Source organism: Sorex araneus, chromosome 2 (genome assembly GCF_027595985.1).
Source record: "Sorex araneus isolate mSorAra2 chromosome 2, mSorAra2.pri, whole genome shotgun sequence".
In the NCBI taxonomy this organism is placed as follows: Eukaryota; Metazoa; Chordata; class Mammalia; order Eulipotyphla; family Soricidae; genus Sorex; species Sorex araneus.
The window spans coordinates 74,157,488-74,229,576 of NC_073303.1; the positions used below are offsets into that span (position 1 = coordinate 74,157,488).

At 44.8% G+C, this 72,089-nt stretch overlaps 1 pseudogene; it reads left to right on the top strand.

Annotated features, from left to right (window-relative positions):
- The first annotated feature begins 23,743 nt into the window (after positions 1–23,743).
- On the top strand, positions 23,744–23,857 carry LOC129402988 (small nucleolar RNA SNORA70; annotated as a pseudogene).
- The last annotated feature ends 48,232 nt before the right edge of the window (positions 23,858–72,089 follow it).

Consider the following 72,089-nt stretch of genomic DNA (forward strand, 5'->3'; position numbering starts at 1 on the left):
AGAAGGTTATAGCTCATAGTTAGCAATCTAAGCTCTAAAAATTAAAGTATATATATATATATATGTGTGTGTGTGTGTGTGTGTGTGTGTGTGTGTGTGTATACATATATATCAGCTTGGGGACAGTAGAGAAAGTCTAAGCTCAAAGTAATTGCATGATTGCATTTATCGTGTGATTTACTCAGTGCCAGTCAGTTATTTCCTTATATCAACTTAAGAATCTTTTTAAATACTCTAAGGATGATGAAGGGTACTTTTAGCCAAGCTTGCATAATCTTGGACAAATCATAATGGGATTTTATTTCAACTCTGGTCCAATTAATTGAGGGCTAACTTAGTGAGAAGTGCTTCCAAACACTTTCTACATGATTCAGCTCTATAACTATGTGGTGACAAACGAAACTGACCAAAATTTTCATGTGCTTATTTGGCCACAGGTGGACAGGCTAGGGTTTACATAAAGCTTACATAATCTCAGAAAGGAAAGAGAAAAAGGAGAGAAAAGGTCTAAACCCACCATTTTGAGAGATTGTTGAATCTAGATCTAAAATGCTATGATATAAATAAAATAAATAACAGTGCAACTCTTCAACCCCACCTGAAAACCTTAATAACATTGCAGATCAATGATGTTCAACTAAAAATTACTAGTAATAAGACAAATGAAGGATGAACATTACAAAATACTTTCCTTTATTTGATAAATCTAGATTCACTGCAATTACTTGTCGGAAACACGGAATCTTATCTTACATTGATAATTTAAATAAAAATTTTTAATAGACCAAAATGCTCTGGTATTAACATTTTACTCAGGTACTTAGTAAAAATTATAGGGTTTGAGGTTTAGTGAAAGGGGAATTATGAGTCTTCACATTCCTAAAGAAGGGCTTATTTTAAGATCTCCATGGCAAAGTAGATTACCTATTAAAGAATTTACACTTAATGGTTCTATCTGACCAATCCTTTTGGCAAACAAATAAGGCAGCCTTTGTTACTTTGCTACATGGGGTTAATTTAAACCACACCTGTTTAGAACGTCTGAGAATTTCTGCAAGTTTCAACCTGCCTCTCCTCCACTGAAACTCACAAGAGTATGTTTCTATTTCATATTTATGTCTGAGGTATCAGAAGAATATCAAAGGGAGCAAAGCAAGCTTTCTATTTGATGTCACTTCTCATGGGGGGAGGAAAATGCCTCCTTTACCTTCTCTTTGACTTTTTTCTTTCTCCTGGTCTAGTATGTAAAGATACATTGCTTTAAGAAAGAACATTTAAGTTAGGCTGAGAGATTCAAGTTTTAATCATGGCTTCTAAGATGTTAAACTCCCCCATTTGTAAAATAAAACTAACAAAAATTGTTTTAAAGGAGTTGTTATTCAGTATATAAAAATGCATATAAAGTATCTATTTCAGTACCAGGCATTTAATAAGTGGTAGCAGGAGAGTAATCTTCATTGTTCATGTGCTATTATCACAATTACCCTATCAAGACTTCTAAGATACCAATTTGACTTCAATAAACAGCCGTGGTTAGAAATAAGTTATTCCAAATTATTCAGTAGGGGAAGGTGAATCAAGGTAAGACCGTTGTATTTTACTCAGTGATATTTACCTAGTGACGGTAGAGAGGTTTCACTGGACCATTTTGCTATTTTAAACACATGTGTAGTAAAATAGTCAGAGTTCTTTCACACTTACAGTCCAAGGCCTCATGCAGGTGAAGATTTCGGTGAAGTTTGTAAAATATAGATCCCAGAGCTCTACAGAAATAGTTTCAAAGGTTGGTATTGGTCAAACTTTAGTATCCACCCTGCAGCTGACAACTTTCACTATTGGCTCAAAAGTAAAATTTCCATTGAAAGACACTTGCCATTTGTGCTGCTGTAATGATCATCACTGTTCATTATTCCTCTGAATAAAAGAACCAAATGCCTAAGTCACTAGCCATGGAACGCATGGAAACAACTAATCCATAGAATGCTTGGAAATAACTCATCCATAGATGCATGGAAATAACTAACTCTCCATGGATGTCTTATGCAAACTATATTGTAAAAACTCTAAGCTCCGAAATTCTAGCCACATTATATCAGTGTTGAAACACATCCGCAACATGAATTAGAGAAACTTTTACTACGATTATTCACATCACATGATTTTTTTCTACCTCGCCTTCCTTTTCAGATATGCTTTTCCTGCCTTTTTTCACACATACCTTTCCTACCTTTTTTTCTTCCGCTGGCCCTTTTCTGAGAATAGATCTAACAGATGTGATGTGTCCCATGTTTTCAGGATGTCAAGTGTCTCGTTTTTCAACCTAGTTGAATTAGTGGGCCTAAAAGAAATGGCTTGGAAACATGTTGCAAGTGTCAGGTTTTATTACAACCAAGTGGGAGGAAGGTCTTGTTGGGGTTTGTTTTGTCGGGGGGTTGGGATTTGAGGGGAGCGGTTCTTTGGTTTAAGTTTTGTTTTTTTCTCTTTCTTTCTTTTTTTTTTTTATTTTTGCTGACAGCAAACAAGTCTGTGTGAAAACACAACTAAGCTTCAGCAGGTGCCCAAAGCTAATTCCGTTAAGAACTATTTTTAAAAAGCACCGGCTCGGTTTTATAACAAGTCAGACCAAATGGCGATCCTGTGTTTCTGTCTCCCTGCAGTTGAGACCAGTTTTAAACTGTAACGATAATAAACAGGTTGATAACCAGGAATTGGCTATGTTGGAAGCAGATCCTAAATACCCAGATCCTTATATCTCCTTGTAGATTCCTAGAAACAAAACAGAGATTTCCTCTGGGGTTTCCACTTAACACTTTCCTTCGTGGCTTTCCTGCCTTTCCTGTTTTCATTGAAATTTGGTGAATTTTTTGCTCTAGTCAGTGAGGATGATGGGAAATACTTCCTCCCAAAAAGTTTCAACGGAGTTTGTTGATTCACCGCCCCCCACACCCCTCACCCCCACCGCTGCCCCCACTAGTGGCATGTGTTTGTGCTGCAGACTATGACGAAGGATATTCACTCTGTATGGAATCTCGTGGCAGGCCTCTCAATCTGCATTCTTCTCCTAATACTCCCAGATTAAACACCCACTTAGGTGTAGTGCTTGAAGGCACTTCTGTTCTGAACCTCTCTGATACATGTGGTTGGCCCGGACTTTCCTTTCCTGGGGACAGAAAACTATTTGGATTAAGATATCAAGATGATATCAAGATGACAGGCATTTTTTTTAAATTTAGTTTCTGTTTTGCCTTTGTCTATCCAATCATATAAATCACATATATTTCCTAGAGGTAAAATAATATTTATTTTGGGGCTGGAGCGATAGCACAGCGGGCAGGGCGTTTGCCTTGCATGCGGCCAACCCGGGTTCGATTCCCAGCATCCCATATGGTCCCCTGAGCACTGCCAGGAGTAATTCCTGAGTGCAGAGCCAGGAGTAACTCCTGTGCATCGCCGGGTGTGACCCAAAAAGCAAATAATAATAATAATAATAATAATAATAATAATAATATTTATTTTACTATTGAAGCAACAGGTGTCCTGGGAAAAGCAAGAGTTTGGTAGACAAACTAACTTAGACTTGATTTCCAATAAGTTCCATAATGTGGCAAAAATGTGAATCCTACTTTAGAGAATTTCTATGAGGGTTATATGTGATTAGATATGCAAAATGCCTGTTATTAAGTCAGGTTTATAACAGTCCTGAATAAATTCTCATCTCCTTCCAATCATGTTGCCTTTTCTTTTTAATTGAATCACCGTGACATACATCATGACAAAGTTGCTCATGATTGGGTTTCCATCATACAAAGTGCCAACACTCACCCCTCTACCAATCACCTCCTTTACCAAGGAGACAACCCAAATCAACTTCAGGTTCCCATGCCACAGGGCAGTTCAGTCAATGACACACCCAAGGCATGGTCTGTCCGACATTCTGGGTAGCATCTTCTCATGAGAGTGGCTAGCATCAGCCTCTTTTCACAGACTGGGAAACTGAGATGCAAAGTGCAGTTACTTTCCCAAAACTTCACAAAAGGTAAATAGAAAGTTCAGATCAGAACCTGGATTCTCTAACCCTAAATCTGGTTCTTTCTCTCCAATTTTACCATTTGACCAACAGACTCTAAGTTATGTCGGAAAAACCCATTCTAGGTCACCCCCAGCTTCGGCAAACTTAGTAGCAGATTAGTGGACACAGAACAGAGAAGCATGAGCTGTCGGGTCGTGCCCACTCTGCCCTGTGTCTGTCCCCATAGTGCAGCCAAGGATCATGGGGGAGAACGTGGCTGTAACCCATGTCAACTTCAAAAGGTAGAGAGCATTAGGGCCAGAGAAGACCAGGAAGGGCTCATGGTGGCCACAAGCCAAGGTTAGGATGTGATGAGCTCAATGTTGACATTTTGAGATTGAAGAGATAATAGAATCGTTTGCTTGTTCGCTTGCCCACTTCATCCTCATTCAAAGGGTTTGCTCTGTAACACACAGCCCTCCCGGATGCTCTGGGAAGCAGAGAAGAGCCTCTGACTAACTGACTGGCAGGTCAGATTTGTATTCCAAATTCCCAACAATGAATTCCCGTTTATGTTGTCTCCAAAAAGTGCTTTAGTGTCTCTGTACAGTCTTTTAAGATCAGACTCAGAATTTTCTCATTTCACTTGACCCTTAAAATTACTCTGAAATGCAGATGAAAATGGGTACTCTGAAAGGCGTTTGAGGTGCAGGCATGTTAGCTTTTAAGAGGTGGCCCCAGAAAGGAACGTGAAGCATCAATCTACTCATCGTGAACTCTGAACCACCTCCCATCTCTTGTTGTAACCATGGGAACCCTGTTGCTCTCCAGTGGCCTCCTATTATGAAGCATAAAGGGAATTCTGCAAACATTTGCTGCATGGATGAACAGCAAAGGGATAATGGGGAGCTATTTGTTCCAGTTTTCTCCTCATTCTGCCGCTTCTGTATTATGAGTGAAAATCCCAGCAAATTCAATTGAATTAATCAATTCATTTTTGTCCTATTATACCACTTCATCATTTTGTCACAAACAAAATCAAAATGACCTAGGACAAAGCACCCAGAACACTCCTGAGGAAGATGCTTCATGATCAGGGAAGGCTTCATAAACACAATTGCAAAGAACAAAGAAAAGGCTACAAATTTTAAGTGCTACAAAATGAGTGTACCCCATCTTCTCTAGTAGACACTTCCAGTTCCTCCTGACTATATACCAATGAAAGTTTGCAAATATGGGTTTTATAGCAGGATTGTGATCAATTCCTTTGGTCGGCTCAGAATTCAGGCTGAATGCATTTCCCGGCTTCAAATTGTCCTGTAAACAGGCTGGAGAGTTAATGCCACTGACTGAACATGTGTTTTGCATGCAGGAAATGAGGGTTCAAATCTGTCTCTGCAGCATCCAACTCTGTCCAAGTTGCAGAGAGCTGCATGATTTTGTTCTTCTTACTGCTGCATAGTCTTTCATTATGTATGTATTCCACAACTTCTTTATCTGTCCAGCTGTTGTTGGACACCGGTTTACTTCTGTACCCTGACTATTATGTTTAGCTAGCACTGCAGTGACATAGGTGGCAAATATCTGTGTATGTGTGTGTGTGTGTTTTCATATGAGGAGGAGAACTTTATTATTGCTTCTGTTTTATTAATTATTTTTTAATTGAGGTATCATGGTTTTTAATACTATTGAAGTCAACACAGTTACAGAACTTAGAGTCGTTCTGTAACTGTGTTGACTTCAATAGTATTAAAACCCGTTCCCTTCACCCATGTTCAGGATCCCTCTTCCACCGTTTATCTCATTGTCCAACCCCTCCTCCCTCCCGTAACCTCTTGGGCTCCCAGTACTGTAAGTTCTATCTCAGAGTTTGTTTGCATTGGATTGTCTAATCCTTTTCTTTGTTGTTTTTTTATATTCTGCATATGAACAAGATCATCTGGTATTTATCTTTTACTTTCTGACTCACTTCACTCAGCAAGACACCCTCCAATTCTATCCAAGTTGCAGAAAATGATGCATCTTTTTTGAGTTCATGTTTTTTTGTCTGTGGGGGATAAATGCCAAGAAGCAGAACTGCTTGGTCATATGGAAGCTCTATTTTTACTATTTTTTTTAAGGAATCTCCAAACTGTTTTTCAGAGAGAATGAACAAGACAATATTTCCACCAATAGTCACCAAGGATTCATTCTTTTTTCACAACATCCCCACCCACACTAGTTGTTTTCAGCCTTTCCATTACACATCATTCTCACTGATGTAAGATGACCTCTTGTTGTTTTGATTTGCATTTCCCTGATAATAAGTGATGATCAACACTTTCTCATATGCCTAGTGTCCTCTTCAGGATAGTGTCTGTTTAACTCTCCCCATATTATGATGGAGTTGTTGTTTCATTGTTGCTGAGCTTTTGAGCGCTTTATATATCCTAGCTCTTTATATATGTATTTTCTTCCAGTCAGTGAGTTGCCCTTTAATTTTAACCCAAGTGTCTTCAGCCATGCAAGAAACTTTCAGCTTGATGTAGTCTCATTGCTTATTTTTGGTTTTTGTTTCATAATCCAATGGAGTCGTGTTATTGAAGACACTCTAAGGCCCATATATACTCTGAGGCCTGCGTCCTGGAGAGTTCTGCCTATGTTTTTATGTCAATATATTTCATAGATTAGATTTAATGTGGAGGTCTTTAATTCACCCTGAATCAACTTTTGTGTGTGGAGTGTGATATGGATCCAGCTTTGTTTATTTTGCATATGGCAATCCAGTTTCTTGAATATCACTTGTTGAAGAGCATCCAACACACACACAGTTTACTTTTTTCCTTCATGGTTAGAGAATGCTACAGACATTTAATGGGCAAAGGCCAGCAGTGGGAGATGTGGGGAAAACAAGAGTCTGGTGCCCTGTGTAAAGAATGACACCCTCTGTACCAACAACCTATTTCTAATTGCCTATGTTTTACATGTTTGTCTCAGATTTTAACCTCAAATAATGTCTGTGATATTTTGACTGAAGCTGGTGGTGCCATCATGACATGGAGGAAACATTTTATACTATTTTATTGCAAACCTCTCAAGACTTGTTCATTATTTCCCAAAACCCATGTTACTCGGAGAATTCCATTTTGAATCTGGAGCAAGCCACTTCTGCATTTGTAACTGCAGCCACCACGATTTCTCACATCTGAGTCTTTCCTTAAATGTATCCTCTCACATAGATGTGCCAAAGCATTTTCATACTAACATGTTATTTATACTATAGATTTGCTTCCACTTCCCCCTTTGAATTTGAAAGTATATATAGAAATCTTATGTCATCTATAAAAGCACATATAGAGAGCTTTTATATCTTCTATAAAAGTACATTGTAGAATGGTACATGATGGAGTTAGAAAATTATTGGTAGATCCAAACATTTATGAGTAAAATTTTAGAGAGCTTTTTTCACAGTTATAAAGTCATCTTATCACAAGTTGTTTTCAAATGTCAAAGAGAAAGAAAGGTACTTTATGTTAGAGAAACCTGGGAAACATCACCTTAACAAATTAATGTCGATGATGCCGGTTTCTGTTAATAAAACTACATTCAAGTGTCAGCCACCAGTGGTATGTGCTGATGTCAATGTCTTAATTAAGTGATCAGGGCTTTAAAAGATGTAACTATTTTTGTGTTGAAACATGGGCATGCATGTAGGAGGGAGATAAAAATGGAATTAAAGGTTGAAAACATTGAGTAATAATTTTATTTTGTTTTGTTTGTTCTCAGGGCTTACTTCCCGTTCTGCACTTCAAATCACTCCTAGAAGGGCTCAGAGAACTGTTTAGGGTGCCAGGGATCAAATCCAGGTGGGCCACGTGCAAGACAAGTTCCCTATCCATTGTACTACCACTCCAGCCCATTGAGTTATAATTTCTTACTCATTATTTCGGTTGCACATCTCTTCATATTTCTTGTTATATAAATAATTACTGTCCATTTTTTCCATTTGTCATTTTCTAGGTGTCAGGCGAATGAGGCCCATTTTGTTACTGTTTTTGGCATGTCAAATACACCATGGGTAGCTTGCCAGGCTCTGCCATGCGGGCAGGATACTCTCGGTAGCTTGCCGGGCTCTCGAGAGGGATGGAGGCTTTTAGGGTGGCCTCTAATCGCCCTTACAGGTGTCCCCAGGGTTCACACCATATTTGAACCTCATTAAATATGGTGCAGTAGTTATGGAAAATGGGGATTAAATGTCTTATGATGTGCCACGCGTGGAGCGTGGTGATGGTTGGGTACTGGAGGCAGTGGAGGTCGGCCGGTGAGGTATTTATCTGGCCCGGTAGGGTGGAGTTGTCTGGGTCTGATCCCTGGGGCACTGGAGATTGGGGGAAGCAGGCAGAGTATCTCTGTTTCCAGGTCCTGTTGAGCATGGAGACCAAGGTCACAAAGTTCTGCTTTATCTGGTTCTGTGGAGCTTCACTCATGCGTGAGCCTCGGCCCAAATGTCTAAAAATCGACCTGGAGCATGGCTAGGTAGTGGAGGAAATAGACATCAAAACAGGCGTCGAAAATCAGATGGGCCAATTTAGAAACAACTGCTAGACTAGAGCTGTTACCAACTGGATTCCACAGGACGTCAAAAGACTGCGTGGCCGCCCACCTATGAGATGGTCAGACTTCTTTGTCAAAACCCTGAATGAACGGTTTGAGGCTCTTCGTGTTCCTAGAGTGAGCAGATACCATTGAGTTACACTAGCACACAACAGGGACAAATGGAAATGTTACTGGTGCCCGCTCAAGCAAATTGGAATGACAAGTGATACAAGTGATACATTTTCTAGTGATACACTCACAAAAGAGTTTAGGAAAATAGTAACAATGGGAAAAGGTACTATTATGAAAGAAGTAAAAGAATGGTAGGATTGGGTAAGAGTAGTGATTTTTTTTTTAGTTTTAATTTTTATTTTATTGAATCACTGTGAAAAAAATTACAAAGCTTTCAGGTTTAAGTCTCAGTCATATAATGATCAAATCCCCATCCCTTCACCAGTGCACATATTCCACCACCAAGAACCCCAATATGCCCCCCTCCCACCTCCCACACCCGCCCCCCCCACCTGAGTGGCTAATGATCTTCACTTTATTCTCTCTATACTTTGAGTACATTCAATATTTCAACAGAGAATTCACTATTATTATTTAGAATTTTCCCCCAACAATCAAACCTGCTGAAAAGGCATCATTTGCTAATTTGTTTTCCATTGCAGCGGTGTGGCTTTGGATTTCTGATATTTTAGTAATTGAGTCCAGAGAGATTTCTGCCAGAAGTCACCGGAAGAAAAGGCCGAGAGAGAAAAACCTTTCCCCTCCCCAGGCGGCCTGGGGCTGTAGCTCAGTTCACAGTCTAGATGCATTTCTGTAAGAAGCCGCTAGGTGCCAAAAGTGATTAGTAACCTCCGGGATCATAGTCTTTAAGGAACAGACGAGCCATTTCATGTGTGGGGTCTCTCCGATTCTCATCTGGGCAGGAGAGTAATGATTTTTTAAAAAACAAAAATGTGAAGCCAGAGCAATAGTACAGAGGGTACAGTGTTTGCCTTGCATGCAGCCAACCCAACTTCGATCCCCCACATCCCGTATAGTCCTCTGAGCACAACCAGGAGTAATTCCTAAGTGCAGAGCCATGAGTAACACCTGAGCATTGCTGAGTGTGACCAAAAAATCCTAAATAAATAAATAAGTAAATTGGTTAAAAGATATGGAAGAGCTATAGAGATAATACAGTGGATAGGGTACCTGCCTTGCACATAGCCAACCTGGGTATAATCTCTGGCATCACATAGGGTTCCCCAAGCCCACCCAGAATGATTCTTGAGCACAGAGCCAGAAGTCAGCCCTGAGTACCACTGGATATGGCCCAAAAGAAAACAAAAATAAATAAGTGTGGACATATATAACGTATCTACCGGTATCATAGTGTACAAAACTTTGATGAATTTAGTGAGAGAATCTAATGTAAGAGAATCCGTTAGAATTTTTCTATCAAACAAATGAAATAAAATACTTTTATCCCTGTCAATTCAACATCATTGATTTTTCCAGCATTCACTGGTAAACATTCCTAAAATCTCTTCCATAGAGTTTTCTCTCAAGAAGCACAATATTAGGGCATGATTTGTTTCCATAACCATAGCTCTCAACATAAAATTCTGAGTAAATAATTAAGCCACAACAATTTGTTTAGAAACCCTATGAACTTCAAAGAAGTTCAAGCTTTTTAAGTTTTTTGCAAGTGGCTATCCAGTTTCCCTAACAGCATTTGCTGAAGAATCTTTTCTTACCTCTACTCAATGCCCTTAGCTCGATGGTTTTTTTTTTTCTTTTTGGGTCACACCCAGTAATGCACAAGGGTTACTCCTGGCTCTGAACTCAGGAATTACTCCTGGTGGTGCTCAGGGAACCATATGGGATGCTGGGAATCGAACCTGGGTTGGCCACATGCAAGCCCTACCCGCTGTGCTATCACTCCAGCCCCCCCTTAGTTCTTTAATTCTTAGTTCTTAGTTTTGTCGTTAATTAACAGTTGATATATCTGAGGGTGTACTTCTAGGCTCTCAATTCCATTTCAGTTTTCAGAATATATGTTTTTATTCCAGTATCATGCTGTTTTAATTATTATATCTTTATAATACAGTTTGAAATCAGAATGAAATGGTCCCAGCATTCTATGATTCTATTAAAATAATATATGCCCTTGAAGAATATCACTGGAAACTTGATAGGATTTGCATTGAATCTACATAATGCTACAGGAAATATGACTATTTTGACAATGTTGATATTTTCAATTCATGAACATGGATGCTTTTTTCCATTTTCTGTGTCCCCTTCTATTTCTCTTAATATAACAGAGTTTTTTATATAAGTCTTTCACTGTTCTTGTTGATTCCTAGGTAATTGCTATTTTTGAACACAAATTTTAATGGGTGGCCTTCCTGATTTATTCTTCTTCTAGTTTATTGTTCACATATAAAAATGTTACTGATTTTTTTTTAATTTTATTTTATTTTATTAAATCACCGTGTGGAAGATTACAATGCTTTCGGGCTTAGGTCTCAGTTATACAATGCTGAAACAACCATCCCTTCACCAGTGCCCATATACCACCACCAAAAAAAAAAAAAAAACCCACACAGTGCACCTCCCATCCCGCCCCCCACCCCCTACCTTGTAACTGATAAGTTTCATTTTACATTCTGTTTACTTTGGTTACATTCAATATTTCAACACAAACCTCACTATTGTTGTTAGCAGTACACCACTAGATTCAGACCTACTGTGAAGACAAATAAGGTTTTGAATTTCTGTACTTTAACAAGAAGTCCAGGGAGATTTCTTCCAGATATTAGATAATTGCAGGCTTGAAAACCCAATCTGTGGTCGTCTTAATATGGCGGCCACCGCGCCCTTCATCCCCGGAGAGAAAGAGGCGAGAGAGAGAAATACCTTTCCCCTCCCGGGCAGGCACGGAGCCGAGGCTTAGTTCTCAGGCTGGAGACATTCTGCGAGGAGTTGCTCACACCGAAAGAGGTTTTGCTGGGTCTGGATTCACGCTTGTACAGCTGCGGAGAGGCCGCACATGCGTGCGGCCCCCGGGATCACATCTCGGCGGTGGGAGGGGCCAGTGCCTCCCACCTTCCCAAGAGCACCCTCGTGTCCTTTTGCTGCAAAAAATGTTACTGATTTTTATGTGTTGACTTTGTAGCTACTTTACTGCATTGGTTAATTATTTCTAACAGGACATTTTTTTGTGGGGAATTTGTATAGTTTTCATGTTACTTATTATATCCAAATAATAATAGTTTAATTTTTTAAAAATAAGTTGTTTTTTTCTTTTAAAAAATATCATTTAGGTACATGTTTATAATAGGATTAAAGTTCATGATTTTAACGTACAAAGTTACTGCACCTTCATCGTCACTAAAGGACATACAGTCTTTCACCACTGTCCCCATGTCACTAGTAGTTCAATCTTCATTCCCCCATCTTCTTCCACAATACGCCCACCCCATTTCTTGTTAATCAGTTTTGTAATCCAAGGTCAAGATATTTTTACCACTCAATATTGTCTTTTTCCTTTGTGTGTGTGACTCTCTCTATTCCACAGATGAGAATTTTAAAAATATTTTATTAGTAGTATTTTGCTTTGGGGTTCACACCTGGCGATGCTCAGGGTTGTTACTCCTGGTTCTGCACTCAGGCATTACTCCTGGCATTGCTTGGGAAACCATATGGAATGCTGGGAATCGAACCCAGGTCAGCCACATGCAAGGCAAATGCCCTACCTGCTGTACTATCACTCCGGTCCCATCCACAGATGAGATTTTTAAAGTGGTACATATACACAATAGAATACTAGTAGGCTATAAAAAAAATAAGAAGATCTTGTCTTTTGCTGCAACTTAGATGGATCAAAAGAGAGACATGCTAAGTGAAATTAGTCAGAAAGGGAAGGACAATACTGAATGCCCTTGCAGTATAGAAGAAACAAAGTAGTCATATCCCTCCCATTGCTGCCTGCCTCTGGACCAGGCCAGAAGAAATGTAAGAGCCTGAGGGTGGGGAACATGGCTCCTTCAGGGGAGAGACCTGTCTCCATCCTTTCTCTTTTGACTCAACTCTCGGCTTTCTGAAACCACACTGCAGTGAGTGTGGCTGCGATACTTCCCTACTTCACGCTCCACAGAGCATGCACTTGTGCCTCCTGCAGGGAATCCATGGGCTCTGGAGTGGCTTTGGCTACCTCCAAGCACAATGCACCAATGAGAACTGATTCCTTGCTCCATCCACCTGTCCCACACAATTCCTTACAAAGGCACGCAGTGGCAGTAGGAAGAAATTACAGAAATCTAAATTGCAGACTAAGGAGAGAAATGGCCAATGTTATTTAAAGTCACCCTGTCACCTTCACAACAACCTGGCTGGGCAGGGAAGGACTAAAGCAATGCTCGTTCATCCCTTACAGACCTCCCAGGGGAGAGGGTGATGAATTAATTACAAATGTGGACTCCAGGACTGCAACAAACACAGTGAGGAAGAAGCATATAAACCCACTAAGCTCAGTGTATGAAGAGACTAACCCAGAGATGCAACTATGCCAACCACCACTATAGCTTCTCAGACAGAGATGCCAAATTGAGAATATTTAATGAGTTCAAAGAAACAAGGGTTCAGGTGTAGAAAGCCTGAGTTCAGAAATGAGAAAACTTGAATCAGAAGTCACAGAACGAAAGGGTTTGGTAGGTGAAATTAAAAACTCAATAACATGGGTTGAAGAGATAGTGCCGCAGGTAAGGCATTCACCTTGCACACAGTCGACCATGCTTTGATCCCTAGCATCTCAGATGATCCCCAGAGCATCACCAGGAGTAATTCCTTAGTGTAGGGCCAGGAATTATCTCTGCGCATAGCTGGGTGTGACTCAAAAACAAACGAAAGACTTCAATAACAAATGCTCAAAGGCAACAGAAAACTAAGAACTGGTCTTCAGCAGGAAACTTTACAAGGGGGGTTGGTGGAGGGAAATAGACATTCCAGTCCAGGATGTGGTGCTGGAATGTGCTAGACATGAAACCCCACCAACTAACAGTCTTAAAGACCACTGGTGCATAAGTGATGGGAAGGAAGGAAGGAAGGAAGGAAGGAAGGAAGGAAGGAAGGAAGGAAGGAAGGAAGGAAGGAAGGAAGGAAGGAAGGAAGGAAGGAAGGAAGGGAGGGAGGGAGGGAGGGAGGGAGGGAGGGAGGGAGGGAGGGAGGGAGGGAGGGAGGGGGAAGGGAGGGAAAGTATCAAGTGACTACAAACCTTTGGGCTTTGGATGCAAAACTGAGCTACCAAATGGAAGGAAGGGGCTGGGTGGAGAAGCAGAAATGCGGCCCAGGACTGAGGTGGTCTTGGACTCTCTGGTGATGTGCAGGGACAGTGTTTTGTGTAACACAAACATGGATATAAACATATTACAACCCAGTTACCTTCAGGGCTGGAGAGATAATACCAAGGGTAAGGCAATATTTGTCTTGCATGCAGTCAATCCCCGGCATGACATACGCACACACACACCCCCAAAAGCAGGATTGATCCCTGAGCACAGAATCGGGAGGAAGCCTTGATAACCACTGGGTGTGGCCCAAACCTCCCTCCGGAAAGATATTTCATACTTTCCACGATCACCAGCACTCTGAAAGGCCCTCTGAGCAGAGGGATAAGGGGCAAGAAATCTCGTCTTCCCACCAAGCAGCCTAGCAAGAGCCACGATTTCCATCCCAGCCAGAGGGGTGGGGATCCCACACGGCAGAGCAAGCAGGAAAGGGTTTTCTCGTCTGCAAGCTGTTGTCTTTTTTTTCTGGCAAACAAGCCAGGTGTCAGAAACTTTACCCAACTCCAGGAAAAGAGACAGCAGAAGAGAGAAAATAGAAACATTCGGGAAAGTGGGAAACGGTACCAAAATGGTTACAATTTGCAAGAATTTCAGAGAAGTTGCTTGTGTTTTCAGAGCATCTATGCCCTCCCCAAGCTCTGGGAAGGTGGAAGTCTGCGCCGAGATGCATTTATTTGCTCAACATTGTCTCACACCCTAAGTGTCGCAAACAGAAGAGATATCTCCCACTCAGAAGTCACCCAAGTATTCCTGCTTGCTGGTGCACCATCCCCGCCTGGGTTTAATTTCTTTGTACTAAACAGAAACTCTTCTCTCAAGTTACCACCAGCGACTTCATGCCAGCCAGCTTCGCACGGCTTTCACTCTGTGCCTTCCTCACACCTGCTTCTTTCTATTTGTCTCTTGTACATTCCTCTCCTTTTCACCTGAACAACAGATGCAGCTTTTCCTAGTTCCTTAATTAACCTTCATCTTGCAACTAACAGGGCAGGGTGGGGGTGGGTGGGGAGGAGGGGACAAGCAAAGTCATTTGGGGTCATCTCCTCAAGGTTGACAGCCTGAGCTACCCACCTGCTCCTGCTCATCAAAACGAAGCCGGCCAAGTGCTGAGTCGCTTTAAAAGTCCGATTAAGTCATTTAAAGACACAGCTCTTCATAGATACAGCAAAGCCTGTTTTCCACAGAGAGGTAAACTTAGCATAATCATAGAGCCTCACCACCGAGGATTTTTTGTTTTCTAGAAAAAAGCAAGCTCCCACCAGGGAATATTATTTTTATCCATGTTACATATCCATATTTCCTTAACAAAGTTACTATTTCACATGACCAGCCATGTCGATCTTAAAGCAAGAGAAGCCTTAAAGTTATTGGGTCATTGGTACCAACCATGCTTAGAAGACCTGTCTTTACTCTTTCTTCCTCAAAAGACAAATAGTTTGTCAGAATCAGCTTTTCAATCGTTTCAGATTTAAGAACTAGGCTGCAGTCTCTGCATCACACCAGCAAAACCATTCCCTTTAACCTGCACGGAGAGCTACTGATTTGCCAGCGCCCATACTTGGCATCTTAATTCATATGCCTTAAAAACACACCCAGCTAGCAGCTTGGCCAGCGATTTGGGAAATGGGGACAGTAGTGGATGGAAGTTCACTTTGGTGGTGGGATTGGTGTTCAAACATCGAAAGCCCATAACAACTGTGTTATGAACATTTTGTAAACCATGGTGTCTAAATAAATATCTGATTTACGAGAGAGAGAGAATATATCAAAAAGTTGCAGGGGAGATAGTGGCCAGGGGCCAGGGAGGAATGGAGTACATGCTTCGCATGAGGGAACCCTGAGTTCCATACTTGACACTGCCTGGTCCTCCAGCACCCAGCAGTGTAGCCCAAAATGAATACACACATACAGAGCTATATCTTTTGAATGATGTAGAAAATAATATAACAAGAACCATACGCCATAGAGATGTCTCCAGACCCCGTGCCAGGCTCTCTCATCCGGGGCAACCCAGAGGGGGATGGGTGAGTTCCCCTTCCCACCCCAACTGAGCCCCAGCAGCTGAACCCCCAGAACTCAATCACTGCCATGCTCACAGCTGCTCTCCACAGGCTTGGACAAGCCTGATCCATGAGTGAATCTGTTGAAAAAATCTGCAGGACTTATGACTGAAATCTCCAGGCTCGCACGGTGTCGGAAATTAGCAACCTCCCCCCATCTCCCTGTGCTTCCAGGAGCCTGGCAGTCATGTCCAGGAATGGCCTCTGGTGCCATGTAAAGTTATTAACAGCCATGATCCAGACACTCACAAATAAAGCTCTCGGAAGAGAGCAACACAGGTGATATGCCTCAGAGATGCCTCCAGACCCCAAAATCACCATCCAGTTTTAAAAAAAAAAAAAAAAAGGATCAGAAAAGTATGTTAGTTTCCTGGGGCTACCATAACAAATTGTTGTGAACTTCGGTGGCTGAAAACAATAAGAATTTATTTTCTTGCTGATAAGAAGGTTAAAGAGAAAAAAAAATCAAAGCCAGAATCGCGCTCCCTCTGAAGCTTCTAGAAAAGAAACTTTCCTGCCTGTTCCAGCTCTTGAAGGCTTCCAGCTTTCCTTGGTTTAGGGCAGCCAAACTTCAGTCATTGCCGTCATCCTTTTCTCTATTTTTTTTTAATTGAATCACCCTAAGGTACACAGTTACAACGTTGCTCATGATTGGGTTTCAGTCATACAGTGTTCCAACATCAGTCCCTTCACCAGTGTACATTTCCCACCACCAATGTCCCTAGTTCGCCACCTCCATCTGCCTCTATGGCAGTATGGCAGGCACTCCTCTCTCTCTCTCTCTCTCTCTCTCTCTCTCTCTCTCTCTCTCTCTCTCTCTCTCTCTCTCTCTCTCTCTCTTTCTCTCTCACTCTTACTCTCACTGTATCTCTTTGTGTCTCTGTCTCTCTCAGCATTACGGTTTTCAATACAGGTAATCATGCGTGTCCCTTTACTACTTTCAGCATTCAATTCTTGTCCAGAGTGATCATTTCCAATTATGATTGTCATAGTCATAGTGGTCCTTTCTCTGTCCTAACTCCCTCCCGCCACCACTACTTGCGAAACATTTCAACAGTGGACCAGTCTTCCTGGCCCTTGTTTTCACTATCCTTGTGTATTAGTCTCATAGTATTTTTTTTACATCTCACAAATGTATGCAATTATTCTATGTCTGTCCCCTCCTTCTCACTCATTTTACTCAGCATGATACTATCCATGTCCATCCATTTATATGCCAATTTCATGACTTCACTTTTCCTGGTGTCTGCCTTCATCTTTACATTTTCTCCTGCATCTCTGTGGTCTCTCCTCTTCTGAGGATGCAGTCATTGGATTTAGGGCTAAGCCTACATCCAGGAGGATTTCATTTCAATAACCTTAATTACCTTCGATTAAAAAAAAACTATTTAACTCATTGCATCCGCAGAGACCCCACTGAGATTTTGACATCAGCAATAGAGATGGAACACTCCCAATCCACACCCTCACTTTCCCCTCCTAAGGGAACTAAGGAGCAAATGTGAGGAAGCAGACAGTCCTGGACACCTAAGAGGAGAGAAGTACCCAAGGGGAACTGTAAGAAAGTTGAGAAAATGATGTCTTAGACAGTTTGAAAGCCTCACAAAATGCCACCAGAAGTGTCACTTAAACAGAAGAGATTACTTTAGAGAAGTATATGCCAAGATCAGGATGTCATCAGGGTTGGTTTCCGGGGGAGGCCTCCCTTCCTGGAGTCTAGACAAGCCACCCTCTCATTCACTTGCCACCTTTCCTCTGTGTGCACATAGGGAGGGAAGCAACCTGTGGTATCTCTTCCTCTTCTCTAACAATTCCAGAGTCCTGCTGAATGAAGGTCCTTCTCTGATGGCCTCATTTAACCCCAGTCATCTCCGTAAAGGTTCTATCTTCAAGTGTACTTGGACTGGAGACCAGGGTTTCAATGTATGAATTCCACAATTGGGCTCACAATGGCCTGGGACCTCCTCAAGATGACCAAATCTACTTACTGGGCCAAAGAGTTTGTCCTCCATTCTGTGAACGGTTTTTAAAAAAAGGTGTTGGATTTCTGGTATTTTAGTAATTAAAAAATCTAACATTTAAAAAAAAAACTTTCATAGAACGGAGTAAGTAGATTTGGCCATCTTGAGGAGGTCCCAGGTCATTGGGAGCTGGGGTTCTTGGTGGTGGAACATGTGCACTGATGAAGGGATGGGTGTTTGATCATTGTATGACTGAGACTTAAACCCAAAAGCTTTGTAACTGTTCTCACGGTGATTCAATAAAAAAAATTTAAAAAATTAAGATGTTGGAAATATTGAAAGTGGTTTTAAAATGTGGGGTTTTTTTTGAGAAAAGCATCAACTTTTTCATTTTCCTCTAAAATAAAGGCTATTTCCTGGGAACTCCTCCAGACTAATAGACGATGATTACGGTCTGCATTTAAGAAAATTAGACTCTTAGAACTTCTTGCTCTGATACATAACCTGTGAAGCAATTATGCCACGAAAAGATAAAGAATTTTGAAGGGCCAGTGTTTTTATGCTGAAAGGATTCTGATTAAGAAGAGCCAGAAGCACAAGGTCCCGTACTGTCAAATAGTCATTGAAACAGAATAAAATGTATCTGGGGGACTGAAAAAAATTATGCTAGTTAGCTTGCAACACAAAGAATTTTTTGCAAATGCTTTGCCAAGGCTTTTCTCTTGTCCACTTTCCAAAAGAGATCCTGTTCTTCCCCACCCCGCCCCAATCCCTCTTGGTCCTGGTCTTTTTTAAGTTCCATACTCAGTAAAATGTGATTTGGAAAGCAGCACTGAATCCCAAAGGCTCCTAACTGCCAGGGACTATCACAAATTATTTGTCCTGAGACCAGAACAATACTACAGCAGTTAGAGCACTTGCTTAGTACTCAGCTGACTCAGGTTCAACCCCAGCATCACTTACGGTCTCCTGAGCCCCACCAGGAGTGATCCCAGAGCGCAGAGCCAAGGAGTAAGCCCTGAACATTGCTGATTTGTGTCCCCAGTCTGAAAAGGGGAAAAAAAAAGGAGCTGGAGAGCATCATCCTGAATGGGGTTAATCCGAGAAAGAGTAATGGGCAGAATGAGCTCTCTCATACGTGAGATACAAAGAAACATAGTAGGGAAATAACAAATGTTCATAGGCAATAGGAATGAAAAACATAAGAACTGGTCTTCAGTAGGAGATATTCTACTGGTGTGTGAGGGACAAGGTGAGACAGGGAAGAGAGCATTACAACGGTGGAAGTGACTACTCTAGAGACAGAGGGGGTGCTGGAAGGTGGTAAAATGTGAGGCATGAAACCCTATCAGTAACAATATTGTAAACCACAGCACTTAAAAAAGATAAAAAATAAAGGTGCCTTCCACAGAGACAGACTTGGGGGGTGGAAGGGAAACCAGGAACAGTGGTAGAAGGAAGTTAGACACTGTGGAAGGAACATTGTATGCCTGAGACTCAGTCATAAATAACTTTATAAATCACAATGCCTCAATTTTTTAAAAAAAAAGAAATTATTTGTCCTGGCTCTGGAGCAACAGCACAGCAGGTAAGGCACTTACTTGCCTTGCATACAGTCAGCCTAGGTTCGGCCCCCAGCACCCCAGGTGGTCCTCTGAGCACCACTAGGAATCACCTGGTGATTAGTCTTGAGCCTGAGTTAGTCCTGAATACTACCAGGTGTGGCCCAAAAACAAGAAACAAGATAAGAAAAAAAAAATTTGATTTTCTCCGTGCCCGCACCCCCAGAATGACTGACGAAGAGGATGGAGCTGCTTGGGACACCAGCAGCCCACCAGCAACCTGCAGTATGTGACTTGAGAGTTTCCGCCAGGTCCCCCGAGCGGGGGCCTGGCGTTTCTCTTTTTTTTTTTTTTCTTTAATCTATCTCTCTTCCCCTCAACCTCTGGGCACAGCACAGCATCTACCCCACTTCTGAGCACAAAATGGAGAGACGCACCCAAGTGCGCGGCGCGGCTGGCGGGGGATCGAGGGCGGGGAAGTACCGGTCTCCGCCCACATCGGACACTTAAAGAGAGTGCAGCCACGTGGGCTTTCCCATTTCTCCGCGCCCGCACCCCCAGAATGACTGACGAAGAGGATGGAGCTGCTTGGGACACCGGCAGCCCACCAGCAACCTGCAGTATGTGACTTGAGAGTTTCCGCCAGGTCCCCCGTTCGGAAATCTCTCTCTCTCTCCTTCAACTTTTTCCCTGGACTTTAGACAGAAACCCAGAACCGCGGCAGCGGCCGCGCGACCTAATGTCATCTTAGTATCAGCAGTATGTAATGGTTCCTTCTTAGTGGGTCGGACTTTTGTGGGTGATCCTAACAAGAATAGTAAGTATTTTGTTGAAATATTGAAGGCAATCAAAATGGTAGCCATCTCTCTAGACTGAACTAAGCTATATCCCCACGCTGGCTGAGAAGAAATATCCTTCTTTCTCGGGAAGAAACGTGGCGTGGTGTCAAACATAGTGTGATGTCCATTAAGCAAACAGACCTGGTGGCATGGGAATGGGAAATAAGGGGAAAAATTAGGTACATGGACCAGCGGGACGCTGGTGGTATCTCGAGCCGGAGCCGATATCAGCGCAAGAGCTTTGGTTCCAGAAACTGCTTCCAGACACTCTACTAGACTATCAACTAAGCCAGAGCCCCACGCCGGCTGATGACGGGAAATAACCATCCTCTTCGGTTTTTTTTCCCTTTGTCAGACAGCGTGGCGATTACTAAACAGGCGTGAACTCGGTGGCGCGGGGCAAGGGGGAAAAAGAAAAGTTATGTAACAAACAGCAGGACTTAATATCTCTATATGCTTAGTAATGGAGAATTATCAAATGCCTCATTGGCAATAGGACTGTCTTTTTCTTTTTGGGGGGAAACCCCAGCAACGGTAGTGAGTTGTGTGTTGAAACATGGAATGTAATCGAGATAAGCGCAAATGAAGTGAAACTTATCACGTATAAGGGTGGGGACTAGGGAGGTGGGAGGGGGCGGCAGATAGACTGGGGGGGTTGGGGATGGAAGATGGGCACTGGTGAAGGGAGGGGTGTTTGAATATTGTATAACTGACATAATCCTGAGAACTTTGTAACCCTCCACTTGGTGATTCAATAAAAAAAAAAAAAGAAAAAAAAATAAAGTCTTTACTTAATGATTTAAAAAAAAAAAAATTGTCCCTGTCTCTTTCATGTCACAGCTAAGGAATGTAGCCCAGAGATGGCAACATTTGACTGGAAATCCTGCCTCTACTTACTGGGAAAGCTGGCCTGTTTCTGGTGTGGTGAAAAGTTCAAACTACTAGGTTGGAAAGCTAGTACAGCGGGAAAGGCACTTGCCTTGCATGGAGCTGACCTGAGTGAGTCCTATCACCAGCACCTGGAGCCCCATCAGTAAGTGACCCCTCAGCACAGAGCCAGAAGTAAGCCCTGAGACCTCCAGGCGTGGCTCAACAACAGCGACAATTAGAGATACTCTAAAGTTTAATCAGCACTGTGTAGTGTTGGATATGGTACAGCATTTGTTCCAAATCCGTATACCTCAAACATGAATGTGTCTGGGAAGCATCTGAGGAGCTCATGAGATTTGCAGGTTCTGAATTAGTAGGTCTGGAGCAGACCAAGAGGCTGCGTGACTGACAGTCCCTGGGTACTGTTGATGTTCCTGGCCTGCAACTGTACTCTGAAGCTGCTATATACAGGTGCTATTCCCATTGGAGCTGTGCAGAGGAGAAAATTAAGGCACAGTCCATCTCAATGAGTTGTCTAGGGGTTACAGAGATAGTATAGAAATCATGGCTCTCTCAGTATCTGTATTGCAAACCATAATGCTCATAAGTAGAGAGAGAGTATGGAGGAAATTGTCTGCCATGGAGACAGGGAGAGGGGTGGGATGGGGGGAGATACTGGGGACACTGGTGGTGGAAAATGTGCACTGGTGGAGGGATGGGTATTTGATCATTGTATGACTGAAACTCAAACATGAAAGCTTTGTAAGTGTTGCTCACAGTGATTCAATTAGAAAAAAATAATAATAATAATAATAATTTTTTTAAAAAAAGAAATCATGGCCAACCCCAGGACTGAGTTCCTAGTATGGTATCTCAAGCACCACCAGAGGCAACTTCCGAGCCCCAAGCGAGAAGTACTGTTGAGCACCGCAGGGTATAACCAAATAAATAAATTCCCCAAGCAGAGATTCCCAAACTTATTTTAACTATTTTCCTTTTTGCAGAAAAAGTATTATTCAGCACTGCCTTTGGAAATCTACCTTCTTTAAGGAAATAAACCCAAAGACTTCCCCCCAATGCCCTCCACCACACACACACACACACACACACACACACACACACACACACACACACACAAATTGCTCCCAAAGTTACACCTTGTCCTGGGTCATTCAGCAAGGCCTGGGCCCCTTTAGAAAGCATTGACCTAATATCTCTGAGCTGGAAGGGTCCAAGCCTATCTTTAAACCCAGATAACCTGAGTCTGCTTTACTCTGAAGTTCCTAAAATCAGTCCAAATAACCTCTTGCTTACACCTCTCAACTTTGAAGTCGGGGTTGTCATGGCTATATTTTAAACTTGGAGTCATTAATATAATAATCATGACAAGCATTTTTTTCAACTGGGGCAAGTGTTCATGATAGACTCAGAATATGAAAGTCAGGCCAAGCCAGGCCTTCTGATCAGCCAGCTTCATTGCTCAAGTAGGGGTAAGTCAACTCTCGATGGCAGCAAAGCTCTTTTCTCTCTCACTCTCTCCTAGAAACCAACCCAAGGGAAACATTAGTGGGGCACTCCCATCCCGGGCAAAAAACACTTTAGAAAGTGGAATGTTGATGAAACAAAGGCTTGAAAAAGCATGAGTCATCATACATAAGAAACTAACCACAGCCCCCAGTAGCCACAACTTTCATTCATTCAGCACATTCACTGGGAACTTGTACCACATTCCACAGTAGGCGCTGTGGCATAAGACAAAGGTCCCCCTGCTGTCCTGGAGATTATACCATAATAGGAGAGGCCTACAAAAAAGTAACATATGTATACTCAATGGGCGTATTTGATAGTATCGCACTTGATGCTAAGTGATATGAAAATCAATAGACTGGGGAGGAGGGAGGTGGAGGAGAGAGCAGATTATGGTCATCAAAGAAGGTGACATGGGGCTGGAGCAATAGCACAGCACGTAGGGCGTTTGACTTGCACGCAGCTGACCCGGGTTCGATTCCCAGCATCCCACATGGTCCCCCAAGCACCACCAGGAGTTATTCCTGAGTGCAGAGCCAGGACTTAACCCCTGTGCATCACCAGGTGTGACCCAAAAAGCAAAAACAAAAAACAAACAAAAAAAGGTGACATGGGAGAAAGTGCTTGAAATCTGGAGATAATTACAGGTCTGGGGAAGAACTTTTTCTGTTCCATCAGACAGATGGAACAAACACCAAGTGCAAAGGTCCAAAAACAGAAACACATGTGGAGTGTTTCAAGAACAGCCAAGGCTGCTGTACCTGCAATGAATGAGAGAGAGACTGGGACTGGGTAGGACATCAGTGCCTCTCTCAGTCTCTGAGGGTCCCGGTGAGGACTTGGTCCTTCAATCTTAAGGAACAGAGAAGCAGCATGTTCTGACTATCTTAAAAACCTATATGACCTCAGTGTGTAGATCTGACTGAGAAAATATAGGCGCTTGAGCACGATCTAGGCAATAATCCCTGCAAGAACTCTTCGATTGAAGTGGTAGCGTGCTGAGCCAATTAAGCTGTGCGCTTTCTCCCTGGGGACCCGGTGTGCAATGGCTGCAAATAGCAGCCATCTTTGCAGTGTCCATTAGACAGCCCAAACAAACCTTGGAGACCGTCCTCTACAGTGGACAGTCATATCTGCTGTCATGCTGAGTGCAATCTCTAGCTCACATTAGGTTTGTGGTGGGCTTTGGAAAACCCTAGAGCACAGTAGCCAGGGTCCACATTCGCCAGGTCATCGTGTCCATCCCAACCAAACTGCAGAACAAAGAGCATGTGCCTGAGGCTCTCGTCTGCGCTAGGTTTCAGTACTCTGCTGACCAGAAGACCCACATTTCCAACAAAACTTGGCCAAGTTTAAAGCAACTGAGTTGTAAGAATGCAATTGTCTGCCATAGAGGCAGGGGGAGGGGTGGGACATGAGGGGGAGGGATACTGGGGACATTGGTGGTAGAAAACTGACATTGGTGGAGCTATGGGTGTTCGAACAACTGTAGCTCATGGTGATTCAATTGAAAAATAAAATAAAATAAAAAGAAAGCAAGTGAGTTTGAAGACATGGTAGCTGAAATGGAGCTCCTCCCAAATGGCTGTGGGGTCAAATACACCCCTTACCATGGACCTCGGGGCAAATGACACATCTTACATTGCTAACATCAGAGATGTTAACCTAACATCTAACCTCAGAGAACCTCAGAGATGTCCTTCCTGAGTCTCTGTCCCCAGGTCACCTCAGCCCAATAAATGCTGCTTTCTAGCCAATAAATAAAGTAGTAGCCACAGAGGTCATGAGAGTTGGCGTTAAGATTCAGAATTTATGATTTCTTAAAGGGTTAGATATAGAATGTGTGGTAAGGAGAGGTGTTAGGGATGGTGGCTTCGTTTGGAAAAATAAAGTTGTCCCTAATTGATATGTAAAAGACTCCAAGAGAAGTTGACTCGGAAAAGGCCCAATTTCATTCTTCAGCATGTGAAGGTAGAAATGTGAAGACACTGAACAGAGAGGGTTGACTGCAGTCTGGAAACGGGACGGATGGGGGATGTGCGTGTAGGAGTTGTCAGCATGGAAGTCAGGAGAGCAGATGAGATTTCCAAGCCAAGCCCAGAGAAACAAGAGAGCAAAGATCCAGACTCTGAGTACATGAATGAGAAGCAACGTAAGTAAGCAGAGGCCTCTGGGAAGATGTAGCCAGTGAGCTAAGACAGACACCAGGAAAGTGTGGCACCTGCAAGAGCAGAGTGTTTGCTCGAGGATCAACTCAGTCGACTCTGTGAAAGGTCAAGAAGAACTGACCTTTGGGTTTGGCAGGTAGAGGCCCCAGGCCACCTTCACGAGCACTTTCAGGAGACTAAGAAAAGGAATTCTTTGGCTGCAGAAAGGAGAAGAAACCCTCCACGATGAAATAGAGAGAGAGAGAGGCGAGAGGCCCGGTGCCTGGACGCTGAGCCTACGGGGAGGGCGGGAGGAAGAAGCAGCCATGTGGCTGGCGTTTACGGGAAAGGCCTGTGTCCTCTCCTGTGTGTGTGCTCGAGCCTTTATTTTCTCATGACTCAACAGATCACGTTGCTAACTTACTGACTCTTTGTTCTCTCTTCAGCTCTGTCCTGAATAAAGCTTAATCTCTTAAGTGGAAGAGAAAAAAAAATTAAAAGGTCACCGACAAGCAATTAAACCATCACTCAGACGAAACCTGGACTTAATTCATTCCATGAAAGGGATGCTTGCGACATTCCTTCAGCTGCCCCAACAATGAAGCTCTGCCTGGGGTCATGCCATTGGCCACCCCTGCGGAGTAGGAGTCTTGGGAAATTTGCACTGTCCTCTCTCAATGTTGCGTCCACAGAGGGCAGGTTTCTATGTTCCAGGCTAAGCTTGCTCTTTCTATCATCACACACTTGGTCTCCCGTAAAATCATCGCTTATCACCAGTATTCTTGCCAAGTTACCCATTTAGAACTGTCTCTTTCTCTTTCACACAAAGCCATATGTGGAAAGCAGAGGAGATGATATACTTAAGCACATCAGACTTATTTTTTTTTAATTTCAAAAATGGAAGATGGGCATCTGAAATTCCTGACTAGTACCTGCGGTGTCATTACTGATTGTTTACTTACCCTTTAAAAAAAAAAAAAGAAGACAAAGAAGATTAAAAAATAAATACCTGCTGGGTAAGTATGTAAGACATATTTACTAGGCTATCTTCTGCTTTGCTTCAATTCGATGAAAGAACTGTTAATCATTCTCTAGCTACAAAAGAAAAGGAAAAGGAAAATTATAGGAAAGCCTTATGCTTTGGATCACTTTAAAAATAATAATAAAAATAATAATAACTCAAGCTTAATTGAAGATGACTTTTGTAGCATGTTTTTTAAAAAAAGGACACTCGAAGGAAAGCTAGTAATATCAAAATAGCTCAGGAGAGTTATTTTACCCACTTAAAACAAATATTTCAAATATGATTTATTTGTTAAAAAAGAGCCATTACTGCACACTATTGAGAACATAAAAGGAACACATACAATTTTGTATGCTAACTAGCTACTTAAGAGTGCACTGTTATTTCTACTCTTTTTTTAATTTATGAGGTTTTGCTGTAATTACTGATCTACACACACACACACACACACATAAAATCATGCCAGCATTATACAAAAAAGTTACCAACCCACACATTTTGTTAATGCCCACATCCCACCAGAAGTTTCCCAGATTAAAATAAAATAATAATTTGAAATCTGTTTCTTCCTTTTGTCTACGATAAGAGCTCCCTCTATACTTGTGTGATAACTGGACTGCTTCTCAAACTGACTTTTCATAATTATATAATAGCAATTTCAGCAATTTAAAATTAAAATGAAAATCGTTATTATTTGATCGACTAGGAAGTAGCATATAAAGGAGATGTGTCTCTTCCCTATGCTTGTAGATTTCATCACCGAGCAAAAATAATCAGGATCAGTGCTTCATAAATACAACACACCAAGATGCATCTTCTACCTCAAAACAAATAGTCTGCTTCCTCAAAATACTATGTTTAGATGGGGGTCTATCTAAGCAACATATAGGAGGGGGAAATGAAGGAGGGCTCCTCACAAGATGAAAGTTGGAGAGGCATCTTTTAAAAATCCTCCCAGCCCAAGACCAGCAGATGATGAAATCTGACAGATTGGCTGGCGTTATCTCCCCCGTTCTGGGTGCTTGTCTCATGCAATCTGCTCCCACGGGGCTGAGCTATTGCCTTGTTCTAAAAACACCACACACACACACACACACACACACACACTCGCCTCACACACACACTCATACACACCACCTCCGATTCTGAAAACTGAAGAACTCTACTCCGCAGTAAACATTTGTCCTCTGAAGTTCTCCATACTAAACGTTGAAGATTTACACAGACCACGGATTAAGCATGCAACACTCAGAACACACCCAGAAAAAATCTCCTTCATTGCTAGCCACCAAAATGGAAAAATATTTGTTCAACAAACATTTATCAAGCATCTGCTGTGCAACAGGCTCTGCAGCAGCTATTGAAGATGTAAGGCTCGATCGGGGACAGCTTCCTTTTTTAAAGGTGACACATGTGAATGTGAAAATGCAATGCCATAAATATTTTACCACTAGGTCAATGGGCAAAAGGAAAAAGGAACTAGGATTTATTTGTCATGCCTGGAAGATTAAGTAACGTTACTTGGAAGAGTTTATATTTAAGCTGAGTTAATAAGAGTAAGAAGGAGTACACCAAGGAAGATGGGGGGAAATGATGCATCAGGCAAAGCAAAACTCAGAGACCTATTTGGGAACCTGAAAACCTAGAATACCAAGGGAATGGGTGTAGAAGAAGTGTGATTGGAATGACAGGTTAAGCAAGAAGGGTTTTGAATGCCCTGCTTTCATTTTATGCACAACCAGTAAGGAAACATTAATGCTTGTTTAACCAAAGAAGAACAATCCAATTAAATTATGTATAAAGAGAATTGTGGCAGTTAAAGAATGAATACAGGTTGGGTTGAAACAGGATGAGGGCAAGTAGGGCTTGAAGTGGAATTTCAGCAGCACGGAGGGAAAGGAGGAAGCCAGAGGAAGTCCAGAGAGAGGACAGACAAGTCTAGGTGAACCTTTCTGTGTCAGAACTAAGAAGGAGGGAGGAGCTTCGGGTGGATACAAATGACCATGAATGATGACACTGATTTTGAGGATCCCGAAGTAGAAACACATGAGAAGGAGCAAATCTGGTAAAGAAGTGGATTCAACACTGGCTATTTACTCTTGACTTAAGAGCAGCAGAGGGGAAAGATGAATGTCGAGTTGTGGAAGTCCAGCAACGCAACAATTATCCATGCTGAACTTAAAGTCAGGGGGGGAATAAAAGAGAGGAGCTGGAGAAATAGTTCAGAGGCTAAGATGCTTACCTTGCATGCCTCTGAACTGACTTCGATCCCTGGCATGAGAAAAATGGTGGCTGTGAAGTGAATAGATAAGATAGAATGACCCAGGCATTGCCGTGGTATGAAATGTATGTACTCTAATATGGGAAAGCATAATTCAGCTGGACAGTAGGACAATAAGGGCTGTTGCTTTCAACTGGTAACACAAGAGTCATCCCTGAGTTGCTTCTTCCCAATGCCAGGTACACATTTTCCACCATGTTTCATTAATTTAGAGGGACCCATGTGGTAATATGGGACCTCTGCTGAGAGCCCAGGGGAAAACTCTTGCTTCTCCAATACAGTGAACAGCCAGGAGCTGAGGACACAGCAGCTCAAAGGGTTGAAGAGCATGCTTGGATGCAGGAATCTTGGGCTTAATTCCCAACATCACATAGTCTTCCAGAGCACTTCCAGGTGTGGTAAACACACACACACACACACACACACACACACACACACACAGAGTTGTTCTGCCTTGAATGAGGACATTATGCCTAGAGATTCCTGGGCCTCCATGAAAAGACAAGAAAAGATTGATGATGGGGCAACAAAAATGAAAGAAAGTCTTGGATGATAGAGCACTTTTGGGCAAGAAGCAAAGAAAAGCACGATCATCAGATGAAAACCAGGCTTCAGGGGGAATGAACAACATTGAAAGAGGACAAACCCTAGGTCTGGGATTCTAAAATTGAGATTACTGAGCTATATGGAGAGAGGAAGAGGTGGACGAGAAGTGACAGAAGGATAGCGGTGAAGGGCCTTGAACATTCTAGAGGCGGTGAAGGTGCAGTAGCATCGTGCATCCAAGCCATAGGCACTATGGTGATCTTCTTAGATATGCTACAATTCAAAAGAAACCGTAAAATCAGGCTTCAAATGAGTCCAGAGGAAGGAAGTGTATTCAGATGAAGGGTTGGGGGGTTGACTTGTGCCCTGCTGTTCCCTGCCACCCAACACCAAGCCTGGTGTGTTATAGGCACACTCCACACGTTATGTGCAAGAATAGGACTGAGAAGGAGGTCCCCGGGAGCAATTAGTCCCTGGACAGTCTCTGATCTCTGTGAAGAGCCAGGAGTTGCTGGCTGCTGGGGAGAGGGAAGACAGGCTTACTGCGCTGTCTGTGGCTGCAGGGCCCAGCGTCCAGCGAGAGAGACAGAAATCGTGCTTGGACAGAAAACTGTCTGACCAGTGCGCTAGCCTGGGCTTGTTTGTACAGGTCCATTGGCAAAGGCGGCTGCGAAGGCCTTTCATTCCCGAAGGCTCTGCCTCTAATACTGTGGGGGAAAATCCCTTCTCTGCCTCAGACGCCCAGAGCTTTCCCATCTATCCAGGGACTCTTTGAGGGATACCAGCTATCTTGTAAGGTCATGTTTACCGGAGAGGCTGACTCAGAGGAAAGCTATGGACCTACCAGGTTCTCTGATCACCTGATTCCTCAAGCCTGACGGTGTAAGAGTCTGAGAATTCCTGATACGGCCAGGTTTCGTCTGAAAGGATGAATGTCAGGACAGGGGGCCGTGAGAAAGAAAGAAGCAGGTAGCCGCCTGCTCCAAGGGAAGCCATCCAGCCTGGTGGTCCTGTTTTAGTCCATTCCTGGTAGAGAAAGACAGTACAGGGCCTAGTATAGGGGTTTAGGCACCTGTGTTGCACACAGCAGTTCCCAGTGCAAGATCCTGGCTCGGGTTGACCACCCCCAAGACTGTCACAGTTCACTCCTAAACACAACCTAGTACTGCCAGATGTGGCCCAGCCCTCATCGAGAGGGAGAGAGAGAGAGAGAGAGAGAGAGAGAGAGAGAGAGAGAGAGAGAGAGAGAGAGAGAGAGAGAGAGAGAACCCAGAGCGGGGGAATGTTTCCAACAACTAGAAAATACTAGAGGAAGATTACCAGTTAAAACCTAAAACTGCTGTTCAGGGAGGGGTCAGGTAGATGGATCAAAGAATTAGGGTCCAAGCTTTGCGTTCAAGATCCCAGAGTTTAATCCCCCAAATACCATTTACTGCCCCCCAAGAAAGGAACTTTTTTTTATGCTTTTTGAGTCACACCCAGCGATGCACAGGGGTCACACTCCTGGCTCATGCACTCAGGAATTACTCCTGGCAGTGCTTGGGGGACCATACGAGATGCTGGGAATCAAATCTGGGTCAGCTGCGTGCAAGGCAAATGCCCTGCCTGCTGTGCTATTGCCCTAGCCCCAAGAAAGGAACTTTTTAAAATTTGTATTTTCAATGTTCATAGAATTTCCCACTAAGTCTCATCTGTTATTATTAGACTTGTTGTATATGGCAGATAAAAGGTATACCTGATACGTAAATTTACATATTCCTAGATTATATATAAAATATATGCATCTATCATGGCCACATAAAGAAGAAAATTAAATTATCATTAAGCTTTGAAAGCATCTGCAGCAGCACGTGGGCACTGTTCTATTTCCAATACTGAGATGTATTTCCTATCATTTAAATAGTATCTAAATATTCCTCTTAGGGAGGATGGCATTTTCAAATGTTAGTTTCAAAAAATAATTCCAAGAGAGACTTACCAAATAATGGGAGGAACTAATCAAAATTTTGATATGCCACATATATACTCCAGTTAAAACTACTTTTTTTAAAAAGTTTTTTTTAAAACTACATTTAATTAATTATGTGGTCCCGTGAGCTGGCAGCCACACTTCTGACCTGTGGGAGATGGAGCAGTGACAAGATGTAGCGCCATCTATTGACCAACACTGAAACTTCAGTCTTATTGTCCCATCAGCTTGTTCAGGATGACTGACAGCCTGAATGACCGAGACACAATTTATTTAACAGTTTTACATAATTCACGATCACGAAATCCCGATTAATCGTCGATTTCTCGAGCGGGCTCAGTAACCTCTCCATTCGTCCTTTCCCTGAGATCTTAGAAGTCTCTCTCGACTGGGCCCTCCCAACGATGTCACACTGGAGGCCCTTTCAGGGTCAGGGGAATGAGATCCAGCTTGTTACTGGCTTTAGCATATGAATACACCATGGGAAGCTTGCAAGGCTGTCCCATGTGGGCAGGAAACTCTCAGAAGCTTGTCAGTTTCTCCCAGAGGGAGAAATAGGCTAAAAGATATCTTCTGGGAGCTCGTTTTTAAGTCTCTGGATGTTGGCAGTTGATGGGGTTACACACACCTGGGTTCCTCTGCCGGTACCTTCATGCATGAGGCCTGTTCGAACGTGTGGGGAGGGGCCTCCAGCATGGCTGTAGCTAGGTTCCGGTGGTCTTCGGCCGCCGGGAGCTCTGCTCAGGGTGGGGAGGGAAGCTGGAGCCCATCCCCTCCGAGGGGCCCCGGGGAAGACAGCCAGGCATGCGGGCAAGAGACTCTCTTTTACATAATTAGGTAGCAAATTGGGGGGGGGGGGAATATAGACACTTTCAAGGCATTCTACCTCGTTTCCTTATTTAGCTGTCTTTTTCTTTCTTTTTTTTTTTGTCTTTGTCTTTGTTTTTGGGTCACATGGGTGATGTTTAGAGATTACACCTGACTTGCACTCAGGAATTATTCCTGGCAGTGCTTGGGAGACCATATGGGATGTGGAAAATCGAACCCAGGTCGACTGCATGCCAGGCAAGCATCTTACCTGCTGTACTATAGCTCCAGCCCCATAGCTGTCTTTTCTATTAAAACCAAATTTTATGTTTGCTTTCACTTGCTGATTCATTAAATACTTATTTATTGGCCACCTCCAGGTACCAGGCTGTAGGTAGAATTATTGTGGTGAACCAAGCCTACCTCTGAAGATTCGAACATTTCTGGGATCTAACCACTTCTCTTCTCTACCAGAAACCCTCAAAGCCTCCTACTTTATTGCAGTGGCCTCCTCACTAGCCACTCTTCTGCCTCGATAATTTCATCTCAACAGAGTGTAGAGGGCAATATTTAAAATCTAAGATGGGGCCAGAGAGATAGTACAGGCATAAGTGCTTTCCTTGCCTGCTGCCTATCCTGATTCAATTCTTGGTATTGCGTATGGTCTTCACTCACCCCCTCAAATACTCCAGAAGTCATTCCTAAGAACAGTCCCAGGAATAACCCCCGAGCACCATGTGGTGTGGGTGCTGCATATATATGTATACGCATGCCAGATAATCTCCTTATTGACCACCCTCAGATCTCATGGCTGCTCCTCCCAGAAGGGAGCATAAAATGAGGCCCCCATAACCATGCCACCAGACTCCACACGAGGGGTTCCCCAGAAGGGATGGGTGAGAGCCCTCCCCACCCCAAGGGACTCAGCCCCGGCAGCCGACCTCCTCTACCCCACCACTGCCACACTCCAGGCTGCTTTCCACGTGCTTGGGATGAGCCTCACGCATGAGTGAACATATTCCTAGATCATGTGGCAGCAAAGCAGCGCATGACACATCATCATAAAAGGGCAATATATATTATATATTATAATATATATTATATATAATATATTACATATATATTATATTATATATTATATATATTGAACTTTTCCCACTCTCATTTCTCCTCCCTAGACCCCTCTCAGAGAGCCCGGCAAGCTACCTAGAGTATCCCACCTACACAGAAGAGCCTGGCAAGCTCCCTGTGGCATTTTTGATATGCCAAATACAGTAACAATAACGGGCCTCATTCCCCTGACTCTGAAAAGAACCTCCAATCATTGGGAAAAACGAGTAAGGAGAGGCTGCTAAAATCTCAGGACTGGGACAAATGGAGATGTTACTGGCACCTGCTCGAGTAAATCGATGAACAAGGGGATGACAGTGATACAGTGATATGTAAAGCCTAAGTTAGGGTCAGGGATGTGGCTGAGAAATGAAGCATTTATCTTTTCTGGATGAAGCACAGGAGTCCATCCCTGGCACGGTACGAGGTGGGAGGTGGGGGGAATAGTGTGAAACCTAAGTTAAATGGTAAGTCCTCTTCGCTTCAAAGCTTCCAAAGATTTCATTCCATCCTGAGTAAAATTCCAAATCCCCAGTGCATGAAATCTAATCTCCATCCTCCCAACCATACTGTCCTCTTGATCTTCCTCAGACATTCTCAAACTCTTCTTCCTCATACGCCTTGGAGCCTTTGAACTTACTGGCCCTTCTGTCTGAGCAGCTATCTCTCCGCTACCTCTTGATGTCCCCCTAGAGCCCTTACTCCTATCCCCCTCTTGACTACCTTTTATGAAATCAAAAGCCCCAGCCTAGCCCCTCTATGTCGGTATTCCTTGTCGTCCTTGCTTTTCCTTCATTTTTCCCATAGCGCTTACCTCTGTCTGACCGCCTATATGCAGGCATTTGGCTGAATATTTGTTGCTGTCTTTCCCGATCAGACAGAAAGCTCCAATCTAATGGGATCCCCAAAGAGACCGCGACGTGAAGCATCTTCACAGCCTAAGATAGAGCATGTGGACGTTGAGTAGAATCTCATCCACCTCCCGCTGTGTCTTCCTCACCCTCCAGAGCCCTGGCTCCTGAGGAGAGCAAAAGAGTTGGTGTGGAAGTCACATTAATCCCTGCCTCAGGACAAAGGGGGGTAGTTCTATGGCTGTCTAGGGGCAGGGCGAACCTCACTGGTGTATGATCTAAGCAATCACACAAAGGTCCTCCCCTTATGCTCGAATGCTCTGCAGTCACCAACTTTAGATGCTTAATAACAATTACTTAAGGGTATCTGCAATTTTCCCTCTTGCCCTGGGCCCCATGAACTGTGTGACTGGTTCTGCTTGGAGATTTGGGAGCCAGAGTCTTATGAGTCTAAGAGCCTGCTGAAAGCATCCTGTGGAAGGAAAGCAGTTCTTCCCGTGCATGATCCTGTGGGCCATTCCTTGCTACCAGCATCACCGCGGCGAGTCACTGAGAAGCACTCTGCCCCTGAGACCTTGGCAATTCTTGCTCTGTTCAGACTTTGGATCACCCACTGCTTTGGTGAGTTGTGGCATCTTCCTGGTCCATCTCTCCTCAGAACTTTTCTCATCCTCATTTCTCCTCCCTAGATCCCAAGCTGGAATTCCCCATCTCCAGGGCCCGTGGCATGGACAGCAAGAGACTAGAGTGTGTTATCGTAGATAAAACTGTGAAGTAATGACCTTGATGTGAAATAGACGGGAGAGCTCAGTTCCAGTGGGAGCGAAGAGATGGTTGGGTCCAGAGAACTACGCATGAGGTAAGGCCCTTGCCTTGAATGAGTGACCGGCGCCACATATGGACTCCCGATCCCCTCCAAGGTGTGGCCCCCAAACCGGGGGAAACAAAAAAAAAAAAAGGAGGCAGGGACTGGGGGATCTGGGTAAAGATGGTTTGCGGTTTTAGCGTAGATGCTGATGGGAAGAATGGAGTGACTGCTTCGGGCCTGTATAAAAAGCAAGGAGAGTGCAAAAGAGTAGGAAAGGAATTTCAAACATCTCTGAAGACTCCGTGACTACTTTGTCTCAGCTCAGGAAACCAGCTAACAGCTCCCGGCGGTATCCTGGTCCTGGGGGAAGAGGCCACGGGAGGAGCCAGCGCTGCGGCTGTTCCAGCGACCCCTGCTGGCTCTGGAAGGGAAAGGCCACTGCGACGCTGGCTAAGTCTCCCTGTGGGGTTTGGGGAAGTTGACTATCACTAGAGAGATTCCGAATTGGGGGCGGGAGGGGGGGAGGGGGCAATGGTTAAATGTGGGTAAGGAAGATATCAACCCTATTTAGTGAATTCAATTAATCGCTCAGTGATCCGTGTCAGAAGAGAGGCTGGTGTGCTCAGAGGAGCTAGAAGGAGAGCAGGTCAGCGAGGTCTCTTGGAGAGATGGACTTGGAAAAGTACGAGTTCAAAGGCTGCAATCTGCCGTCCTGGAGCAGAAAAGCACGAACCTGTAAATGGTTGAAACTTCTCCTCTTCCTTTGCTTCCCTTCTCCCTGGGGTGGAGGGGGGGCGGGGGGGGGGCGAGGCAAAGGCACTGGGGAAAGGTTGCCAGACAAAAAGACACTTTATACATCCAAAGCAGTTACCAGTTAATACGCTAGTCATCCCTCCGTAACACCAAGCAGAGGAAATTCGATTTTATTCTCATTAAATTTTTTTTAAAACAATCTGAACAGAATTTTGCAGAAATGGTTTAAAACTGCTTAAGATGGACAGGGGGAAAATCTACATAATGACATGGGAATTCCTTTCCATTTCCTTTTCCAGTGTTTTTTTAAAAGTTTAGGAGGATGTTTCCAGAACTAGGAGAAATTAGTGTTTGAGAGGCTGGAGAGTTAGTACAGTGGGCAGGGCACATGCTTCCATATGGCCAACCTGGGTTCAATCCCCAGCATCCCATATGGTACCCTAAACCCCAACAGGTGTCATCCTTCAGCGCAGCTAGGTGTGCCCCCCCCAAAAAAAAGTGTTTATTATTTAAACCATCAGTGTATGGTATTTGATTATAGCAGCCCAAGTTGACTAAGACAGATACTGCATTTAAAAAGCAAGTTTGAAAGGTCACCTAAAACCACGTTACCCACCTTTTCCTGAAAAATCTGTCTTCTGTGTGAGAAAACAGAGTAAGCTGGATGGAGCACACCGGATGTGGTTAAAATGAAAATCATATTGAACTTTAGCTTCATACCTAGAACTAAATCTGATCCCCTTTTTGCTAAGCTTTGGTTTATAAATCCAAAAGGCAAGAACCTTTGACTACAAGGGCTTGGAGAGCAGATTGTGTCACCCACAGCAGCTCCTTCCGTTCGTTGGAAGCAGCAGTGCTGGGTGTGGGTGAGGTAGCCAAACCTCCCTACAGGCGTCAGTGAACAAAGGGTGCTAGGACCCATTTATCCTGTCAGCCAAGGTGTCCTTGGTGCCTCCGTGTGCCAGAGTCTTAGCAATGAATAAAGTTGGTCCTAGGCAGGCCATCTGGGCCACCCTCCCTGCTTTCTTATAGGGAAAGAAAAGATGCTTAAAAGATGCCAAAAAGTGGGGCTGGAGCGATAGCACAGAGGGTAGGGCATTTGCCTTGCACACGGCAGACCCGGGTTCGATTCCCAGCATCCCATATGGTCCCCTGAGCATCGCCGGGGTGATTTCTGAGCACAGAGCCAGGAGTAACCCCTGTGCACCGCCAGGTGTGACCCAAAAAGAAAAGAAAAAAGAAGATGCCAAAAAGTGAAAAAGAGGGTTATCAGAATGTAGCGTGTGAGTGTTCAGGGGAAAGGTCTCTGCACGAATGACTTTTAAGTCAGGTATGTAAGGATCCAGGAGGATGGTAGATTCAAATCCCTGCGACTTTGGAAGGAGATTGGCATATCTGAAGGACAAATAATAATAATAAGTCCAGTGTGGCTGGAATTTGTGAATAAGAGGAAGGAAGTGGTAGAAAGTAAACAGGATCCCGGGCAGACCCAGGCATCACTTGCTTGCTTCAGTGGCAGGTGAACAATTCCATATTTAACACTCCTAGTGACAAATGTTTGGTTTTGTGGGCAATAGCGAGTTACTGTCTTACAGGTCGATACAATGAGAATCTTTGTCCAGTACAAGGATCCCCAGTGGAGGAAGTTGTCGACTCCCCTCTCCCCTTCTCTCCTTGCTCAGGAAAAGCCTAACACTGTAGCAGAAAGACAGATTCAGAGCTGCCAGCTTTTGAAGTCGTATACCCACATTTTAGCCCCACCTCTGCCACTTCTTAGCTGGCAAGTTATTGAAACCACCTGGGCTCGTTCTCCACCCTAATGAAAAGGGTGTTGTGTAAGTTCCCTATCCACAGGGCTGCTGGGCATTCTATGTGGTGGCATATGTAAATCATGTACTGTAGCAACAGACACAGAATCATATGTGCACCTAAATCCTCACACAAGGAGCTTAATTTCATTTCTCTAATTTAAGAAGTTATTACAAGTCAAACAGAAAAATCTCTCTGGAGTAGTCACACCAGACATTATTAGTCATATGTATCCTAGTGTGAATGAGCATACATTTTAGGTTTATAAATATTTGAAAATATATATCCATCTGTAAAATATACTTAACACCTAGAATATGTTTCAAGTTCATCCAGTAGGGAGCTAGTAGGGTTTGGGTTTTGTTTCCGTTTTTATTACTAGCATAGTCATCAAAACTAAAAAACCCTGTGTGTCTTTTTTTCTCTGGCCTCTTAATTTTATTTACTTATCTTAAACGAATTCTTCGAGAATAAACCCTGCATCTTAAGAGAAGCAGAATCAGGGCTGGAGCAATAATAGCACAGTGGGTAGGGCATTTGCCTTGCACACGGCAGACCCAGGTTCGATTCCCAGCATCCCATAGGGTCCCCTGAGCACCGCCAGGAGTAATTCTGAGTGCAGAGCCAGGAGTAACCCCTGTGCATCGCCAGGTGAAAGAAAGAAAGAAAGAAAGGAAGGAAGGAAGGAAGGAAGGAAGGAAGGAAGGAAGGAAGGAAGAAAGAAAGAAAGAAAGAAAGAAAGAAAGAAAGAAAGAAAGAAAGAAAGAAAGAAAGAAAGAAAGAAAGAAAGAAAGAAAGAAAGAAAGAAAGAAAGAAAGAAAGAAAGAAAGAAAGAAGAAAGAAAGAGAGAGAGAAAGAGAGAGAGAAAGAAAAGCAGAATCTGCATCAGAAACGGAAAATCAATAGCAGTGCGGGAGAAATAATCATAACTATGATGCCGTGGTAGTGCAGGAGAAGATATCATGCAAAAGATTTTTTTCATATACACAGTCTGGAAACCTCCACTTAACCTAAACCTCAGTTCCGCAGGGGACCTCAGCGAGCGAGGCCTCTGCGCGCATGCTCAGAGCCAGGCCCGCCCCGCTTCCTAGCAACGCTTCCAGCCAGCCTCCAGCACAGTCAGCTGAGAGCACCCTCAGGGCCAGTTTGTTAGTGACTTCGCCTTCCTGGTTCCTCCCATCATAGCCAGGGGCAGCGAAAGAGCTTCCGAAGAGCCCCTGAGGCCTTGGTTAGAAAATAGGGTTGATTCAGCCCAATACAGAGCCACTTACATGCAGAGTTTTTTTGCAGCTTTATTCTGAGCTTTGGACACTGCCCTGGGCCGACCCCCACCACCCCCCCACCCCCCGCGGCACCGCTGCTCAGAAATGTTTTGGCTGCTTCCCAGTAGATAGTTTGACACCAAAAAAGGGGTCCTTAAGCAAGCCCTGCCCTCATCAACTTTAGTCACGCTTCTCCTGACACTCAGGGACAGGCCTTCTGGTGCTGGCCGTGAGTTTGAACCAAAAACTGTCCTTCTAGGGGCTGGAGCGATAGCACAGCGGGAGGGCGTTTGCCTTGCATGTGGCCGACCGGGGTTCCATTCCCAGCATCCCATATGGTCCCCCCAGCACTGCCAGGAGTAATTCCTGAGTACAGAGCCAGGAGTAACCCCTGAGCATCGCCGGGTGTGACCCAAAAAGGAAAAAAAAACTGTCCTTCTATACAAAATAAATTATTTAGGGCCTATTGGGACCGGCGTGGGTGATGGTTGGGAAAATTCAAAGTACTGGTGGTATGAAGGTGTAATGGTAGTGGGATTATTATTGGAATGCTGAATGTAATTATTTATTGTAAACAATTTCATAAAAAAATAAAATAAAATGAAAATTAAAAAAGCTTGCCCTTTTCCTTCTCTCTCCATCTCTCATATCCCCCAGGCTGAATTTTAGGGAAAAAGCAGATTTTCCTTTCTCTCCACTATACACAATTTTTAGGTTCGGCTCCAAACTTCCCTGTGAGGGGACCAGAGAGTCCAGAAGCTAAGGCGACAAACCAAGCCTAGTTTCGTCTTCTGCACCACATAAGGTACCAGACACGGCTCAGAGTGGCCCTCCTAAACAGAGCCAGGAATAAACCCTGAGCCCTGCCAAGTGTGGCCCAAACCACCGCACCCCACCGGCTCAGAAATCACTCCTAATTCAGTGTTCAGTGTCCAGGGGGCCATAGAGTGCTGGAGAGCAAACACTTCCTCCTGAAGCAAAGCATGCGGCCAGCCCACTGAGCGGTCTTTCCACTCTCCCCCCTTTAAATTGCTCTGCTGGGCTCAGAGAAACAGCTCATCAGGCCAGACACGTGTGCGTGTGCAGGCTGCCCAGGTTGAACCCTGTGAACCCAGCACCAATCCCCGAGTTCATGGTACCCTGAGCACTGTCCAAAGCAACTCCACGCACCGTAGGTGTGGCCCCCAAACCAAAAATAAAACAGAAAAAATTCTGCTATGGTCATGAGTTGGCGTCAAAAATCCTCAACATCTGATTAATGTTCCTTAGGGCTGCATAATCTTTGTTCCTGTGGATGCAGGGAGGTACCCGGCCTAGATCCCTCAAGACCCTGTAGCTCGGCTGCAAAGAATAAAGTCAGCAGACAGCACCTATCTCTCACTGCCCTCAAGATAAGCTGCTGAGGGTAAGAAAGAGGGTTACGATCAAAAAATGGGGTGATGAAATGAACAGAAACTTTTCCAAAGAAGAAATCCGAATGGCTGAGAGGCACATGAGAAAATGTTCAACATCACTAATTATCAGGGAGATGCAGATCAAAACAACAATGAGATATCATCTCACACCACAGAGACTGGCCCACATCCCAAAGAACAAAAGCAACCGGTGTTGGCGTGGATGTGGGGAGAAAGGGACTCTCCTTCACTGCTGGTGGGAATGCCGACTGGTTCAGCCCTTTTGGAAAACAATATGGACGATTCTCAAAAAGTTAGAAATTGAGCTCCCATTTGACCCAGCAATACCACTCCTGGGAATATATCCCAGAGAGGCAAAAAGGTATAGTAGAGATGACATCTGCATTTCCATGTTCATTGCCGCTCTGTTTACTATAGCCACAATATGGAAAAAACCAGAGTGCCCGAAAACAGATGATTGGCTAAAGAAACTCTGGTATATTTACACAATGGAATACTACGACGTAGCTGTCAGAAAACATGAAGTCATGAAATTTGCATATAAGTGGATCAACATGGAAAGTATCATGCTGAGTGAAATGAGTCAGAAAGAAAGAGACAGACATAGAAAGATCGCACTCATATGTGGAATATAAAGTAGCTGAGAGGTACAAGCTTACAATGTTGCGATTCCTGGCAGACATTTCTCTGGACTTAGTTACTAAAATACTAAAATACAGAAATCCAAAACTATGCTGCTGCTGGTGCGGCCTCCTGACCTCATATCTCTTCATTCTCAGCAATGGAAAACAAATTACCAAATGTTTTCTTTTCAGCCGATCGACTTTAGGGGGGAGAAACTCCAAATCAATAATAGTGAATTTTTTGTTTAAATATTGAATGTAATCAAAGTAAAGTGAAAGTAAAGTGAAATTTACCAGTTACACATGCGGGGTGGGGGGCTGAGGAGGTGGGGGAAGGGGGAGGTATATCGTGATTCTTGGTGGTGGAATATGTGCACTGGTGAAGGGATGGGTGTTTGAGAATTGTATAACTGAGACTTTAACCTGAAAGCTTTGTAACTTTCCACATAGTGAATCAATAAAAGAATAAAAAAAAAAAAAAGAGGGTTAAGGTGCATGTGAGTCATGGCTCCATCCTCACCACAGAAGGTTCTCCAAGCACTGCCAGGAGCACATAGCCAGGAATAGCCTCTGAGTACCACAGGTGTGGCAGCAAAAGCAAAACAACTAAAACAAAAAACATTACCTGCTAAAACCGCTTCATCTAAGATCACATGTTTACCCAAGCTCCCAGGTTCAGTGGCTAGGCAGTGTGACGACTGAAAAGGACCAGATTTTTTGTTTGCTTGTGTGTTTTTATTTGGGGGATACACCCAGCAGTGCTCAGGGCTTACTCCTTTCTCTGTGCTCAGGGATCATTCCTGGAGAGGTCAGGGACTAGATGGGATGTTGAGAATATAACGTGCAGGGTCACGGGCAGGGTCAACAAGCTGCCCACAGTACTGTCGCTCTGGCTCTAAGGCCCAGATCTGCAACCAGAGTCAGAGAGATAGTCCAACAGGTAGGGCTCTTGTATGCAGCCAATCCCCGGCACCACCTGTTGTCCTTCTTAGTGTCACCATGGGTGATCCCTGAGCACAGAGCCAGAAGTAAGCCTTGAGCACTGCTGAGTGCAGTCACACCCCTCACTCCTCAAAAAAAAAAAAAAAAAAAAAAACTTCTATGAGAGTGAAAAAGAAGATGAAGCGAGGTGTGAATTCATGAGTCAGCCTCTAAAGAAGCTATTAAACCAAACTCTTTCTTTGAGAACTTGTACAGGGAAACAAGTCAGCCTCTATCTTGCCTTTCCAGCACAGTTCAGGAAAGCCACCGACATGCCATGTGAGGGCCGGTAGGAAGCTCGTCACCAGCCCACTTAGGCCAACTCGGCACGGGAGCTGAGCACACAGTTGAATTCTACTGTAGTTCAGCCCCGAGCAGCCGGGCTCAGCCATGCCCACACTGCCAGTCTGCAGAGAGAACAAGTTCACAGCAGGAGAGATGACACGGGGGCTAAGGTATGCAGGTGACCCTCTGTTAGGTGACCCTATTTTATTTTTTTTTAATTTAAATTTTATTGAATCACCATGTGGAGGGTTACAAAGTTCTCAGGATTATGTCAGTTATACAGTACTCAATCACCCTTCCCTTCACCCGTGCCCATATTCCATCACCAACCACCCCATTATACCTCCCGCCCCCTCCCGCCCCCCCAGTCCCCGCCCTTGTAAGTAATAAGTTTCACTTTGTTTACGCTTTATCTTGGTTACAGTCCATGTTTCAACACATAATTCACTATTGTTGCTAGGGTTTCCCCCCAAAAAAGAGAAGACAGTCCCACTGTCAAGGAAGCATTTGATGGCTCTCCATTGCTGAGAATGTAGAGATATTAAGTCCCGCTGTTTGTTACATAACTTTTCTATTTTTTTCCCCCTCCTCCCGCGCCACCGAGATCACGCCTGTTTAGTAATCACCACGCTGCCTGACAAAGGGAAAACAAACCAAAAGAGATGGTTATTTCTCGTCATCAGCCGGCGTGGGGCTCTGGCTTAGTTGATAGTCTGGTAGAATGTCTGCAAGCAGTTTCTGGAACCAAAAGTAATACGCTGGTATCGGCCCCGGCTCAAGATTCCACCAGTGTCCCGCTGTTCCAAGTACATAATAAATTTATTCCCTTGTATCCGATTCACATGCACACACACACATACACATACCTATACACCTTAAAACTACCAGGGATCATTCCCGAACACAGAACCAGAAACTGCCCCTGAGCACCTACTGAGGTGCACCAAGCAACCAAAAAGCAGTTTTTGGTGGGGGAAGAGGGCACACCCAAAGGTGCTCAGGGGTTACTCCTGGCTCTACACTCAGGAATTAATCCTGATGGTACTCGGGGACCCTATGGGATGCCGGGAATCAAACCTGAGTAGGGCACGTGCAAGGCAAATGCCCTATCCGATGTGCAATCATTCCAGTCCCCAAAACAGATCTGAAACAGGCACTGGAGGGGCCCATCTTGTTTGGCTGGCTCCAGAGAGCCCACTTGGGTGGCTCGAGAGCTCTGGCAGGCCTGTGTCCCGTGGATGTCCGTCCCGGTGCCCTCTGCTTCCTGGCTGCTCCCTTTCAAGTGCTGACCCTTGGGAGCCCTCCCGCCCCAAACTCTGTGTTAGCCCTGCTGCCAGTGAATGCGATTTGCAGCAGCTCTCGCCCTTTCTCTTCACAAAGTATATTCACTAAAGAAGCAAGAAAAAAGTATTCTATTTTTAAATATTCTTCCCAGTGTTCCCACCTCCATTTCTCAAGATACTAGGAGCCAAACATTCTCATTTCAAACTAAAAGAAATTTCTGATCAATCAAAACCAAAGTAAATCTAAAAGAAGCACTTTTACATCCTCGCTTTCTTTTCTTGCTTTTTTTTTCCCTTTAGTTTTTGGGGCCATACCTGGAGGTGCTCGGGGCTTGCTCCAGGCTCTGCACTCAGAAATTAGCAAGGCTTGGGGACCACAGAGGTGACAGGGAGTGAACCTAGACTGGCCACGTGCTAGATATGCTCTCCACCCTCTGTACTATCTCTCCAACCCCTCTTTCATTTTTTTAAAAGGGGCCACACCTAGTGGTGCTGGGGGATGGGGTACACACTGCTGGGGATCAGCTCAGGGTGACCTCCTGAGCTATCTCCTGGGCCTCCCACTTAATCTTTTTAAAAGCTAAAGCGGGGGTCAGAGAGATAGTGCAGGGGCTAAAACACTTGCCTCAGGCCAGAACAGCAGAACACAGCAGGCTTGCCTTGCACATGATCAACCCAGGTTTGATTCCCAGCACCCCACAGGGTCCCCAAAGCGTTACTAGGAGTAATCCCTGAGTGCGGAGCCAAGAGTAAGCCCTGAGCGTTGCTGGGTGTATCCCAGGAGCAAAAACAAAAACAAAAAAAAAGCACTAGCCTCGCTTTCAATCCACCTGGTTTCAGGTCCCCGGCATCGCATATGTCCCCTGAGCACTGCCAAGGGTCACTCCTGAACAAAAAGTCAGAAACAGTCTCTGAGCACCGCCCGGTGTGGACCAAACCCTCCCTTCCCAAAAACAACAAATAGCTAAACTGAATAGTATGTCTACTGGGCCAGAAAGTAGGACAGCACAGAGTACTTGCCTTGCATGCAGCCAACCCAGGTTCACTCCCTAGAACCCCATATGATCCTCTGAGCCCACCAAGAGTGATCCCTGAGTGCAGAGCCAGGAGTAAGCCCTAAGCACAGCCAATTGCAGCCCAAAAGACAAGAATAAATAAATAAACTGAATAGTATATATTTATGCTAAATTGCTGACATCAACAAAATCAGCCCCTAGGAGGTGTAGAGTCCTAATAAAAGAGTATTATTTTTAAACTGTAATAAATTCACTCAAATTTTTTAGAGGGGAGGACGGGGGGGGGGCTGGAGCTACTCAGCTGTGCTTTGGAGTTACTCTCTGCTGTGTGCTTGGGCAGTCGGTCACTCCTGATGATACTCAGGGGATTGAACCTGGTTAGACGCATGCAAGGTAAGTACCTTAACCCCAGCACTATCTCTCCAGCCCCGTCCATCTTTCTCTCCCCTATCATAACAAAGGCCAACTTGAGACTGCAAACTGTCGGGCAGCCGCCAGGATTAGGGCTAAACACCTGGGCCAGAGAGAGACTACAGTATACAGGGTGCTTGCCTTGCAGGTGGCTGCCGGGGATTCCATCCCTGGCATCCCATTCGGTCCCCAGAGCACAACCAGGAGTGAGTCCTAACTGCAGAGCCAGGAGTATGCCCTGAGCATCACTAGGTTTAGCCCCCCAACAGAACCAAAACAGAAACAATTTTAACAACAGGGGGAAAAAAGAACTGTAAACCTGTTCTCAGGTCCTTCATTATAGAAAGGAAAACGCATTGAGTCAAAGCTGTGTCAGCTCCATCATTCTGCATAAATGCCTTGAACAAGCCACATTTCCTCTGAAATCCCATTTTATCACCTGTCAGAAATGATCCCGCGCCAACGCGGCAGAGCTGATGTGCGAAGTGAATGGGGTTCTAGCGGAGCCCGGCACGCACGAGGTGCCGCTCCTGGCGGCTTCCCTCCCTCCGCAGCTCTGATTCACCCCGGGTGTGGGAAGCAGCGGCTACACCTGCACGGACTCCACTACCCTCCCGGCCTGGGCACCTCTGCCTCGGAGCCTGGGAAGTGTGTTGAGGCCTCCAGCAAAAGTGCCAGGTGCCACAGGATGCCTGCTTCATGAGGGGCGGAGAGACGAGAACTGACCCAGGTTTCAGCCTGTTGGCGGGTGGGGGGCAGACGGGGCGCTCTAGCTCAGGCTCGCAGGATCTCGCTGCTCTCTTCAACCCTCCATCCGATTTCTGTTCCTGACCTCCTGCCCCACGCACTGCAAGCTCCAGCATCACACCCACAGGTGCCAACTTATATACAACAGCAGCCCCTGACCACACGGGAACACATGTCTTGGGGTCTTGGTTGCCTTTGCTGGCTGCTCTGCTCCTCTGGCTCGGCCCCTACTAGAAGACCCACCCCCTTTCCCTTGCGATTCATGCAGCCCCCCACCTTCCTCAGAGCTGCCCCAACTCTGGCCTCCGCTTCTTCCAGCATCTACGACCCTGGACTTTTTCTAGGCCTCTTCAAGCTTCTCCTTTTTCATAGTCACTTTGTCAAAGGTGATAAAACTGCTTCCATTTCCTACATGGTTTAGAGAAAAATCTCCTCCTCATAGACTGGCACTGTTTCAGTGATTTATCAGTTTGTACCAACCCGTGTCCAAAATGAACTTTCCATTCTCTCAGCCTCCTCTGATTTTAAGAGTTTTGTTTTGCTTTGTTTGCAGGGGACCGGCCACAGCCAGCAGTGCTCAGGGCCTACCCTGGCTCCACATGCAGGAGACCATGCGGTGCCAGGATCAAATCCTGGGCCTCTGTGTACAAACCATGCGTTTCAGCCTTGAGTACCCAAGCACTGCCAGATTGTCACTGGTGGTCTGGGCACCATAGCCTTGATGAGCACTGTGTCCTTGAACCCTCACTTTGAACCAGCCAGTTTAGTTGGCTAACAATAGCCAAAAGTGTCCCCCAGACTCCCTGAGCACAGCTTGGGAGCTCCCCACCCTCTAAAAAAGAGCCAGGGGTGCTGTAGGTAAAAGAAATATGGGATAGGAAAGGGGAACTACGGACTTTCATAATCTAGTTCTTGGAGGTAGAGAGATAGTATAGGAGTTAAGGCATTGGCCTTGCATGGGGCCAACCCCAGTTCAATCCTTTTTTTTTTTTCTTTTTTTTTTTTTTTTTTTAAATTTTATTGAATCACCATGTGGAGGGTTACATAGTTCTCAGGATTATGTCGGTTATACAGTTCTCAAACACCCTTCACTTCACCAGTGCCCATCTTCCATCACCAACCCCCCCAGTATACCTGCCGCCCCCTCCCACCTCCCCAGTCCCAACCCTTGCACATGATATGTTTCACTTCGTTTACGCCTTATTTTGATTACATTCCATGTTTCAACACACAACTCACTACCGTTGTTGGGGTTTCCCCCAAAAAAGAAAAGCAGTCCTATTGCCAAGGAGGCATTTGATAGTTCTCCATTGCTAAGAATATAGAGATATTAAGTCCCGCTGTTTGTTACATAGTTTTTCTTTTTCCCCCTTGCCCCGCGCCACCGAGTTCACGCCTGTTTTAGTAATCGCCACGCTGCCTGACAAGGGAAAAAAAAACCGAAAAGGATGGTTATTTCCCGTCATCAGCAGGCGTGGGGCTCTGGCTTAGTTGATAGACTTGTAGAGTATCTGCAAGCAGTCTCTGGAACCGACGGTCTTGCGCTGGTGTCGGCTCCGGCTCGAGATTCCACCAGCGTCCCGCTGTTCCTTGTACATAATTTTTCCCCTTATATCCCATTCCCACGCCACCAGGTCTGTTTGCTTAATGGACATCACACTGTAGTTGATGACACACCGCGTTTCTTCCCGAGAAAGAAGAAAATTTCTTCTCAGCCGGCGTGGGGATATAGCTTAGTTCAGTCTAGTGAGATGGCTACCACTTTGATTGCCTTCAATATTTCAGCAACAGACTTACTATTAGGATCTCCCACAAAAGTCCGCCCCATTAGAAAGGAACCATTACATATTGCTCATACTAAGATGACATTAAGTCGCGCGGCCGCTGCTGCGGCCGCGCGGTTTTGGGTTTCTGTATAAAGTCCAGGGAAAGTACAACCAGAAATAACATCACTATAAACTTTTACCCTTTTATGGTGCTCATAAGATGGAGAAACCTAGAGAGAGGCTCGGCGTCTCCGTTTTGCGCTCAGGAAAACCGCGGCCCCTGCGCTGTGCTCAGGAGGGAGGAGTTGAGAGAGAGACAGGTTAAAAGAATAGGGGGATGCCCGGGTCCCACAGCTTCAGCACGCCGTGGGGTCTCTGGTCCCATGCCGGAATTAGTCCAGTGGGCTGCTTGGGGTCCGAGGGCGCTCCCTCGGGCCCCTCCATCATGCTCCTTCCACAGCCGGGTCCAAAAGGAAGCACACGTGGGGGAGGTGGGTTTAAGTATCTAACTGCGGTGGGCGGGGGTCGCCGCCCCCGCCCCCTGGGGACTCCCGCAAGCGCGCTCACGTCCTGTTTTGGCTGAATCGGCGACTCCGTTTTGCGCTCAGGAAAACCGCGGCCCCTGCGCTGTGCTCAGGAGGGAGGAGTTGAGAGAGAGACAGGTTAAAAGAATAGGGGGATGCCCGGGTCCCACAGCTTCAGCACGCCGTGGGGTCTCTGGTCCCATGCCGGAATTAGTCCAGTGGGCTGCTTGGGGTCCGAGGGCGCTCCCTCGGGCCCCTCCATCATGCTCCTTCCACAGCCGGGTCCAAAAAAAAGCCCCAGTTCAATCCTTGACACCCCACGTGGTCTCCCGAGTACCACCAGGAATGATCCCTGAGTGCAGAGTTAGGAGAAAGCCCTGAGCACCATCATGTGTGACCCCTCCCCCCCCAAAAAAATGAAAAATTCTAGCTCTGGATTAGTTGTTAAGTAAATAATATTAATTATATTATATGTTGGAATCAGGGCTGGAGCGATAGCACAGCGGTTGGGCTTTCACCTTTCACGCGGCCGATCCATGTTCGATTCCTCCGTCCCTCTCGGAGAGCCCGGCAAGCTACCGAGAGTATCGAGCCCACACGGCAGAGCCTGGCAAGCTACCCGTGCGTATTGGATATGCCCAAAACCGTAACATTAAGTCTCTCAATGAGAAACGTTAATGGTGCCCATTCGAACAAATCGATGAGCAACGGGATGACAGTGACAGTGACAGTTGGAATCAATACCTAATAAGAATGTTACATGTAGGGGCTGGAGCAATAGCACAGCGGGTAGGGCATTTGCCTTGCACTCGGCCAACCTGGGTTCGAATCCCAGCATCCCATATGGTCCCCCGAGCACTGCCAGGAGTAATTCCTGAGTGCATGAGCCAGGAGTAACCCCTGTGCATCGCCGGGTGTGACGAAATACAAAAAAAAAAAAAAAAGAATGTTACATGTAACTAAAATCAAATTTATATTTAAGTAAATATATCAATACTTTTTATTTTAATGTCTTTTTAAAAAAAGCTTTTTGCGTCACACCTGGCAATACACAGGAGTTATCCCTGGCTCTGAACTCAGAAATTACTCCTGGCGGTGCTCAGGGTGGATGTAGGGAATCGAACCTGAGTTGGCAGCATGCAAGACAAATGTTCTACCCGCTGTGCTATCGCTCCAGCCCCAATGCTTTTTATTTTCATAAGACTTACCAACAAGAACTATTTGGGGAGAAGCGGGCGTCCCTCCTGGTCAGCCAGGCTCAGGACTCACTGTGATGACCTGGCCATGTGATGTTGCTGAGTCCACTGTGCCTGGAGACTTGGGTTGTCTTCAGTGATGCTCAGGGAACCAGGAGGTGCCAGGAACCAAATCAGTGTCTGCCACATGCACAGTACATGCCTTAACTCCTGTCCTATCTCTCCAGTCCCAAGATTTGAATTTTATATCATTCTCCCAGAACATTATGAGATAAATGTTAAGGATTTTGGTAGCAGTTACTGTATTCTCTATTGAATATTGTACTGGAACCTCCGATATTTCAGATGGCCAGTACAGATTCACATCTGCACATAGAATAGTCAGTTTGCCACAGAAAGTTCAAATCCATCCTTCATCACACAATTGACCCCTTTTACCTGCTTTCCTTCCCCCACCTCTGCTTGCCTTCCAGTAACCACTGCTTTGGTTTCAGAGTCTGAAAGTTTGTTTTTCTCATTCCACGAGACACTCCAGAGACTGGGCAGGTTCCATTACGAGTGTGACCAGATTGCTGATTGGACAGTCACATGCTGAAAGGTGGACTGTCGGCATGTAAAAGACTGAAAGAAAAAGAACTATTTTCTGATTCTACAAACACACCTTTCTCTGGGTTATTTTTTTCCCCTGATTCTACAAACACATCTCTTACTTTATTACTAACCCTGTTTCTACATATTTTATAAGCTTGGCTTCTTAAAAATAATCCTACTAGGCGGTTGATGCTGTGCTAGCTACTTCCTGCCAAGTCTATGAGTAATGCTTCTGAGCACCAACTCGCGTCATCGGGAAGAATAAGCCTGTGCTCTCAGGTCCAGCTGCCTGCCTCTGGCTCACGGTGACCTGAGCTCAGTTACTGACTCACACAGTTTTGTTTTTACCCTCTCTTTTTAAATTTTATTTTATTTTTATAAAGTTGTTCACATTAATTGACTACATTTAACATTCGAACAGCAATCGCACCACCATTATACCTACCCACCACCATATTTTGAATGTTTCCATCCTGAACCCCAAATCCTGCCCCCGAAGCAGAACTGAAGTAACTTATTTTGTATTGTTTGGTATGAATAAACCACTAAAATGATCCCAAAATGTTTCCTTAGAGGAAAGTGTGAAGATTATTGTATTCATATCTATATCTATATTTATAAATCGGTATAGTATGTCTATATCTATCTATATCTATATCAGATATAGATATTTCTCCCTAAGATTGGTTACCTTCTACTTTAAATCCCAACAAATGTGGTGTGCTACACTTGGTAACCAGTGGTATACAGTATGGTATGTCGCATTTGTGGCTGCATGCTCCAGGAATTCTTATATTTAAAATATAGTCATACAACAAATTCACTCATGGATTAGGCCCATGCAAACCTGTGAAGAGCGGCCATGGGCATGGCAACGATGGAGTTCTGGAGGTTTTTGACTGCCTGGGCTCCACTGAGGTAGGAAAGAGAACTCACCTCCCACCCACCGGTTTACCCTAGATGAGACAGCCTGGTATGGGGTGAGGAGGCATCTCTATGGTGTATCCTGATTTTATCCTCTTTAAAATGGAGATGAAAGGAAGGACCCTACCTTATTTCACTGCTGGGAGATTTTCATGATATAAATGTGTGGCAAAATGGTGGACAGTCAGCAAGAATTTTTTAATTTCTGATAATTTCAAGTACTGAGTTCTGAGAACAGCTAGGCTGCTAAAAAACAACCTAAAACATCCTGTATAGGGGCTGGAGTGATAGTACAATGGGGAGGGTGTTTTCCTTGCACGCAGCCTACCTAGGTTCGATTCCCAGCATCCCATATGGTCCCCTGAGCACCGCCAGGGGCAATTCCTGAATGCAGAGCCAGGAGTAACCCCAGAGCATCACCGGGTGAGATAAAAAAAAAAAAAGCAAAAACAAAAACAAACAAAAAAATCCTGTATAAAATGTTTATTTTATGGGGACAAAGATGGAGAGAAGATCACAGCGGTTGGTGGGACTGGTGTTGGAATATTGAATGCCTGAAACAGTGCATCATGAACAACTTTGTAAACCATAGTGTTTAAATAAAGTGAGAAAAGTAAATCTACAGTTTTGTGGAATTCCAGGAGATTAACTTAATTCATCTATATGGAGGTGTCACCACCTGCTTATTTTTTTAAATAAAGGAAGAGAGATCTTTCCCATACATGGGATAAAAAGGAAACACAGTAGGGGAACAACAAATGATCAAATTGCAACTGAAGATTTGGTCTATAAAACTGAGCTTCCAAGGGGGCAGGGTAAGGAGTGCCCTGGGGCACCAGTGAAGGGAAGCATGCTCTCTGGTGTGGTGTCTGAATGATGCATGCATGAGAAGATGATTAACGGTATTATAAATTCTGGTACCTCAATAGAAGTGGAAAATTTTTTAAATAAATAAAATTTTAAAAAACAAATACAAGGGCTAGGGCGATAGCATGGCAGGTAGGGAATTTGCCTTGCACGTGGCCAACCCGGGTTCAATTCCCCCCATTTCATATGGTCCCCTGAGCACCACCAGGGGTAATTCCTGAGTTCAGAGCCAGGAGTAACCCCTGAGCATCGCCAGGTGTGATGCAAAAAATATATATATATATCATGTTAAAAACCAGAGATTGGCTCTGAGATAGAGCATCTGTCTTACAAGACTAAGGTCCTAGATTCAATCTCCAACACTGCTGTGTGTGTGTTTGAGAGAGAGAGAGAGAGAGAGAGAGAAAGAGAGAGAGAGAGAGAGAGAGAGAGAGAGAGAGAGCATTTACATAAGAAAGACAGTTTAAAAACATATATAATCTGAAAATTTTTTAAATTAATTTTTTTGTTTCTGGGCCACACCCAGTGATGTTCAGGGCTTACTCCTGGCTCTGCACTCAGGAATTATTCCTGGTGGTGCTCAGGGGATAATACAGGTTGCTGGAGATCAAACCTGGGTCTCAACCTGGGTCAGCCACAAGTACCCAAAGATAATGGAAACAAAGAACATGAGAACTGGTGTTCAGAGGAAGCTACCACTTGAGGAGGTTGGGGGGATAGAACAGAGAAGGGACAATGGTGGTGGGGAGCATTCAACTGGGAAAAGGAGGCAGTGCTGAAAGATGGTAAAGTGTTATGTAGAAAACTTAATTTTTGAAAAAGAGGTGAGTGTGTGTGTGTGTTTGTGTGCGTGTGTGTGATTTCTATCCTTCATTTTAAACCTCTGAATTGTGGAGTGACTTAGAGCACCTGCCTTGAGAACAGAAGATCCCAAGTTCAAGTCCTGCATGCTCTGAGCGAGATCCTAGCAGTTGAGATTCCAGAGGCTGGAGTAATTTCCAGCCACATTGAAGCCTGGTATATATAGGTACCACCAAAAAAAAAAAAAAATGCTACCCTCACCAAGCATTGCAATCCCAAAACTGTGTGAGCTCCTAGGCCAGGAAGTACAACTCTGGTGGGCAATGCAGCATGCCCCACAAGCACCAAAACGCTGAGTTATGTGTCTCAACCAAGAGCACATGTGCAAACACAATGTAAATCTTGTTGAGTACCACAGCTGAGTGTGTGAGCACCATCAACCAGAGGCAGCTTCTGTGAGCAAGTAACCAGGCATGCATGCAATTCCCAGCCATGCAACAACAATCAACAACAGTAAAGGAAGGGAGTGGAGCGCAGAAATAAAAAATAAACAGTCTTTTTTTAAATAAAGGAAGATTGATGGGCGCAAGGGAGGGGTTGTTTGGGCTGACACCAGCGTTCCTCAGGGCTTCCTCCTGGCTCTGTGCTAAGGGATCACTTCTGGTGGTGCTTGGGGACCATACATGATACCAGGGATCAAACCAAATCCTATGCAAGGCACTTGTCCTACCCACTGTACTATCTTTCTGGTCCAGGAAGTCTAATTTTTTTATAAGTTCATTTACAAATGACTCAAGGAGTCCAAAAGATAAGGTGCTTGCCTTGCTATATGGTACAAATACCAGCACCTCCAAATCTCAATATAAATAGTATTAAGCACTCAAAACCCCAGACTTCTTCCCCATCCTACTCTTACTAGTACCAAATAACACCCTTGAGCTTACAGTAAGCGAAGACGTAGAACTCAAGAGCTCTGCTACATTGCTGTTGCGGGTGGAAATTGGCAAAACTATTTTTTGAGCACAGTTTGGCAATATTAGTAACATTAAAAATACACACAGCATACTTAAAATAATATACAGGAAAATATTTTAAAAGGCTCACGTTCCCTCTTTTTCTGTATCTTTTTTACACTTTTGTTTCTGCTAAACTGGGGAAAGATGAAGCCCTACACAGAAACGTGAGCCCGAACACATTTCTATTCTCTGCATGTCTAACAAAGCAGAGAGGAATGGGGGGCTGGAGCAATAGCACAGCGGGGAGGGTGTTTGCCTTGCATGTGGCCAACCCGGATTTGATTCCCAGGATCCCATATGGTCCCCCGAGCACTTCCAGGAGAAATTCCTGAGTGCAGATCCAGGAGTGATCCCTGAGCATCACTTGGGTGTGACCCAAAAAGCCAAAAAAAAAAAGAAACAATCAGAGATAAATGATTGCTCTGCTTACAGCCTCAGGAATAGCCTGGTAAAGATGCAGGGCATGTTATAATAAAAAGGGGGGTTCTGGTATAAAGTAGAGTCTGAATTGTAAAAACAAAACAAAACCAAAACACAGAAAAACTCAAACACTGGAATGGAATGAAGAACAAATTATATTAGGAGCAGCAAATAAAATTGTAAAAGGCGATTTTTTTTTTTAATCTTACAACTTCAGTTTTTCTATTTGTTTTCTTTGCCAGTGATGGAACCCTGGGCCTCATCGAGGCTAGGCATTCACTCCACCCCTGAGCCACAGCCCTGCTCCTAACCAGCAGGATTTGGGATAGGGCTGGGGTCGGGGTCAGGAGTATAACACTTGCCTTGCATGTGTGAGGGCCTGGGTTCTACCCTTGCTAATGGGAAAAAAATAGCAAGCCAGTACTATCTGGGTCTTATTTGGGGGTGGGGGTGAAGCTCACTGGTAAAGCTCCTGCTTTGCAAAGACCACTGGACAAAATCCGCTGCATTTCCACAAGGCAGGAGTCCTCCCACTCTCTTCGCTGCTCGTCCTTCCTCAGGACCAACGATGCCAAGCGCCACCCAGTCCCCATGTCCCAGAACCAGGCAGTGGAACCTGCTTCTGGAACGAGCCCACCAATGGGAGGCCACAAGCGCTGAAGTTGGGCCTGTCTCATGACTATGCTGACAGGCCAGGAATAAACCACCAGACAGCTGAGGACAGAGGGCGGGCCTCTAGCAGCTCCACGTCACCCTCTGCACGAGGAGAGCAGAGAGCCGTGACGCTGGGTGTTTTCTCACAGACCGATAGGCCAGACTTGCTCTCTATTCCTATCAAAAGCGTAGTTTGGGAAGGGGATAGTAAGTGGGACAAAAAAAGCAGTTTTCCTTTGTGTTGTGAAAATGAAACTAAATTGTTGATTCTTCATTTAGAAAAACAGCTCACTACAGGGTGGGGGTTGTACCCTAGCAGTAGAACACATGGCTGGCATGTGGCAGACCCTGGACTTGCTCTCCAGCACTGGAAATAGGAAAGAAGCTTACATGACAAGAACACTAAGTATGGTTGGTTGGTGGGCTGGTCTTTCCAGAGACAAGGAGAGGAGACGTGCACACTTAGCGATGCTCAGGGCTTACTCTTGGCTCTGTGCTCAAGGACCACTCCTGGTGGTGCTCAGGGAACTGTATACAGTGCCAGAGATCAAGCCAGCATTGACCCCATGCCAGATAAGTAATTTACTCACTGTATTCTCTCTTCTGCCCAAGAACAATGAGTATGAAGGAACAGTGATAGAAACATTTCAGCAAATCTAATGATGCCATTTCACCAGGTCTGATTGTTGGGGAAAAAACTCCAAATAAAAATAGTGGGTTTTCTGTCAAAAATTGAATGTAATCAAAGTAAAGAGAGAGTAAAGTGAAAATCATCTGCCACACAGGCGGGTGGGGGGGGGAGTGGAAGGGGGGTATGCTGGGGTTCTTGGTGGTGGAACAGGCGCATGGGTGAAGAGATGGGTGTTTGATCATTGTATGACTGAAACTTGATCCTGAAAGCCCTGTAACTGTTCTCACGGTGAGTCAATCAATAAAATAAAATAAATAAAAATAAAATAAACATTTCAGTAAAATCAGATGTCAAATCAATGTGTTTGGCTTAACTTAAATGAAAAGGGGGGAAATCACTAAAGCAGGGCCATAGAGATAGTACAGAAGGTGAGTTGCAAAAAAAAAAAAAAAAAAAGAAGGTGAGTTGCGTGACTCACAAGTGGCCAGTCTATGTTCGGTCCCCAAAATCACAGTTATTCTCTGCGGATCGCCAGGAGTGATCCTTGAGAACAGAGTCAGGAGTAACAAACAAAATAAAACCGTGGAAGCAATTCAGGGTATTACTGTCGCTGTATCACTGTCCTCCCATTGTTCATCGATTTGCTTGTGCGGGCACCAGTAATGTCTCCATTTGTCCCAGTTGTGTGCAAGTGTAGCCCGATGGCGTATTCAGGGCTCTTTTAGGATCAGGAGAATGAGGATCGTCGTTGTTACTGTTTTTGACATATCGCGTACACCACGGGTAGCTTACAAGGCTCTGCCATGTGAGTGGGATACTCTCGATAGCTTACCTGTCTCTCCGAGAGGAATGGAGGCTTTTGGGGCGGCCTCTAATCGCCTTTACAGGTGTTCCTAGTCTACCAAATGTAAGCTTTTGGTCAACTGGCATGTTGTGACAATCTGCACACTGACAAACACACACCTGCCTGCATCTCTGGGCAGCACCTGGGACATCTGCAGCCTCAGGTTGATCTCCTTGAGGTTGGTGGAGTGTGCCCAGAGGTTGTTGAGCAGCTGGCAGAGCAGGACCCTATTTCGGAGGGTCTGTGCCAGGTCGAACACCTGCACCGAGTCCCAGGTCACCCAGTGACTGGCTGACAGCACCCCACAGTGGATGAGCCACTGTGCACACTGCAGCCACAGCTCTATGTCCTACGGCTGCAACTCAGCCCGGCCAGGGCAGGCAATGACTCTGCACCCGCCGCCACAGTTTCTCCACACCCCACCAACACCATTCTGTCCAAATCTTGTGAAACAGCCGGCGATGTCCATCAGGAATCACACATAGAGTTTCAGCAGGGGTCACGCATAGAGTTCCATGCCTAGTGTGCTGAGCCGCACGTTGTCTAAGGCAAGATGGTGAGCCGGGTTCAGGAGAGCACAAGGGGTTTGGGCGGCATTGGTGCCATCTTGCCTCCAATCAAATATGGTGTGGTAATTATGGAAAATGAGTTGGGGGTGTTTTATGATGTGTCATGCGGCCACTAAGGCGGCCGCACAGTTAGGAATATGTTCACTCATGCATAAGGCTTGACCTGAGCGTGTGGAAGGCGGCCTGGAGCATGGTGGTGGTTGGGTTGTGGAGGTAGGCTGCCAGGGCTGGGTCCCTTGGGTGGGGAGGGCTCATAGAAAGAGAATCTGGGGGCTGAAGCGATAGCACAGTGGGTAGGGTGGTTGCCTTGCACGCAGCTGACCCAAGTTCAATTCCCAACATCCCATATTGTTCCCCAACCACCGCCAGGAGTAATTCCTGAGTGCATGAGACAGGAGTAACCCCTGTGCATTGCTGGGTGTGAGGCGAAACAAAAAAAAAAAAAAAAAAAAAGAAAGAGTCTGATTAGTAAAGAAAGAAATGACTGGCTTCTAAGCATAAAATAAAGACATACATTTAATCTGACAAGCTAGTCATGTGACCTTGGTCACTTTTGCTGAAGTCTAAGCTGCAGTGTATGTGTGAGCAGATGCAGGCCAAAGAGACATAAGGCAAAGTCTCCAGAGGAGCTCCTGAGTGGGAGGAAGAGGGGTATTATGTTCCTGAATCCTTTCTTGAAAAACATCAAGGCAAACACCTTACCCGCTGTGCTATCACTCCAACCCCGTGATTATACTTTTAACATCACTAGTTCACCCTGTGGCTAAATCACCTCTAGCTCATTCATGACTTCAGAATTCTGTGATGATAGGATTACGATAATTCCATCAATAAATAAAAAAAGAGAAGAGAGAGGTGTAGCTGGGCAGGGAGAACATTCTTTGTGTGAATCCTTCTGGGTTCTCCACACTCAGCCCTGCTCCAGAGCCAACTCCCTCTGGTCTCTCGTCTCTTCATGCTGACAGACAGGTGGTCTGCATCATACACTCTGCATTCAATTCTCTCGCAGCATAGACAGAGGTTTACCCTCACCTCTGCCTGCCACCTGCCAGAGTCACCAAGAACAGGGTTTATGTGGACACAACATAACTTTGTATCCAGTGCTGTCTGCTGTATTTTTCTATATTTTCTTTATTTTGCTGTATTTCCATTTGTTGGGTAAGTATATACACACTGACCTTTATACTCCTGCCAGACACTTTTCCCACACACTTTTGCAGGGGGTGGGGGCAGATGGGGAGGTCACACTCAGTGATGCTCCAGGGTTACTCCAGACTCTGCACTCAGGAATTACTTCTGGCAATGCTCAGAGGACCATATGGAATGCCAGTGATCGAATCCGGGTCAGCCGTGTCAACGCAAGTGCCCTACTCACTGTACTGTCTCCCCTGCCTCTCCCAGACGCTTATAATTTTATTTGTTTTTGTGGTCATATTTTATTTTGTAATTTTGTTTTTGTTTTGTTTTAGGGCCACACCCAGGAGAGCTCAGAACTGACACCCATCTCTGTGACAGAACCTGGGCCTCATGCATGCAAACTATGTGCTCAGTTCATGAAACTGTCTCTTGGGCCCCTTGTTGGCATATTTCTATAGGGACAAAAAAGATAGCATTTGGGGACCTGAGTTATTTCTCTCCCATTTTGTAAATGTTTGTATCTGGTATGTGGGTATATAACAAGTTATAATAAGCTAGGATCACTGTCACTGTATCACTGTCATCCCATTGCTCATCAGTTTGCTCAAGCTGGCACCAGTAACGTCTCCATTGTGAGACTTGTTACTGTTGTTGCCATATCGAATACACCACAGGTAGCTTGCCAGGCTCTGCCATGCAGGCAAGATACTCACAGTAGCTTGCCGGGCTCTCCAAGAGGGATGGAGAAATTGAACCCGGGTCGACCGCGTGCAAGGCAAACGTCCTACCTGCTGTGCTATTGCTCCAGCCCTCGTGGGATATAAATTTATAAATTTACACCAGAGAAAAAAAATAACAGAAAACTAAAACCACAAAATATTAGGAATGTAAAAGAGACGTCACTAAGGATCAGAGTCCAGGAGCTACAATATGGGCTGAGGCCGAGAGCTTCAAGTGAGACAACAAGGGGACCGGCTGTACCCTTGAGAGGCTTGACCAGAAACGTCCACTCAGAAAAACAGTCACCTGCATGGTCAACGGGAACATTGGAATTTGCACATGTAAAGTATAATAACAAGCCAGGGGAGAGCGTTTGAGGGAGCAGGTCAGTCCCAGACAACCTGGGCCACTGATGGCAGACTCTGGCACCCAAGACACACTGGTGAGGCCTCTGTGGTCATTGAACCAAATCCTCAAGCCCCAAGTTGACCACTGAAAGGTGGATGAGCTTGGCCAGGTGCACACAGGCTCCCTGGAATCTTCAGGAGACCCAACCACACACACAAACACAGATGACAAGGAAAGGCAGAACACCAGGACAGCTGCCCAGGTCTCTCTGAGGCTGAGACAGGACCAGCAGCAGCACTGAGGCCTGCCAGGGCCAGCACAGCGCCCCGGGAGAAACCCACCTGGGCCCCGGGAGCTCAAACCGGAACTTCCAGTTTGCAGGAGAGCCGCCGGGCAGCCAGGCTTGTTTGTGGGCGCAGACGCGTGTCCTGGGGGGATGCGGGGAAGTGCGGGGCCGGCCAGGAGGAAGTCCAGGGGGAGCTTCCGTGTGTCTGGACGCCCACGGCCGGGTATAAAGGCTGCCGGGGAAGGGAGCACTGACATCCACCCACCGCCAGCACCCACACACCACCCCGCACGCCCTCAGCACCCGCCATGTGCCAGACCAGCTGCTCCTCAGGCTGCTCCCCCAGCTGCCCGCCCCCCTGCTGTGCGCCCGCCAGCTGCCAGCCCATGATGGTCATGATGCCCTCCTGCCAGTCGTCCTCCCCATGCAGCCCGCCCTGCGGCCCCACCCTGCTCTGCAAGCCCGTGTCCTGCGGGCCCCCTCCCTGCAGCCAGCCCATGATGGTCATGGTGCCTTCCTGCCAGTCGTCTTCCCCGTGCAGCCCGCCCTGCGGCCCCACCCTGCTCTGCAAGCCCGTGTCCTGCGGGCCCCCTCCCTGCAGCCAGCCCATGATGGTCATGATGCCCTCCTGCCAGTCGTCCTCCCCGTGCAGCCCGCCCTGCGGCCCCACGCTGATCTGCAAGCCCATGTCCTGCGGGCCCCCTCCCTGCAGCCAGCCCATGATGGTCATGGTGCCTTCCTGCCAGTCGTCTTCCCCGTGCAGCCCGCCCTGCGGCCCCACGCTGATCTGCAAGCCCATGTCCTGCGGGCCCCCTCCCTGCTGCTGCTGACCTCCGCGCTCCAGCCCAACTGCTCCACTGCAGACCTCTGCTGCCCCCTCCTCCAGGGAGAACTCCTGGGTGGCCTCTAGGGTCTGCATGTGGTGCTGGAGAGCCTGCTCGGGACCCCTGGGCCTGCAGTGAGAACACAGCAGGACCAGCAGAACGGGGCTGGTCCCTCAGAGCCCCTGGACACCCCTGTCTCTCCTGGACACTTCGTCTCTCCATTCATAATGAATGAATGTTGTTGTTGGAAGGTTCCGAATGGCGGCTTCAACACTGGGGCTACCTTATTCACTGCTTGTCTCTGACGAGGCGGTGACTGGCTTCAAAAGCTAGGATATAGGTAACAAAATAGACCTAAAGTTTGGGGCCAGAGAGGTAGCACAGTGGGTAACTACTTGCCTTGCACACAGCTGGCCTGGGTTCCATCACTGACATCCAATGCGGTCTCCCGAGCACTTCCAGTAGTATATCTTGAGCACAGAACCAAGAGTAACCTCTGAGCATTGCTGGGTGTGGCCCAAAAAGAAAAACAAACAAACAAATAGACCTGAAATTTCAGTGGCTTAACGCAAAGAAATCCATTGCTCAACATTTCTACGTGGAGTGTAAAATACTATCTTCTCCTAAGTCTTTTGGCAAACCTTGTTCCTTCCATCGTGCGGATCTTCTATCCCTTAGAAATTAATTCTTGTGACAACCACTAGGTATGAAGAAAGAAATCACGAAGGAGACACCCTGCTCTCATAAGCACCCTGACCCCAGAAGTAACTCATATTCCACTGAAGAAGATCTAGTTCCATAGCTACACTCACAGGCGAAGAAGACTGGGAAATGCAAGCTGGTCGCCTGCGTGGGTGATGGTACTAGCAGTATGGAAGAGAGGACAGACGTTCTCAATACTTCCTACCAGAACCAGGCAAGACAAGCTGAAGGTGTTTAAATTAACTTCTTGAAAGAATCAAATGCGCGATGGAATAGAGAAGGGATCACTAAGAAAATGATGGCTGGAGAAATCAGTCGGGATGGGAGATGCGTGCCGAAAGTAGATAATGGACCATACATGATGACCCCTCAGTGTCTGTGTTGCAAGCCGCAATGCCCAATAATAGAGAAAGAGTATGGGGAATATTGTCTGCCATGGAGGCAGGGGTGGGAAAGAAGAGGGGGTATACCAGGGGATATTGGTGGTGGGGAATGTGCACTGGTGGAGGGATGGGTGTTTGATAATTGTGTGATTATAACCCAAACATGAAAGCTTGTAACTATCTCATGGTAATTCAATAAAATTTTAAAAAAATAAAAGAATCAAGTGCCCACACCCCTCTCCTTTTATCTCTCTACTGGGAAATTTTGGAGTGCAAAATAATAGATGTCTATAGTGCCACAACTATAAGTTGATCCTCAACATATTTGTCACATCTACTTTGATTATTTTTCAAATAAATTAAATAAAGCATGATAGATAAACTAAATTAATTTTTATCTCTATTTCCAATTCCTCATGAATCCTTCCAATTCACATTCTGCATTTTATATTACACATACATACATACATACATACATACATACATACATACATACATGTCAATGCCAGAGATCACACCTCCATCCGCGCCACTCCAAGAATGGGTGCTGACCCTTTGAATTATCTCTTGGCCTTTTTTTCTGTCTTTATATTTCTGAAAATTTTCTATTGCATCCAGCTCTATCTTGTTCTTTTTAACTGAAATGCAGTGCAGACTTCATCTTGTAATTATTTTTCCATTTTCTTTTAGGGGCCATTAAGTTGCTTCCAACTTAATGTTATAACATTCATGTTATAAGCAATGAACAAACTAATCCATTCCCTCAAGGCACACTGTACAAGATTTTCTTCAGTAAACATAACTAAAAGAAGAATCCCATGTTAATTTTGCTATCTATTTTTTTTCAGTTTAACAAATATGAAATAAACTAATATCTGAAACAACCCCAACATATCACTAACCCAAACAAGGTTTGTTTAGCTAATATTACAGTCCAGTGGGAGGGGGCTGGAGCAATAGCACAGCGGGTAGGGCGTTTGCCTTGCACGCGGCCGACCAGGGTTCGATTCCCAGCATTCCATATGGTCCCCTGAGCACCGCCAGGGGTAATTCCTGAGTGCAGAGCCAGGAGTAACCCCTGTGCATCGCCAGGTGTGACCCAAAACGCAAAAAAAAAAAAAAAAAAAAAAAAAAAAACAGTCCAGTGAGAACTGCATCCTTTCTCTGAATTCATCTTTTTGATGACTCAAGGATTCAGACCCTCTTTGGGGTTCTTCATTGGGTTCCCTAGCAAAGAAAAGCAAGAGTTGGGAGCGTTGTCTCAAAAACAATCAGCCTGACAAGTCCCAACCTGAACGTTGGAGAAGGAAATGGGTTGGTGAGCTTATAGGGGGCTTAGGGGTTATTTTTGTTGCTTGCTCATTTTTTTACTTTGTCCTATTTCTTTTGGTTTTGGAGCCAGTGCCAGTGGTTCACAGGGGCTCTTCCCCGCTCTGTGCTCAGGGGTTGGTCCTGCAGTGCTCAGGGGACCACGTGATGCTGAGACCCCAACACAGTCTTTCCACATGCAAAGCATGTTCTCAGTCCATTGAGCTACTTCTCTGTCTCCATGTTGTATTGAGTAATAACAAGCACATTGGAACCAACAAAGGGATTTTTCCTAGGTTTTAAATGTAGCTTTTAGAATTTCTGTTTTTTAAAACCTGCTTTAACGAAGATAAACAAATGGAACTACATGAAACTAAAAGCTTCTGCACCTCAAAGAAATGGTGCCTAAGATACAAAGACAGCCCACAGAATGGGAAAAATTACCCAATACTCATATGATAAAGGGTTAGTATCAAAGTTATATAAGACACTGGTAGACCTTTACAAAAAAAACACACCCAACCTTATAAAAAAAAAAAATGGAGAAAAGAAATGAACAGAAACTTCCTCAAAGAAGAAATACAAATGGCCAAAAGGCACATGAAAAAATATTCTACATCTCTAATCATCAGGAACATACAAATTTAAAACAACAATGAGATATCATCTCACACCACAGAGACAGACACACATCCAAAAGAAAAAGAGCAACCAATGGTGGCATGTGTGCAGGGAGAAATAAAGGGACTCTCCTTCATTGTTGATGGGAATGCCTAGTGGTCCAGCCTTTTTCGAAAACAATGTGGACGTTCCTCAAAATATTAGAAATTTGAGCTCCCATTTGACCCAGCAACGCCACTTCTGGGAATATACCCCGGGGGTCCAAAAAACACACAGTGGAAACATCATCTGCACACCTATGTTCATCGCAGCACTGTTCACAATAACCAGAATCTGGAAACAACCTGAGTGCCCAAGAACAGATGACTGAATAAAGAAACTTTGATGCATCTACACAATGGAATACAATTCAGTCATTAGAAGAATGAAGTCATGAAATTTGATTATAAATGGATGGACATGGAAAGAATTATGCTGAGTCAAAAGAAGAGGGACATATATAGAATGACTGCATTCATTTGTGGGATATAAATATATATGTGTGTGTAAATATATAGTATGAGACTAATATCCAAGGCCAGGGAAAACAGGGCCTAGGAGGACTGGTCAATGGTTGAACGCTTGCTACAAGAGTGTCTGTGGAGCGAAGGGCAGTTAAGATAGAGAAGGGACCAACATGATAATAATAGTTGGAAATGATCGGTTTGGACAGGAACTGAGTGTTGAAAGTAGGTAAAGGGATATACCTGATAACCTTTCAGTATCTGTATTGCAAACCATAAGGCACAAAAGGCAATGAAGAGAAGAAGGAGGAGGAGGAGGAGGAGAAGAGAGTCATGAACAACTTTATAATTGTGTATCTCACCGTGATTCAATTTAAAAATTTTTAATTGATTAGATAACAAAGCTCTAATATTAAAATCAATAACTATAAAAAATCTATTTTCTTTTTTATTCTATTTTACAAAGTTGTTCACAATAATTTATTACATATAATAGCCCAACACCAATCCACCACCACTACACATTCCCACAAACATATTTAGAATGTTTCCACCCCAACCCCCAAACCCTGGCCCCAAGCAGGACCTAAATAATTTTTATTTTGTAAAATATCAGTTTTTTAATGTGGAAAAAAAACCTGCTTTAAATTTCCTAATTTGTTAATTTAGATTTTTTCAGGCAACATCCCAGAACGAATAAGTCAGACTTGAATAATGAGACTCACAACTCTAGTTTTATTGTTTGTTTATTTGATTTTTGTTTTGTTTTCTTTGGGAGTCACACCCCATGGTACTTGGGCCTTATTCATGGCTCTGTGCTCAGGGATCACTCCTGGGATGAGGGAATTAGAACCCAGGTCTTGTTTGGTAAATACTTTCTTACCTTAAGGCTGTAAAGCAATTATGTTAATGGTATTAAGTAGATATCTTGTGGTTATTTTTAATTTTTCCTTTCACATTTAGGTATTTAACCCTTCTGGAACTTAATTTTTAAATATTATAAAATACATACTTCGTTTTATATTTTTTTATTTTGAGAAATTTTTTAATTCAAAAGTTTTAAGTTTACCAATGCTACTTATAGAATAAAATATTTATTGTTTTTTGCTAACATGTAGGGGCATGTAGATTAAGTTCCTGTAAGCAAAGTTTATTTCTATTTCTGTCTATGTCAACAGCATGCTTATAGAGATTTTAATAATAGATTCCGATATCTGATGTAAATATCTGGTAGAGAAATTCACACCAAATTTTTCAAAATTATTAACTTATTTAGAACCAATTAGTTTCACAGAAATCATGTTGGAATTTTTTTTTTATTAGTGAATCACCATGGGGGTACAGTTACAGATTTATACATTTTTGTGCTCATGTTTCCCCCATACAAAGTTCGAGAACCCATTCCTTCACCAGTGCCCATTCTCCACCACCAGTAAACCCAGCATCCCTCCCACCCTCCCCAGTCCCATCTCCCCAACCCCACACTGCCACTATGGCAGGGTATTCCCTTTTGTTCTCTCTCTCTGATTAGGTGTTGTGGTTTTCAATAAAGGTGTTGAGTGGCCATTGTGTTCAGTCTCTAATCTACATTCGGTAAGAGTCACCCTTCCCCCGCATGACCTCCAACCACATTTTACTTGGTGTTCCCTTCTCTGAGTTACCCAGAATGAGAGACCAGCGTCCAAGCCATGGAGACAGCCTCCTGGTACTTATTTCTTCATGTTGGAATTTTTGAGTTCTTTGGATTTATAATTAACTCTTTGGAAAATTGGTGTCTCCGTATGCATACAAATTTAATCCTTTTATGTGCTACTTTCATAGCTTTTAATAAATTTGTTAAATTTTCCACATAAGTGCATATTTTCAGACACTACACCTGACTAGCAGCATGTGTTTAGGTTCAATATATAAACCAAGAAGTTAAAATCCAGGGCTGAAGAGATGGAGTTAACACATGCTTTGCCTGCAGAAGGCCCAGAGTGCAATCCCTGGCACCTCATGCTCTCCTAAGTACTTCTGGGAGCAACTCCTGAGCACAGAAATGGGAGTGGCCCTCAAACACAGCCAAGTATGACCCGCCCAAAAAAATTTTCTAAGTGAAAATCCAGAAGTTTCCTCTAGATTAGCTCAACACAAATAAAATTATTTCGAAGAATTTGAATATAACATCTTCTTTTTTGTTGTTTGTTGTGTTTTTCGGTTTTCGCCACTCCCAGGAGTCCTCAGGCAGGGATTACTCCTGATAGGTTCAGGGGACCACACGGGACGTTGGCTGTCAGGCCATGCAAGGCAAGTGCCCTACCCACTAAACTCTCCTAGCACCTATTTTAGAAAAGATCTTAACATACTCCTTTCTTTCTTCCCTCTCCATGAAACCCAGCCTATGCAATAGTCAAGGTTGCCTCAAGCATGAAGCTCAGGACCCCCCACAGGCCGTGGGCACTTTTCTAAGCCACTGAGGCATTTTTTAGGCCCCTTTTACATGGGGTTGCTGATAGCAGAACTGTCAGCATTCGCTCTATCCTTATGAGACCCTGGAATTGAACCCGTGGCCACAGTTGCACTGTAGTGGTATAAGGGCAGATGCCTTATACCACTAATGTGGTATAAGGCATCTGCCTCCCTGGGGATCACAAACAGCTAGTCACCTGGCCAACGCAGTAGCACTGGGGTTTGAACTCATGACCTGGAGCTTGCTGGGAAAGAGCCTGGAGACTGTTTTTAATGGGTCGCTCTAGAAAACAATGGAATATGTACGATACAATGGAATATTGTCACACAGCTTGTGTGATAATACATGGTATGTGTTGCTTCTATTAGTCACAGTGCTGTCGGACATAGAGCCATGGCAGCAGTGCATGCAGTGGCTCATCCACTGTTGGGTGCTGCCCCCAACCACTGGATGACCTGGGACTCGTTGCACGTGTTCGACCTGGAACAAACCCTCCACAATAGGGTCCTGCTCTGCCAGCTGCTCAACAACCTCCGGGCACACTCCATGAACCTTAAGATCAACTTGAGGCTGCAGATGTCCCAGGTGCTTCCCAGAGATGCAGACAGGTGCGTGTTTGTCAGTGTGCAGATCGTTACAACATGCCATTTGACCAAAAGCTTACATTTGGTAGACTGGGAACACCTGTAAAGGCGATTAGAGGCCACCCCAAAAGCCTCTGTCCCTCTCAGAGAGGCGGGAGAGCTAACCAGAGTATCCCATCCGCACGGCAGAGCCTGGCAAGCTACCCGTGGCGTACTCGATATGCCAAAAACAGTCACAACGACGGTCCTCATTCCCCTGACCCTGAAAGAGCCCCCAATACGCCATCAGGCTACACTAGCACGTGACAGGGAAGAATGGAGACATTACTGGCACCCACTGGAGCACATCGATGAACAACGGGATGACAGTGATAGTGACAGTGATGATTTTTTTTTTATCAGAGGGAAGTCTGCCTTTGGACTCTACCTGATACATTAGTCATAGGAGTAATTTGATCCACATATTCACTGTAGATTACCCACCCCACACCTTGATAAGTATCCTCCTCACACAGCTACCCTTCTCTGTTGGACTGGAGAAGGGTCCACTGCCTAAAAATGTCATTGTGGCCCCTTGGATTTCAGAGAGTTATTGCAATCTCTTACCTCTAGGTGGACCTCTTTCCACTTCTCTAAAATCTCTCCTGGCTTGCTTCTCCATTCTTCATTCCTTCCCATCCACACATTCACCCTGACTTGATTCCTGAGATTGTTCTACACAATCAGAGCCTAAAACAGAGGAAATAATCAAGCTACCGCCAAGATATGGAAGCAATCCAAAGTCCAGTGGCAGGTGAATAGGTAAAGAAGTTGTGGCATACATAGACAATGGAATGCTGTGCAGCTATAAGAAAAGATAAAATCTTTTTATCTTCTATGTTGCAACTTGGGTGAAACCAGAGGGCATTGTGTTCAGCAAAATTGGTCAGAGGGAGAAGGACACATGCCAGATGATCTCCCTCATCGGTGGTGTAGAAAGACACGAAACAAGGGAATAGATAATATCAAACCATGACCAGCTTTTGGCCTTGGCTTACAAAACTGAGATTACTAAGTGGGGAGTAAGAGGCAGGGGATGAAGAGTGGACCAGAAGTGGCATAAGGATAGAAGTGGGAAGTCTTGACACTTTGATGGCAGTGAAGCCAGTGACATTGACATCAAAAACACAGGCAATAATACTACTTGAGAACTGGTCTGGAGAACTGAACTTCGGACTGGGGAGATGATGGTGTAGAGGTTGAAAAGAGATACTCTGGTGGAGTGTGTGATGATGGAATACTATTACATGCCTAATACATGATAGGCATGCCTAATACATGATAGGCATGAAACCCTATCATTAATAGTACTATAAAATCATGTGCCTAAACATTTCTAAAGTTTTAATTAACAGGAATGTAACCTGTAGGACTGTAGCACTGTCATAGCACTATCGTCCCATTGTTCATCAATTTGCTCAAGCGGGCACCAATAACATCTCCATGGTGAGACTTGTTGTTACTGTTTTTGGCATATCGAAAACACCACAGGTAGCTTGCCAGGCTTTGCCATGCGGCTGGGATACTCTCAGTAGCTTGCTGGGCTCCCCAAAAGGGACAGAGGAATCGAACCCGGGGCGGCCACGTGCAAGGAAAATGCCCTACCCACTGTGCTACCGCTCCAGTCCAGGAATGTAATCATGTTACCTAAATTATAGTAAACAAATTATAACTTGATAAAACAATTACAATTTTCCATTTAAAAGATGAAATAAAATTTTAGAGCGAAATTTCAGGTGAACACCATATCACCTACTCACCATTTTCTTGACTTCAGATCACAAAACTAAATCCATCCATACCAACCACCTAGAGGAAGTCAAGCAGTGTGAGAGAAATCAATGTTTGAGCAGAAGAGGAAATGCCCCGTGAAGATATATTCTACTGTGGCACGGAAAGTGAAACTGGGTCACATATTCCAGAGTTCCTCAGAAATATGAATCACCCACATAAGACAGAGGGGAGAAACTGCTGTTAAAAGATTCTGGGGTTTTCTTAGAAAAAAAAAAGAGTCAGCATATACTTTTTCTGGAGAGAATGGGCTCCAACCCAAACGGCCCAGTTGCTCTCTGAGAAGGCGGAGCACAGATGAGCTGAGGGGAAGTTCGTGAGAATGATACTAGGTTTTCCGTATTTTGTCACCTTCTTGTTTGCCATCTGTGTTCCAGTACTAAGCTCCGGACTTAGTGAGAGCAAAGTTCTAAAACTCAAGAAAGTCTTTGGGACTGAAGATATAGTAACAGGGTTAAGGTGCTCGCCTTGTATGCAGTTCCTTCCGCAGGCGCCCGCCCCATCATTCACGGAGCCAGAAATAAGCCCCAAGCACCAGGAGGTCCCAACATTTTTTTTAATAGTTTTTTTTTTTTTAAATGAAAGCGTGCTGCCTTTGGGACCACCACAGAAGGAAGGAGAGCTCTTCGTGTGGCCTTCACAAATGGGATTGAGTCCTAAGAAACATGACCAGGGGCAGTTTATTAACTGCCATGGGGGAGGTCGTCCAGCAAAGTCTCTGTGGAGAGTGATTTAACCTCCTAACATGGTGTTTCCGAGAGTCTCCCTGCCTCCAGGGCTCTCCTTCTGACCTTCACTGTTTTTGTTGGCCGGAGCCGCTTCTTGGAGCACTTTGAAGGCATCCTTGTGCAGACGCTGCTGGTGTGCATGCAGTATTCTCTTTTCCTATGGCTGCCAAAACAAATCACCACAAAGTCAGCATCCTAAAACAGCTTGCATGGATTCTCTTACTGGTTCATGAATCACATCTGTCAGGGTCCCCCTCCCCTCCCCGCAAGTTCTCCACTCCACGGAAGTTTCCAGGGCCAGAATGCTGCTCTCCAGCCATCTCGGCTCTCATCAGAGTCTTCTGGGGGACCGTCACTTCTCAGCTGCCTTCCCTCACTGGCTTTGGGCCAGTGTTGCCTTTGGCTCCTAGGGACCTTCTCCAGGGCTGACACATGGGGCAGAGACTCGGGTCTCCTCAGGGTCAGCAGAGGGGTGGGAAGTCCAATAGGCCACATGCTTTGAATGCCTCTGACCTTTCCTTCCGTGGCAGCTCTGCTCTCTGGAGTCCAAGAAGTTCCTTGGCCTTTAAAATCTCCGCATGATAACTCTAGGCCCACTTACGCAATCCAGGGGCCTCAGGGTACTGAAAGAGAAAGACTCCGTTTCCCCTTGCGAGTGAGAGAGGAAGATACAGTTTTCTCTCTACAGCTGTTCCGTCTCTCCCCCATCAACCTGACACACATTGCACCCCCCGGAGGTTCTGTCTTGGCATTCCCAGGGCTTCCCAGGAACATAACACCCTGCTATGGGCTTTCCCTGGCAGGGAAACTCAGATCATGGGCAATCCTGGAATCGAAGCTGAGGGGAAATTGAGATCATTGGCCATTAGGCCTAGAAGACTTGCTTCCCCTTGCCAGTGAAGAAGCAAGTCAGTTTCCCCCGGAATGAAATTTACCTGGCACGTCTCATTTCCAAACTCCTGCCCCAGTGGTCAGAGATTTCCAGGACAATAAAAGGAACTCTGTCCTGGAGCCTAGGCTGACAGGGAGACTAACATAAGGGGCAAAAATGCCAGAGAGATGTAGACCAACTAGACATCCTTGTAATTTTCTGGCATCTTTTGTAAATCCTTGTCAACCGATAAGAAATGCAAAGAACCCTTAAAAGGGCGCACACAAAACTTCCTTTTTACTTCATTTTATACTAAGTTCCTCTCCATTTGTGGAGCTTCTTGTGTTTTCTCTTCTACTTTCCAATGAGCTTTTCTACTTCCCAACTCTGAGTCTGAGCATCTTTATCATTTAACGTTTTCATGAACGAAAACAGAGACTTGCCTCCGCCACGTCCACCCCATCTCCATCAGCACTGGACCCTATTTTCAGGCTGAGCACTGAAAATTCAAATTCACTTGGGCATGTAACATAATCCACTCACAGGCTCCGGAGATTAGGTTGTGGACATTGTTCACCATGACGTGTTACACACACATGTCAAATGATTTTGTCTTTATGAACACACCCACAAATGCATGTTGGATACCAGAACCATTTAGAGGTGGGGGTCCCGGGCAGAAGAGGTTAAGTAATTTGCCCAAGTTGACACAGCCTATAAGTGGCAAGAATGAGCTTCAAGGGGCTGGAGGAATAGCACAGCGGGTAGGGCGTTTGCCTTGCACGCGGCCTAACTGGGTTCGAATCCCAGCATCCTATATGGTCCCCTAAGCACTGCCAGGGGAGATTCCTGAGTGCAGAGGCAGGAGTAACCCCTGTGCATCGCCGGGTGTGACCCAAAAAGCAAAAAAAAAAAAAAAGAATGAGCTTCAAATCCAGGAACACTTGCTTCCAAGACTGCTTTTTGCATGGTTTTCTCCCTCATCAACCCACTTTTGTGGGTTTTTGGGTTTGGGGATCACACTAGGCGATGCGCAGAGGTTACTCTTGGCTCTGCACGCAGGAATGATTATTCCTGGTGCTCAGGGGACCATAACGGATGCTGGAAATTGAACCGGCTCTGCTTCGTGCAAGGCAAACACCCTACCCACTGTGCTATCGCTCCGGCTGCAGGTTGCTACTTTTTGATGATTTCCACTGCCAACAACATGAGTTGCCATCAAGTGACAAAGGGTCATATAAAGAAAAGACCACCAAAATCATGCTTGATTCACTCAACATAAATTCTTTGTGGTTTTTGGTCTCATGTTTTGTTTGTTTCAAGGTCACATTCAATGGTTTTCAGGAGCTACTCATGGCTCAGCATAGAGAGACTCTTCCTGGCAGTGTTCAGAGGATCATGTAGTATCAGGGATCAAACCAGGGATTCTTACATGCAAAGCATGTGCTTGTCTATCTCCCTGATGCCTAAATTTCTAAATATTATATTTATATATACATATATAAATTGTCACTGTCACTGTCATCCCATTGCTCATCAATTTGTTCCGGCGGGCACCAGTAACGTCTCTCATTGAGAGACTTATTGTTGCTGTTTTTGGCATATCCAATACGCATGGGTAGCTTGCCAGGCTCTGCCGTGCGGGCTTAATACTCTTGGTAGCTTGCCGGACTCTCTGAGAGGGGCGGAGGAATTGAACTCGGGTCGGCCGCATGAAAGGCGAAAGCCCAACCGCTGTGCTATCACTCCAGCCCACATATATATACATATAAAAAGACATATAAGAAAATTATATTGTGGCCAGAGCAATAGTACAGCAGATAGGGTGCTTGCCTTGTACACAGCCAACCCAAGTTTGATCCCCAGCATCCCTCATGGTCCCTGGAGCCTGCCAGGCAAGCACCATAATCCCTGTATTATATTTCTGGCCTCTCCCAACCATATTTGTGTAGAACCTGGACTCAAGGTCTGGCTTGAGTTGCTGACAGTGGGTTTGTTAGGGTCTGGAGTCAATAATTTCCCCCTCTCCGAAGCCGCACAAAGAGTTCAGCCAGTAACGTAACACACAAGCGGAGTTTATTAAGCCAGCTAGCTGGGGTCAAGCTTTCAGGCACGCAGGCCAAAGCAAGATGACGAACAAGGGAGAAGGTGCAAGTTTTATAGTCAATGCTTACATCATAGCCCGCGCTCACAAATTCAAACAAAAACGTAAGTGAAAATTGCAAGTTTCATAACTCAGAAGAAAATATAATTTCAAATAGTACAAACAGATAGTTACAGATAGGTCATCTAGACATGTTTTCAGAACATTCTGGCGGCTGCCGGCCCTGCCCGAGTCCCTTCTATAGATAGCAAATAGTGGTTATGAAACTATTTGCCAGGGCTGACTTTTCAGCCCAGTTGTCCTCTCCTTGCAGATGGCCAGGGGGAGAAGCGGGGTTTTAAGAAAAACAAAAAGGTTTAAGTAAAACAAGACGTGAAGCAGGTGCTCCTACCCCGCTCTGTGTCCAACAGGTTCAACTGTCTCTTTTACCCTGAGTTTAGCCTCCATTTCTTGGACGCTCAGAGTCTCACGGTGCATGGGATCTTCTAAGGCCCTTGATTTATTGGTACTTCTCTTTGTCCTGCACTAAGTAAACAGTACCACTTCCTTGCTCATTTAAAGCTAAGAAGCTCCAAAAATTCATTAAGCGTGCCTGTCATAGAGTAAAGCTAGTGGGTGGGAAGGAAACTGGGACATTTGTGGAGGGAGGTGGACACGGGTCAAGCGATTGGTATTGGAACATTGTATGTGTGAAACTCAATCATGAACAATTTTGAAATCCACAGTGACCAAATACAAAAGATTTTTAAAGTGAATAAACTGATTTCGTAAAGCCAGTCAATGACAGTGCTGAAGAAGTTTATTAGCCTGAGAGCATGCTTTGCCTACAGAGGCCTAGGTTCTATCCCTAATCCCATTACTGCATGCCCCTCCCCAGGCTCTGAGCCAGGAGAAGCCCTCAAGCACTGCTAAATGTGGCCCCAAAACACCAAACAAACAAACAAACAAACAACAACAGGGGCTGGAGCAATAGCACAGCAGGTAGGGCGTTTGCCTAGCTCAAGGCTGACCT